Source organism: Orbicella franksi, chromosome 8, assembly GCF_964199315.1.
Source record: "Orbicella franksi chromosome 8, jaOrbFran1.1, whole genome shotgun sequence".
In the NCBI taxonomy this organism is placed as follows: domain Eukaryota; kingdom Metazoa; phylum Cnidaria; class Anthozoa; order Scleractinia; family Merulinidae; genus Orbicella; species Orbicella franksi.
Window position 1 is genome coordinate 24,819,653 of NC_138152.1, and position 72,089 is coordinate 24,891,741.

The window sequence follows — 72,089 nt, forward strand, 5'->3', positions numbered from 1 at the left end:
GGCGGATCTGCGGGGCAGTAAGTTTGGCCTCTTTGTGCAGGAGTTGAAGTAGGAGGTACAAGGGCAGCTGTCCACATCCGGAGGCTCGGCACATTGCGTGGGTAGTAGGTGTGACAAGAAAAAAACAACACAGTCTTAATTGCTAAAGTTGCATGCACTGGAAAACTAAAAGCAGTTTAAGGCGTTACGTTGAAGGTCACTATTTCAAGAGTGATAGAGAATCTAGTTGACATTAAGATCGTATTCCGAATTTTCAAATAAACAAGTCTTTGAAAGGTCGGCGCGTTGTTGCTATGTAAGTGCTACAAGTGAATGCTAAAATGAACGAGTGCCTGACGGAAGTAGTCAAGTGTGCAGAGCAATAAGGTATCTTTCTAAGAAATCACATGTACTCTTCCTGAATTCTTTTTCAACAACTTTATTTTTGAGTTTATCCTTCTCAATTACAATTCTATTAGATGCTCGGCGTGAGAAAGCCATTGCTTGTAACTGAGAATGAATGTCAACACACTAAGAGCTTTTAACCAAAGTCACAGCGAGAGGACCGATCGTTTTACCAGCGCCGGATTTTCTGACAGTTTTACTATCACATGTACAGACCGCACCTGAAATAAAAATAAAAATGAACTTCGTTAGTAATCGTTGCTAGTAGCTGAACTTTGATTTTTAGTAATAAACTTCACCTAAGAATATTTGTAAGAACAAGCAGGGCGAAAGCATCCCCTCACTACCCTGGTGAGAACAATATTGGCTCAAGCTTCATGCAGGGTTCCACTAAAAGACAATTTTGCTATTAAGGGAACTTTTGCTATTTGTTGGTAATACTATACAATAAAGTAGCAAACAAAAAATCAATACTTTAAAATGTTCAAAATAAGCGAGCACACTAGCTTAGAGAATGTTTTATGCATGATGACTATCAAGTGTTTTGTTAAGTAAGGTATGGCAGGTTTGTTGCCTCCAGTATTAAAATTTCTCTTCCAAACATTTTTCTACCCATCTTAAAACACTGATCAAAAGCTGTCTGTTCAAAAAGCTTTGGTTCTACACAACAGTTAGTCCAGTACTGTTGCATCTCCCCTTCCTCATATGATGTAGGGTCAGAACTGGTCAAGCAAAGGAAAGCCCAAATTCAGGCTCTAGCATGTGCAGGTGGAAAAAGTATATCCAAACGATCATTACACGACTTATTAGTTCAGTGGGCAATTAACTAAATTCAACCAATCAGACTGTTTTCTTGCCGGTCTAATATTTTCCTAGTATTGGGACGCGCAACTGTCCCGAGTAATCCCGTGCGATCCGGTTGAATGTTTTCTTGTTGTTGTACGGCTTACTTTATGGCACAAAGAGCACTATTTGAATAAGGGAAGCATTGGTTAATTTTGAGCAGACAAGATTGTCTGCTCGAGATTGTCTAGTTGGGTAGCCAATCACAATGCAGAATTTGTCTTATCTTGCCTACTCTAGAATGTAGCCATATAACTGATCAAAACACGCTGGTGGCTTCCTTTCTTTTATATCACCTACCTACTCCGCCGAAGCAATGGGAAGATCCGCCGCAGCAAAAGATATTGCCACCGACATTATGCAAGACCTGTCCTACAGTTCAAGAGGAAGTCAGAATATATTTTTGATTGGTGAAAGTTGTCCGCCGTATTGCCCCATTCCTTTTGATGCTTGGTGTCGTCACGACGGCCCTCAACAAGAAGATTTACCAGAACCATGCAATGGCTATGTTCCTTAAAATATCAGTTCGATCTTTAGCCCATTTCTTGTTGGCTGGAAAAAACTCAGGCACTCACCCTCGATAACCCAACCCTTAGCTAGAAACTGGATATTTCCCTTGTGCCTAGCTTGTCTGATCTTTGAATCTTCTGTTATTGTGCCTAGTCAGCTCGTTTAGTTTTTACTATTTTGAGTAGTTTTTTTGCTTATTTAAGTTAAATGTATTATTTTGCTGTATGATATTCTCTGTATTATACAAAGTAAAATGGTTGTTGTTGTTGTTGTTGTTGTGCCAATTCTTTGAACCGTCAAAGTGACCATTTAGCACTGCACCAGAATCGCAGCGGTTATGGGTTGAAATCCCATTCATGCTGTTTTAACTGCCTAAGTTGTATACATAAATGGTATGATCTCCCTTGCCTTTAAATTAATTGATCTCGTCATAGTCTTTACCTTGTGGGCAACATGCGAGGATGAAATAGTCGACTGTATGTTTGTGTGGATACTGCAGTTTGCGCCTTGGACCCTGGGCACTAAAACATGGTACAAAAAAGGTTACAACGCAGCTTTAAAAACACTCTCGTAAAAAGGGCCCTTCAATTTTATGAAAAAAACGCAAAAGGCATAACTCCGTATTGTTACTGATGCTAGCACTTAAAGTATTTTGAGAAAAGCTTCGGCTGCGGGAAAAATTAAGTTTGGGTTTGGTGGGATAACTTCCGCTTAGATTGCTCTTGCAAAGTATGGGATAGAAAAGTAAATTATTGTTGTCACAATAGCGTCCATGTCATCATCACTTAAAAGGTAGCAAAAAATTGGACAAACTTTTGCAAGTGATAGCTTTGATATTACTTGACCATAATCTGATTCGTTCATCAGTGTACACGTTTCAATTGAAATTGTGATAGCAATTTTCAGGCATATCTTTAGGTGGGGTGAGGCGTGGTGAAGTGGATCGGAGTGGATTAAAGCGGGGAGGGGAAGATCACAACGGGGTGGACTTGTGGACGGAGTCGAGTAAAGGCGAGTCCAGGACATAGGAGGGAAGTGAAGTGAAATGAAACGGAGTGGAAGATATGTCACTTATTAATCGTCGTTGTTTTGGAAAATATGGTGTTAAACATTATGAAACAAGCTTGAACGGTAGCAGTTTGTGCCAGACAATATCCCAAGGATTAACGAAGGTCACATTTTTTAATGAAAAAAATTTAATGAAATAATTCAGAAGAAAGGTATCGCTTAAAGAAGTCAGTCCCGACAAGTATAAGTTAGAACTGAATGAAATGTTGTACTTACAGTGAACTTGTAGAGATTCTCTGGAGCATCGGCAACATAAGCTTTGAAGATAGAGCAAAACAAAAAGGATTGTTATCTATCTCTGTGATTACTTATGTCCAGGATTGCACACTAATGAGATCGCTAGGATGGCTCTTTTTCTGTTGTTGTTGTTATTATTATTATTATTATTATTATTATTATTATTATTATTGCCATTTTAAGACTAAAGATATGACTTAAAAGAACCCGGTAAACCTCAAAGGAGCAAACAAAGATGCCAAGCTTTATGTTGGAAGGTCCACGACCGTGCACAATCTTTTGTTTTGCGCTCATACACTATGCATGAATTACATAACCAACACGTTTCTATTGGTTAGTTCCTCAGTACGGAGTAAACAACTATTGTGTTTTGTTCACGGTCAAGGCCAGAAAAACGAACAAAACATAAAACAAAGAACTTTGAAGTCTTTCATAACCATTCCTTTTATTATCTAGGTTTTGAGGAACTTTCTGGATCAAAATGCAAATAAAGGAATAACGCGAAAGCGTCAAAGCCAAAAACAATGATAAAAACAAAGACAGAGTGAAAACGTAACTCGGAGACGGAACAATGACAAGACCCTGCTGGGTGAGAGAAAGACAAGAAAAAAAAAAATAAATAAAAATAATAATAATAAGCTTGTGCTCGAAGGACAAATCAATTCAGCGCTGCGTTTCCTTAGCGAAACATCAACAGGGGGCGTGCTGGAACTAACGGATGACGTCATGGCCCAGTTGAAAGAGAAACATCCAAACCCACAACCAACAACGTTGGGCTCACTTCTCTTCGGGCCGATTAATGATGATATCCCTGAATCGGTGTACTCAGAGATAAATGGTGAGATGATAAGGGAGGCTGCGTTAAGAACAAAGGGATCAGGGGGACCATGCGGGGTTGACGCTAATGGTTTTAGAAGAATGATGGCTTGCAAATCCTTTAAACAGTCGTCTACAAAATTATGCGAGGCAATAGCCACAATGACAAGGACTCTATGTACAACTTATATCGACCCTGCAACCATAGAGCCACTGGTGGCAAGCCGATTGATTCCCCTGGATAAAGGTGAAGGTGCAGTGAGGCCTATAGGGGTCGGCGAGGTGATACGAAGGATTATTGGAAAGTGTGTAATGAACGTTTCTAAGGGAGACGTGGTTGAGGCGAGTGGTGCACTCCAGCTATGCGCAGGTCAAAAGTCCGGCAGCGAGGCTGCTATACATGCTATGCATGCCATATTTGAAGCTGATGACACGGACGCGGTACTGCTCATCGATGCTTCTAATGCATTCAATGCACTTAACAGAGCAACTTCACTACATAATATCCGGGTTCTCTGCCCTGTAATTGCAGCATATGTCATCAATACTTACAGGAAGTCGGCACGCTTGTTTATTACCGGCGGCAAAGAGATCATTTCAGCTGAAGGAACAACACAGGGTGACCCACTTGCTATGGCCCTCTACGCCTTAAGTGTGCAGCCGCTGATCACAAGCCTGCAGGCGGCGTCCAGTATTAAACAGTGCTGGTTTGCTGACGATGCCTGTGGAGTTGGCTCTGTACTGGAAATCAAGAAATGGCGGGATGTCCTCAACAGCCTTGGCCCAGTCTTTGGCTATTTTCCCAACCCCAAGAAATGTTGGAGTATCTCAAAGCCAGATAAAGAGGCAAGCGTGAAAGAAGTGTTCAAGGACACGGCTGTCAATGTGACGGTAGAGGGACAAAAACATCTGGGTGCGGTGATAGGTTCACGGGAATATCTAGAGGAATACGTTAGCGAGAAGGTGACCAACTGGGTCAGCGAGATTACCAAGCTGGCAGAGTTTGCTCTTTCTCAGCCTCAAGCGTGTTATGCTGCTTACACCTTTGGCCTCAAGCACCGATGGACCTATTTTTTGAGAACTTTGCCTGATATTCAAGAATTATTGGAGCCTTTGGAGAATGCCATATCTAAGGTGCTCATCCCTGCAATTACGGAGCATAGGTGCACTCGGCTGGACAGGGACATTCTAGCACTGCCAGTCCGTCTAGGGGGGCTTGGCTTCTAATGCATTCAATGCACTTAACAGAGCAACTTCACTACATAATATCCGTGAGCAATCCTCCTCCGTCAAAGTTACCATCCCGCTGGTCCAACAGATCGTGGCTCAATCCCGTCAGATGCCGGATGATTCTTTGGTCAAGCCACTACAACAGGCAATGAGGAGTGAGAGAGCAACGGTGCTCCAAGACAGGGCAGAGCATATCAGAGGGGTAGCCCCACAGAAAGTCCAACGGGCACTTGACCTTGCTGCGGAAAATGGATCATCTGTTTGGCTGACGGTACTCCCCCTTCGCGAAATGGGTTTCAATCTAAATAAGAGAGAGTTCCGCGATGCAATCAAACTGCGCTTCGATTGGCCGGTCGATGATATCCCCTCCACCTGTGTATGCGGTGATGCTTTTACAGTGGACCACGCAATGATATGCAAGAGAGGTGGGTTCGTTACCCAACGTCACAATGAGCTGAGGGACTTAGAAGCCGAACTCCTGAATATGGTTTGTACCGATGTTGAGATTGAGCCTGTCCTGCAAGACATCTCGGGTGAACAGCTGGGAAGAGGTTCTAATCGAGCTCCAGATGCGAGATTAGATATTCATGCGCGCGGGTTCTGGGAGAACCAACGATCAGCATTCTTTGACGTGAGGGTTTGTCACCCTAATGCTGATTCGTATAGGGACCTAGAGCTCCAACAGATATACCGCAATCATGAGAACGAGAAGAAGCGTCTTTACGCGAGGAGGGTTTTGGATATCGAACAAGGAACTTTTACACCCCTTATTTTCACGTCAACAGGCGGCATGGGAAACGAGTGCCTGCAATACCATTCCAGACTGGCGCAGCTGATCTCCATCAAGAAAGGAGAACATTATGCTAAAACAATCTCCTGGATAAGAGCAAGTACATCCTTCGCTTTACTAAGATCCGCACTAATCTGCCTAAGAGGTTCAAGAGCTAGAAGGAAAGCCTTTTGTGACTTTAAGAACGTTGATATTGACGTTGAAACCCAGGAGGGAGCCATTTTGTAAACACTGTTGAAATAGGTTTTAATAGTTTATTTCTTTTATTTACTTTTACCTTGTAATATACCGATATTGACGTTGAAACCCAGGAGGGAGCCATTATGTAAACACTGTTGAAATAGGTTTTAATAGTTTATTTCTTTTACTTACTTTTACCTTGTATATACCTTATTTATAAAAAAAAGTAGTAGTAGTAGTAATAGTAGTAGTAGTAGTAGTAGTATTAGCATTAGTTGTAGTAACCATGATATCATGACATATATGATATGACGATGATGATAATAAATTATTATTATTATTATTTTGATATTATTATTACTATTATAATTACCGAAAACGTAAGGAACAACAGAATTTCTGAATTTTTTACCAGATACATGTAAGATTCAAGTTTGTATGGAAAAGTGCTCAATAAAGTTTGCTATTATTATTTAAAAAAAAAAATAAATAAAATAATAATAATAATAATAATAATAATAATAATAATAATAAAAACAGAAAAAGAGCCATCCTAGCGATCTTATTAGTGTGCAATCCTGGACATAAGTAATCACAGTTATAGATATATACCACGCCTCACCCCACTTAAAGATATCCCTAAAAATTGCTATCACAATTTCAATTGAAACGTGTACACTGATGAACGAATCAGATTATGGTCAAGTAATATCAAAGCTATCACTTACAAAAGTTTGTCCAATTTTTTGCTACCTTTTAAGTGATGATGACATGGACGCTATTGTGACAACAATAATTTACTTTTCTATCCCATACTTTGCAAGAGCAATCTAAGCGGAAGTTATCCCACCAAACCCAAACTTAATTTTTCCCGCAGCCGAAGCTTTTCTCAAAATACTTTAAGTGCTAGCATCAGTAACAATACGGAGTTATGCCTTTTGCGTTTTTTTCATAAAATTGAAGGGCCCTTTTTACGAGAGTGTTTTTAAAGCTGCGTTGTAACCTTTTTTGTACCATGTTTTAGTGCCCAGGGTCCAAGGCGCAAACTGCAGTATCCACACAAACATACAGTCGACTATTTCATCCTCGCATGTTGCCCACAAGGTAAAGACTATGACGAGATCAATTAATTTAAAGGCAAGGGAGATCATACCATTTATGTATACAACTTAGGCAGTTAAAACAGCATGAATGGGATTTCAACCCATAACCGCTGCGATTCTGGTGCAGTGCTAAATGGTCACTTTGACGGTTCAAAGAATTGGCACAACAACAACAACAACAACAACCATTTTACTTTGTATAATACAGAGAATATCATACAGCAAAATAATACATTTAACTTAAATAAGCAAAAAAACTACTCAAAATAGTAAAAACTAAACGAGCTGACTAGGCACAATAACAGAAGATTCAAAGATCAGACAAGCTAGGCACAAGGGAAATATCCAGTTTCTAGCTAAGGGTTGGGTTATCGAGGGTGAGTGCCTGAGTTTTTTCCAGCCAACAAGAAATGGGCTAAAGATCGAACTGATATTTTAAGGAACATAGCCATTGCATGGTTCTGGTAAATCTTCTTGTTGAGGGCCGTCGTGACGACACCAAGCATCAAAAGGAATGGGGCAATACGGCGGACAACTTTCACCAATCAAAAATATATTCTGACTTCCTCTTGAACTGTAGGACAGGTCTTGCATAATGTCGGTGGCAATATCTTTTGCTGCGGCGGATCTTCCCATTGCTTCGGCGGAGTAGGTAGGTGATATAAAAGAAAGGAAGCCACCAGCGTGTTTTGATCAGTTATATGGCTACATTCTAGAGTAGGCAAGATAAGACAAATTCTGCATTGTGATTGGCTACCCAACTAGACAATCTCGAGCAGACAATCTTGTCTGCTCAAAATTAACCAATGCTTCCCTTATTCAAATAGTGCTCTTTGTGCCATAAAGTAAGCCGTACAACAACAAGAAAACATTCAACCGGATCGCACGGGATTACTCGGGACAGTTGCGTGTCCCAATACTAGGAAAATATTACATCGGCAAGACAACAATCTGATTGGTTGAATTTAGTTAATTGCCCACTGAACTAATAAGTCGTGTAATAATCGTTTGCATATACTTTTTCCACCTACACATGCTAGAGCCTGAATTTGGGCTTTCCTTTGCTTGACCAGTTCTGACCCTACATCATATGAGGAAGGGGAGATGCAACAGTACTGGACTAACTGTTGTGTAGAACCAAAGCTTTTTGAACAGTCAGCTTTTGATCAGTGTTTTAAGATGGGTAGAAAAATGTTTGGAAGAGAAATTTTAATACTAGAGGCAACAAACCTGCCATACCTTAGTTAACAAAACACTTGATAGTCATCATGCATAAAACATTCTCTAAGCTAGTGTGCTCGCTTATTTTGAACATTTGAAAGTATTGATTTTTTTGTTTGCTACTTTATTGTATAGTATTACCAACAAATAGCAAAAGTTCCCTTAATAGCAAAATTGTCTTTTAGTGGATCCCTGCATGAAGCTTGAGCCAATATTGTTCTCACCAGGGTAGTGAGGGGATGCTTTCGACCTGCTTGTTCTTACAAATATTCTTAGGTAAATTTTATAACTAAAAATCAAAGTTCAGCCACTAGCAACAATTGCTAACGAAGTTCATTTTTATTTTTATTTCAGGTGCGGTCTGTACATGCGATGGTAAAACTGTCAGAAAATCCGGCGCTGGTAAAACGATCGGTCCTCTCGCTGTGACTTTGGTTAAAAGCTCTTAGTGTGTTGACATTCATTCTCAATTACAAGCAATGGCTTTCTGACGCCGAGCATCAAACAGAATTGTGTGATTGAGAAGAATAGACTCAATAATAAAATTTTTGAAAATGAATTCACAAAGAGTACATGTGATTTCTTAGAAAGATACCTTATTGCTCTGCACACTTGACTACTTCCGTCAGGCACTCGTTCAAATTTGGCACAACTGTCTCATGTTTTAGTGGGTGTCTATCTTTTCTTACCTGTTATTACAGTTATCCGTAGTTTGAGATACAAACGAGGCGAAATAATAACTTCTGCTTTGTGTTGACCCTTTTGCCTTATTTGTATACGTTTTTAAACAGAAGAATATTTAACCGCAGTCTCAACTGCAACTGCTAGCTAACAGCACTCTTTGTGTTCTTGATTCCATTGTGAATGGAAATATACGACGTAAACCGATGATCTGCTTCGATGAAGAATTCTGTTGATTTTTTTCCGCTCTTATGTTAAACTTTAATGGCTGCAGTTGCTGTAATAATTCGATATAGCACCTGGGCGCTACATTACTTTTGGTGCTTCAAGGGGGAGTTTTTTTTTTTTTTTTCGAGGGGCGCTTATTAGCGGCAGGGCGTTAATTTCTTTTTGAAAGTGTATACATCGGAATATGATACAATACTTTTATATAAGAAAACAACACCAATATATGTAACCATAGGGGCTTTGATATGGCTAGCTCTGTGAGCGGGCGGGCAAGATCAACCAAATCTTACGCTGTGATTGGCTACCCGAGCGGGCAAGATGGCTTTGGAGAATAACAAGAAGTTGTATTACGAGCAAGGAATGTTTGTTTTATTTCTTTAAGGCAAAGGGATCAGTAAGGTCTTTAATATATCATATTTGTCCTAAAGTGTTGATTATCGGTGGATTGTTTCTGTAATAAAAGGATAGTTAAATAAGTCAAAATGAAGGCTAAAATTAAGTCAGATAAATGCAGTCTTTGCTAGTACTTGTGTCAAATGGCAATTCATAGGGCAAGAGAGAAACATGAACTATTTAAAAACTGATCCAGAGACAGCATGAAAAATTAGTGCCAGGGATTACAGAAAGGGCCAAAAATAAAATGAGGTGGTAAAGTCAAATTCGGGGACGGATCTAGACGGGAGGGTGCAGGGGGTGCGCAAAACCCACCCCTTCCCTCACTGAGACGAAGCCTTCTTCTTGGTATTCGCTTTGAAAATCTGTTTACCTTACCAGTCAGTTACGCCATTCCTTAGTGGTGTAAACCCCCTCTGAAGAAAAATCCTGGATCTTCCTGCACTCTCTCCATCACAACTACGTGTTTGGACCCAGCACTTAACCTAGCTCGGCCAAATTTCTTTACTGGTTCCAGGCCTCGCTGCCAGCACCCACTGGAAAGTAGATTTACAAAGCTGGAAAAGTCAGATCAGTTTTTGTCACCAGAGCACCCCTGTGAGCCGAAAAACCTGGACGATGCCTTGAATATTGTAGCAGTTGAGACAGACGCTCGGAAAACTTGCCGCTGTGGTCAACATCAACGCGTTGGAGGCCATTCGATTTGAGCTTTGAATGAAAGGAGTGTATAGTGACGGTGGAAATTTTTGTTCTCTGTGGTTGGTGATTTTTAAGTACATTTGAAATAGTGTCGGAGACACTTTCTAGCTGCCTTGACAAGAACTTCGGCGAGTGACGTAAAATATCTAAATTCTCAAAACCATCCACCATTTTTAAAAAATAGGTACCCAAAGGGTACATGTGTGGGATACACAACTCATTTGCATTAACGGACACGAGCCGATGACACAGTTAACACTTAATGACTGATCCCGAGGGGAACAGTGAATTTTGATTCCCGAGAATGTCAATGTTTCCCGAGACGAAGTCGTGACAAACATTGAGATTCGAGGGAACAAAATTCACTGTTGCTCAAGGGAGCAGTCGTTAAGTGATTTGTTACATAGGTAAACAAACAATCACTTTATTGACAAATGACTTGCAAGAGCGGTCAACATTTCGAGGGTAACAGTGAACTGTTTCCCGTTTGACGTCATAGTTTTCGCAATAGTGTCCGCTCATGGCATTTGGCGGAAACAGTTTCATGTTTAGATGTCATGTGACCATGAACTAGCCAATGAATGGGCATGCTGTAGCGGGATAAATGCCAGCTATATTACAATGTGGGATACGACATGTATCCCACACAAAAACAGAGGGAAAACGTGAGCAATTGTGACGGCATCCCCAAGTAATAAATAAATAAATAATAATTACACAATTACACAAGCAAGATATAAAATAAATAAAATTAGATAATTAAATAATTAAATAATTAAATAATTCGTGGAGTTCCAATTTTAGACCCTTTATATTTGGTGAAAAGTATCCTTATATGACTGGTATTAAAGCTATCAGTTTTGTTTTCGGATTAAATCATTTATAGCCGAGAAATTCACAATTATGTGAACGTGCCCATACATTCTCTGTAATTGCTATGCCATACGAGCTCTGTAATTTAACAAACATTTCTTTTCTAGCTTGAGTATTTGAGCTATAGATCTGAAATTATGCAGACATCATTTCCGTATCATATATTGACCCTAAACCTGTTCATTTTACTTTTCAGATTTAATATTTTATAGCTGCGTAATTCGCTAGGAACGTTCTCATACATTCTCCGTTATAGCATTCCCATACAAACTCTGTAATTTAACAAACACTTTTTTTTTCTAGCTTGAGTATTAAAGCTATAGATCCAAAATTTAAGAGCGAATGTTCCTAATGGTGAAGCATATCGCGGCAACAGCCAAAAAATAATTTCTGCTCATATTCTCAAGATAGGTAGGCCTCAGTATCAAACAAATCACGACATACTTCGTTTGGCTGAATATCAATTTATTTACGAGAAAATCGATAATAACCGAATTCCGTCAAAATGTCGCTTTTGGAGCTCAATATTTAAGACGAATCTCTAAGCTTCGCGTCACAAAATCAAACAACCTAGACCAATAAAAACTATCAAATCTTGAAAACCAACATCAAAATATATTTTGGAAGCAATTTGAGCTATTTTTGTCTATTTATTTACAAAACTGAATTAAATTTATCCGACCTACTTTTAACTAAACTGAAAATAGGTCAAACGAAACGTGTTATTTAACTATGTGCTACACGAAATAATTGACTGAAAATCTGGCTGTTGGAAGGCGATAAGTAGTTCTTTTCGATCTCCAAAGGATTTTTTGGGGAAATGATCCGGCGCGATTTAATCAAATTTGAAAGCTGGATAAAATGCGTCGATTCGACGGAGCCGTTAATTGGTCAGAAATGCACTCATACACACGCAAACTCGATTATTTCGCATTTAAAGTCTGCTGTACAATTTATTTAACATAACATCCTCTTACCTTCATGTCGCTGTATCAAAAAACAGGGCTGCAGTCCTGCTGAGTCCTGAAATTGTTGCATCGTTTACATAAAAGCAATATAACTTGGTGGAATAGTGCTGCGCCGCCTCCTGATCTTGAGTTGTTTATAAAGCGTATTTCGGGGTTTTCTGATTCGAGGTTTCTCTGTTCCCATCTCGTTGAAAATGGGGCTGTAGTCACTCCACGTAAGATACCTTTGTTTAAACACAAGTCTTGAACTTAACAGCGAATCAGATGCGGGTAAATCTCCAATTCGTTGCTTACACCTTTGGCATTTTTCTCCAGAAAATTTAATCGTCTTTTGACAACAACAAATTTCGAACCATACAGGAGGGGAACCTGTTCCGTTCCTGTATCGTCGGAAGGCTTGTCGAAAGACCGCATCATTTTCTCCGTAGAATCTCTAATAGCTTCTGTCAATGACTCCCGAAAATTCCTTAAAGATATCCTCGACATATGCTCTCATTTTGTTAACGGCGAATTCGGTTTCATCAGTTCTTTGATCAGACTTACCCAGCTGGTCAATGATGGATAAAATTGGCTGGTCCGACTTTTCATCCATACCGTCAATTTTTTCCGAAGCGAGAGACTCTTTTACGTTCGAAGGCGGGCTTTTGACTGCGGACTGAGGCGTGGGTACAGGGGTTCCGTTTACCGATGTAAACTGTCCTCTGTAGTACTCGAGAAGTCGTTCTTTCAGGCTTGCTTTCGATCCGTCTTGTGCTAGTCCAAACGTCCTTAAGTCCTCGATGCTCAACTTGTTTACTAATTCCTTCGCCACAGTGAAATTCTTAGGAATCAGAAATTCCTCTTGACCTTCTCCTGCCATGTTCGTATACGTGTTTCGGCCGACGTATTAAACTCCACAAAATAGATAACCTCCCTCTGCTACCAATTCGACATAGCTATTTATTCCGGTAGTATTATATCGAGACTTGTAATCCGACTCTTTGAGCAACAGAAAAACACACACGCAACAAGCACTCACACCCACACCCACTCGCATAAATGTTCTACAGTCTGTCAAGAAGTCTGATTGCACGCCCATAACGTGTCCTGTATTTGACATTTTTGTCGGCTTCTACACCGTTTGTGATTTCAGATAAGCAGGCTTGTACCATTAGTTTCTTAATTGCGGGCGTTGTTTGTGTAACGCGCCGAAATAAAGGACAGATCCTTCACGTAAATACACACGCGTCTTTTTTAATTCTCTTCTCAATTCTCCGACTCAGACCTCTCCCGGAGATCCTATTACAACAGCGTGGTGATTTCGCAACAACAAATAATGTCACGCATTCGTTCGTCACACCATCCCCCCTAAAAAAAACCACTAAATTAGAGTTCCTAAAATGTCACTAGCCGGATATAGAGTAAACAAAGTCTTAGTCCATCTGATAGTCAACTGTCCAGGTCGGTCTCCTTGGTGTCCCACGCGGTCTTTCCTGTGCTTTCTCGGCAATGGCGGGCGCCTTAGCTGCCGGCTTAGGCCTGAAATTCTGCTGCTTAGTTGACTGGCCACTCTTCGAAGCTTCACCCGCAGTGGATACTCTGTCTTTGCCAGTTTTCCCTTCGGTTAGCCAGTTAACAAAACTGTGTCCCTGGTACTTCTTAAGCCGGTCAACATGGACGACCGTTGGTCTCGACTTAGGTCCTTTCTGGATCCTATAGATCAGGTCATCCAGGCGAGATATTACCAGGTACGGTCCTTCCCAGGGCCTCTGTAACTTTGGGGTCCTGCCTTTCTTGCGTCTGGGGTTATGTAGCCAAACAGGGTCCCCACGCTCAAAGCCACGGTGTGATGCCTTATGATCGTAGTACCGCTTGTTCCTTTCGCTCACTAACTTCAAATGCTCACGGGCAAATGCATGAACGCGTTCCAATCGGGCCTGCAGGCGGTGGACATATTCGGTTTTGTCCTGGTCACCACTTTCTTGCTCGGGACGCCCGAACTGAAGGTCAATCTGCCGCCCAAACATTAGCTCACATGGAGTAAAGGAAGTGGTTTCGTGGACAGCGGAGCGATACGCCATCATCAGGACAGGCAAGTGGCTATCCCAATCCCGTTGATTCTATGCTACAAACTTGGACAACATGCCTTCTATTGTTCGGTTGAATCGTTCAATCATTCCATCTGACTGTGGGTGGAGGGGTGTGGTTCTGGTTTTATCCATTCCCAGTGCCTCACACATTTCGACTCGAAATTTCTTCCCTGGTCGGAATGAATCTGCCTTGGGATGCCAAAACGAGTCACGAATTCTTCAACTAACACTCTTGCTACAGTTGTGGCCTCTTGATTGGGAATCGCGAAGGCTTCCGTCCACTTCGAAAAGTAATCCCCTATGACAAGGATGTACTTGTTGCCACGGTCTGACTCAGGCAGCGGTCCCAATATGTCGAGAGCCACTCTCTCAAGAGGGGCACCAACGTTGTACGTCTTCAACGGCGCTCTTGGTGTGCGGGTCTGCCTCTCTCTGGAGGCGCAGAGGTCGCATGACCGACACCAGTCTTTCACATCTTTTGTGCACCTGGGCCAATAGAATCTTTCCTTAACTCTTCTCAGCGTCTTATTGACACCTAAGTGCCCTGCGGTTTCCTCAGTGTGGAGCTCCTGGAGAACATCGTTTCTGAGACTGAAAGGCATAACAAGCTGCCAACGCACCTCGTCTCCCGCTTCAGATTCCCACCGCCGGCAGAGGACACCGTTTCGTAGGGACAGACGGTCCCATTGACTCCAGTAAGTCTTGATGGTTTTGTTTTCGGTTGACACATCCTTCCATGCTGGGCGAGAGGGACAGGACTCCTTCCATGCGATTATCTTCCCGAGGTCATCATCGGCGACTTGGCTAGCACACAAGTCACTTCTGCTACCCGTAACAACGAAGGTCTTCTTGGATTCAGAACTTTCGCTTGGGAACTGCTGGCTTTCAGGTGGAGGTTTGGGGTCCGGCTGAGGAGAGGAGAGGCTACCCCCCTCCGCAGGCTTGTCCAGGGCCTGAGGTGCACAGCATGGGACGACATCTGCACTTCCAGAATCTGCGACTGATGTGGTATCCCGCTTTTGTTCGACACGATCACAGTATCGGCAGTCACCACATGGCCTTCTTGAGAGAGCGTCAGCATTCCCATGGTGTATACCAGAACGGTGTTCGATCTTGAAGTCATAAGTACCCAGCAGTTCCAGCCACCTGGCGAGTTGTCCCCCTGGATTTTTGAACTTCAACAGCCATTTCAAAGCACCGTGGTCTGTGCGGACGAGAAATTGCCTTCCACACAAGTAGTGGTGGTAGGTCTTTATCGCCACAATAACTGCCAAGAGTTCCTTGCGCGTCACGCAGTAGTTTCTCTCACTCTTGTTCAGTGATTTGCTGTGGAACGCAATCACCTTCTCCTCCTCCCCTTGGATTTGGGATAATACTGCGCCAAGGCCAGTGTTGCTTGCGTCTGTGTCCAAGATAAACAAGCCGTCAAGTGTGGGGAAGGCCAAAATGGGAGCTGTTGTTAGCAGGCATTTGAGCTGACAAAACGCGTCTTCGCACTCTCTGGTCCATCGGAATTCTCTTTGTGCTTCGGTAAGCCTGTAAAGAGGTCTGGCGATGTCAGCAAAGCCACGAACAAAGCGTCTGTAGTAGGAGCAAAGGCCCAGAAAGCTTTTAACATCCTTTGCTGTTTGTGGGTAAGGCCAAGTACGTACTGCTTCAATCTTCTTGGGGTCGGTAGATACGCCATGGTCGCTCACCACATGGCCAAGAAAAGGTACCGATCGCTGGAGGAGAATGCACTTCTTAGGGCTTAATTTGAGGCCGGCATCGCGAAGACGCTGTAATACAGTGCGGAGCCTCTGAATCGCTTCTCCAAACTCGCGGCCATGGACTATGATGTCATCTAAGTAAATAAGGCACACCTCCCAAGGTAGCCCAGACAACACCTTTTCCATGAGCCGCTCGAAAGTTGCAGGGGCATTGCAGAGACCAAAACTCATGACCGTGAACTGGTATAGGCCGTTCCCAGTTGTGAAGGCAGTTTTTGGCTTGTCAGCCTCGGCCATGGCTACCCGCCAGTAACCGCTACAGAGGTCTAGGGTGGAAAACCACTTGCAGCCTGCAAGTGCGTCTAAGCAATCATCAATCCTAGGAAGAGGGTAGCTGTCCTTAATTGTCACGTCTTTAAGTTTACGGTAATCAACGCAGAAACGGGTAGACCCATCTTTCTTCTTCACGAACACGATGGGTGACACCCAGGGACTTGAGGAAGGCTAAATCACTTTTTTCTGAAGCATTTCTTTGATAAGGGTATCGGCTTCGGCTCTTTTGTGTACGGGGGAGACGTCTCGCTGGCTGACGGATGGGCTGTGAAGATCCAGTGTTGATCGTATGCGTTCTTAAGCTAGTATGGCCAAGGTCGTCGGAGGAAACTGCAAATACATCAGCGAACTCGGTCAACAGTTCGGCAAGGTGTGAGCGCTCATCAGGGTTTAGAAGATTAGAGCTGCGTTCGAACAAGTCTAAGAGTTGTCCAGGGACAAGGCCTACCACTGTCTGGCTCTACAGCAGCTGTCATGCTACCACCCTCCTCGCGTACCTGGAAAAGAGCCACGCTGGATTGTCCAATGTGGGAAGGTTCAACAAGTTCGACAGGTTCACACATAGCCGCCACGGTGTCCTTGTATGATGTACGAGGATAATCTGTGGGTTGAGCACTCTTAATGGAATAATGTCAGATGCGCCATCTACCAGGCTTCTAGCTAGCATCAGGTGGTTCACTTCCATCAGTCTGGCCGTAGGTTCCAGCATTCCTAGGGTAGGGGCACACGGACCGACTATCTTGCCAGCTACAAAAGCTTCGCTCCAAGGAGGGACGACTGTTGTGCGGTCAACGGACACTCGAAAGCAGCTGGGGGAGAGTGGTTTACCTTGCTTGGCTTCACTGCCATCTCCGAACTGCAGCTCATAGCGGCCATCTTTGAGCACCAATTGGCAGTCATATTGACGAAGGAAATCTAAACCAAGGATTCCCTCTGGTTCGATCTCTGCTACCCACATCGTACAGTCAAATTCTCGGTCGCCTAGTCTGAGTGTCATGTTTCCACGTCCCAGGAAAGAAGAGGGGCGTCCATCGGCCAGTTTCATGGTGTCAAGAACGCGCTGGAGCTGTCTTGGTGTTGATTCTGGATGGCAAGAGATGGCCTCCCATGTTTGGGACTTCAGGATGGTGATGTTTGCTCCACCAAAAACTTGACTGGCATTCCATTCACGAACCCGCTAACATACAAGCCGTCGTTGTCGGCACCCACGGCATCTGTTTTGATTGAAGGTAAGGTGGGCCTTGAACTCGACAGTGTCTCGTTTCCCGGACATTCCTGCGGCTGTTGAGAAGTTAGCCTCCCCGACGGTGTACGTAACCCATCCCCAAGACGTTTAGGGCAGTAGCGTTGAATGTGCCCCAGGGCGCCACAAGCCCAACACTCTGGTGAATTCTAGGCCCTTTGCCGACTACGTTGCGACAAATCGGAGGTACCTCGTGGTTGCTGGACCAGGCCTTGAACCAGTGTTTTAAGCTCGTGCAGTTCTTGCTTGAGAGTTGAATCTGCTGGTGTCGGGCTCTGCATAGTTACCGCCTGTAATATTTTCGTTCCACTACCACGTTGTTTCTCAGCAAAGAAAAACGCCTCAACTTCAACAGCAGCATCCGACGCCTCCGTGAGAGTAGCTGCCTTGGCTTGATGGACCTTCCAACAAAGTTCTGGATCGGTCAATGCCTCAATGAACTGGTCTTTCGCGATCGACTCTCGAAGGGAAATCGGGGCATCGGGGTAGGCCTGTCTTGTCAATCTCCGGATTGCCTGAGCCAATTCAGGGAGGGTTTCTGCAGGCTTTCGGGTGCGGCTTCCTAGGGAAACGCGAAACATTTCCGTTCTCTTTGATGTTCCAAATCTGCTATCAAGTGCTGCGATCAGGTCAGTGTAGCTAGTACGCTGGGTTTTGTCAAGATCGCCAAGCACTGCCTGAGCTGGGCCGCTCAGACTGACCGCCAGGTAGGCTGCTTTGGTTCGCCTATCCCATCCATTTATCTCTGCTATAAGCTCGAACTGGGCTTCATAATCCTCCCACGGAGTTGAACCATTGTAAAGTGAGGGACGGACACGTGGCTTCTCTTTTTGTTGTGGAAGCTGGTGATAAGGGCTGGGTGAAAGAGGGGCTGGAAGTTCGCTAAAACGCACCTCCTCGTGATTGCTAAACAAATCCAGACCGCTATCGCGGGGACTGGTGCCCAATGTAACACGACTGTCACGCTGTTTTGTTTCGAGGGCATCGAGGCGTTTACTAAGTTCGACGAAACGATCCTCTAAGGCACTGTTTTGCTTTTCGATGCCAATGCTGATTGCCGTAATCGCCTTTAAAACTTGGTCTACGGTTTCGTCGTTGCTATGTCTTTCAGTATGTGGAGTACTACTCCCGACCGGGACAGGAGATTTCGCCATTGTCGTCGCATCCTTTTCAGTTGGAGCTAAATCCTCGGAATTCAGGTCAATCAGCGGACCAAAATTAACCTCACCATCGTTATAGTGCGCCATACTATCGGTTTGGCAAGAATCCCACCGCTGCCACCAATGTAACGCGCCGAAATAAAGGACAGATCCTTCACGTAAATACACACGCGTCTTTTTTAATTCTCTTCTCAATTCTCCGACTCAGACCTCTCCCGGAGATCCTATTACAACAGCGTGGTGATTTCGCAACAACAAATAATGTCACGCATTCGTTCGTCACATTTGGTTAACGTCTTACAGACTTTTGTGTGACTCGTCTGTCCATCTTCCTTCCTCAAAGTGACGAGTCGATAGGTCTTTTATGTTCAAACTATGAACGCTCATTCTTGATATTTGGAAACGATATTGGAATGAAACAAATCTGATCACAAGTCCGCTTGCTGGCAAAGGAGCTTCGGTTTTCATTCGCATCTCACGACATCTGAGTCACCTCTTTTCGCTAAATTAGAACCGCTTCGTTACCTCGTTACCTTGCGCAGTATCCTAATTGCTGACAAGTTATTTCTCCGAACAAGAAATCTGTGCTTTAACGAAAATGTAATGTACTGATAAAAAACGTATTCTGTGCAGCCATTTAGAAACGGAGTCGATCCATTCAACCAGTTAAATGAATTGTTAAACCTACCGACCATTCTATACACGTGCTGATAATCATCTTATACGAGACCGACTTCCACATAAACGTTTGTACTTGAAAGCGATATCTGAATATATTACTTCTGTTAGCTAAGGAATGATAGACACAGTGCTACTATTTTAAGAAAATACCTATCTAAGCCGTGTGAAATGTTTATTAAACAAGTCCATTTTTCTTCTCTTTGTTTGTATTTGTGCTTCTCTAATGTTATTCTAAAATAACACCCACTCTCTTTATCAACCCTCCCCTCCCCCCTCGCCCCACACATACCGGGCGGTATTCCAATATCTCAAACCACTCAAATGGGAATAACATGGGCTTAAAAGCTCTTTCTGAGTCAAATACCGGCATTCCTACTGATACAGCAAAAACTGATATTAGAGATAATTCCTCTGAGTTGTTGAACCAATATTCGTTAACGTTATTCCACTTCACCTCCCAACAGGAAATGTTCTGTTGAACTAGCTGCAATGGACGTACTCTGGGAAATTACTGTGTGCACACTGTGGCCTATCACATGTACGACAGCCAAATAAAAAAATAAATAAATAAATAAATAAAAATAAAAACAGAAAACCTTACGAAATTTAGCACTGTATATTCTAAACCCTATGTATACTGTAAGCAATTTTCTTGGCTTGTTGTTCTTGGATCCCAGACTCTTGGACACCACTGCTATAGCTCGCTGAAGGGGCCCCATGTTCCTCTTCTCCGACGCCGTCGCCTTTTCGACCACCACATGTTGATTTGCCCTCGGCACACGAAGTTAATTCCACACAGATATGCCCAACCAAAGCTAAGCTAGCTACTAAACTGATTTCACAGTGCAGTTACTTTCTTTCATACTCGGACACAGAATGTATTTTCTTTCGACGTGAAAGTGGCCTGCTTGAGATTGTCTCCTCTCGAGCATGTCGAGGACGCCATACATACTTGGTAACCACGTGACGCATGCAGTCACTTAATTCTAGGAGCTCGCCTTAACGTTACAGTATACCTTCGGGTCGGCAATTTTCTTCAAATTTGGGTTTTTGGGTCAAAATAGAGGTCGAAGAATAATCTCTAATTTCTGAAAACAATTTTTGAAAAAGGCTAAATATTGGCGGAGAAATGGCGGTTTTACGTTTTCACCGGAAGTAAAAGTTTACCTCTTGATTGACAGCCCTATGGCGCGTATGCAATCAACCGAGGCGATTTTCGCGGGAATTACCTATATGGATGTCACGAATTGACTACTCAGTTGATCAGCATTGTTGTTCTGACTACCCAGCATTTTTGATATTAGGCGTGTCTCTATTAAGTTATAAGTAAACATAGACCACGTTTAAACCATGGACCGGTTCGAAAAAGCGAAAACAGCGAAGAACGAATGAAAATACATCAATGAGTGAAGAAGCGAAAGTTCGCCACGCGGATGAAGCTATAGTTATCGTATAAGGCGGGCAAATATTCGTGGTGAGAGGAAAGAAAGGTTCTGTAAAAATTTCGGAACTTGACAGCAATAACAGGGATGCTGACAGAGACTCTTCTGATGAGTCCGATATCGACGAATCGTCGGACTCATTGAGACCATTTGAAATATTATCCATGCACAGTTGCCCACACACAGTTGCTCTCCGCGCTGTCTTTTGTTTGTTTCTTTCGCTCAGCCACTCTAGCGTTCGTATCCTTTTTAGTCTTCCCCATTTTGCCAGACCAGCTTCAAGAAAAACCGAGCTACATAAAAATTATCTCTCTGCCTTCGGTTCCTTGAGCGCATTGCGAAACACAAGAGTTTTTTAGAGATTCGCGGGTAAATTTCACCAAGAGGTCAACGGTAGTAAACTTTCCCTGCACTGATTAGCTTAGTTACCTGAGAACCCAGTTGAAGGCGTTTGTGGGCGGAGTTTGTTCGCGAAGCAGAAAATTTTTCTTAGCGCTGTTTTCTCGAATAATTTTTTCACTTGAAGCAGACACTTTAAAGAGCTATAACTCAAAGGGAATTTGTTCAATTGCTCTTAAATTTGGACAGTGGCTAGTTTAACATATAAACTACAAAAGTCTGTCTGGGAATTGTTAATTTCGAAATACATTTTCTTCGAGAACGATTTTTGTACGATCACTCCACATTTTTTAAATCCTATTTCGAAAATGTTCTGTAACTTTTTACTGCAATCGAATATGCCAAAACGCAGACACCTTTTTTAAGCGCTTTGGGCACTGAAACCGAGGAAAAAATTAAATTGGCGCAAAACGAAATTCGCTTTGACTTGTAGCTTTCGAAAGGTGATTCGGGCGCTCGCATTTAGTGGTCGTGAAAAATTCGACAATTCATTTTCTTTCAAAATTCTTGGTATAGTTTGATAGCCAGCTCCATAAGCTTTAATTTGATATAGGGGTTTAGGTATCTACAGCTTAAACTGCACGCTCAACATCGCTTGCGCGCGAGACACCCCTGAAGGTATACTGTAACCTTAAGCACATGATATAGGCACGTGTGATTCATTTGACAAAATTATTTTAAAACCTTCAAAATGGGTTTTCTACCGATGCAAGCTTTTAGTCGCGTGACACCAAACTGAGAAATTCGAGAAAGTTCGATTTTGTTTCAAGAAAAAGCATGAGAGAATGTGAAAGAACATTGTTTACTTTGAGTCACGCAGCCAAGCACTAAGCGTATATAATCGGTTGACCTGCATTTAATTGTACTGCGTTCAATATATGTTAGTAGGTATTTCCGGAAACGCTACCATCGATCAGAAGATCGCGTCGAAAGATATTCTGTTTTCTCTTTGAGAAGAAAAGGAAAGTGTTGAATTGAGATCTGAATATTATTTATAGAAATTCTCTTTGCATAATGTGGACAGGTTTTCTATAACACAAGGCGACATTTCGTTTGCACATTGATCAGTGACAGTGACCTCGGAATGAAAATATTCAAACGATTGTCAACCTCCACGACGAATGAGCCAACGATCGAGTCTTCTAGAACCACGCAGGGACACGTAACGCGCGTGACTGTCACTCCGTCGCGGTTTCTACTTGCCGGAAGTTTCCGCTGATCAGCTGCTACTGCGAGAATTTCAAAAAACAACGTTATAAATAACACTTGTGTTGTTCCGTCTGCCCATTTCGTCAGACAACGTAAGCAGTGGCAAAACAAGTCGTTATTCTTACATGGAGAAACTTTACAAGTCCCGTAGTGAGACATGCCTTGCGCGGGTAAACAACGCTTTATGGAAAAAGCCACCGCTAAAAAAGCAATGTGTATGGAAAAAAATTCTACCAGCTGCTCTGAAAAGCAAATCGCTTCTGCCTCAAGTTTCGCCTCTCTCTCTACGTCTAAAGAACAACAACCTCAGTGGTTTAGTATCAAATTGTGAAGGAGATCTGTGGCTAAGAGAGTGCGCCCCGTTTAGAAGACCAAGCTGGAACAAAAAGTGCTTTGTGTTGCTGGAGGATAAACTGTACTGTTACGAGAAGGGACAAGGCGTGCTAACTTTATCAGGGATTTTAATGGTGTCTGACATCACATCTCTAACTCTACATAGCACTGACTGCTTAAGGATTTGTCACGCCGGTGGAATCTCGCGTTTGCTTCGCTGCCCCTCAGAGGATGTGAGAAATTCATGGCTCACTGCCTTGCTCGCGGCGAAAGCTGCCAATTTACTTAAGTACCAGTAGAGACAATATTCACCTTGCGATTGAAAGATATACAGACATATATAAATTTGTATTTTGTAACATTTCTAGGTCGTATTTACGTTGATAATGTACATTTTATCAAGGTTTTTTTCTAAACAATAACATTATAATGTCACTCATTTGAATATTTTATAGAGAACATGAAATGAGGAATGAGAAAATATTTAACGCTTTCTCTCTAAAGAAAAATTGTAATTACTGCGGAATCCTGATTTTTCAAACCTCCAAGGGAAACGAGAATTGATTTGAAAAAACAGATAGCTCGAAAAATCAAGGATAAAACTATTATGTTTGACCTAGGGAAGGGAAACCTTTTTCTTTTGGGCCGTCCGAGAAATCGATCATGCTATTTATTCAAAAAAAAACATTGATTCAAAATTTAGGTTTTCGGTGTTTTACACCATAAAATAAGATGCACCCGGTTACCATCGAGATTTTGTGCGCTACAAAAACATGCACATACTTTTAATTGTTTCGTTTGCCTTGTTTAGAAGGATGAAAATCGGAGTATACAAGAGCACTGGCGGAGTACTGGTGATATTAGCATTGAAAAAAATTCAAAGCGGCTCTGCTCCTTTTCAAATCCGCTTTTGGACAATACATTGTCTTTGCATAAGCCATGCATGGAAAGTCCATAAGAAAACAAACACTCCCTACTGGATTAGCAAGGCGTTTTTCTCGGTATGCAAACGCTGTTAGCAAGGCAACAGACCAAGTGTTTAATGATAATATTTGTTACATTAGCATAAGCGATTGAGCTAGAAAAACATCAGTTCTTACATACAAGAACTATACCCTACAAGGGCATAGCTCGATTAACAAACTGTCCCAAGGAATTTGATCCCGATATGTTGAATAGCTTTTGTACTTCGCGGGTTTAAAAACACAAAATTTTTCAAAGAACGTATGAGGTCATAAGCACGTTTGCCACCCAGAAACTTTGCAGTTTTTGAAAGCCAATTTTTATTTGAGTGTTACACCCAAGCGACCGAACACTGCACCGATTACTTAGCAGTCACAAGCTGTCTGAATGTTCGAAGTCAAATTGTGCCTAGCATAAAAAGTCGTCGAAAAATGTAAACGTCATTAACGATCACTTCATATTGACCGACTCGAACAAGGGATATAACACTTTGCTGAAAAGACGAACAGTCGATAAAACCAATATACGAGTCACGAATACAGGATGTTACAACATGGAATAATGTAACTTTATAATGGCAGTACACGAAGATGCATAGTTGCATTAAATCTTCGAGATGGGTGGCGTGTTGAACAGGTCAAGGGAAACGAGGTCATATAACTAGTTCAAAACAACAGTTATTGATATAAATAACATCTGGGGCTATTTGTCACACTTGCTTGAAATGTGCCATAAGTCCTGATATCACGTTATCACAACAATCTGTATGATATAATTGCTGGAAACAGAACCACAAATTATTGCGAAGCGAACTGAAAAAGTGATGAAAATTTACCAAAATGAAATATTATTCGGTCCTGTAACACTCTTCGTCTCTCTCAGTTAGTACTGGGAAACAAATAAAAAGTACACGTTCTGAAAGCCATCAGTTAAAAAAAAAATCGCCAACGGCTAATTTAAACTTTTATTTGAGCCGACCTTTCGCGAGCACCACTCTCCCACGTACAAACATTAGTCGCTGTGACCACACGTGTTACGGAACAGAATTCTTCCCACGTTTATCTCACTTCCTTTTTGACGAAAGTGATCGGAAATGATCATAAGACCCTCAAATTAATATCCCAATTTGCTATATCCGTTTTATTTCATTTGACGAGGGCGACTCCGACGATAACGCGTGACAAAAAAAAAAAAATGAATTTATAGTTTACCTTCGAATTTTGCAATTGTCTACATCGCTTCAGTAAGGCTATTGGTCTCAGAACTTTCTGAAGCTAGATTTTTACGATAACTGCAGAAATTCTCGAGCGCTCATTGGTCAGTTTTCACTATCAATAAGTGCACACACGCGTGCATTTGTAATTTATGTGATGCACAGACAATTCGACAATTTGTCATTGTAAAAAAACAAATCGAAGTCAGTTTTTCATGCGTCTGTCCTGTTATTGACAATAAATTTCGTCATAACATCGTCAAAGTAGTCTGCGTAACCACAGCTACTCTGACAATGTTATGACGAAATTCATTATCAATAACAGGACAGACGCGTGAAAAACTGACGTCAATTTGTTAAATGTAATGCCTGCGTTCAAAGAAATGTAGGATTTATAACGCACGTGCACAGCCATTGTTCTGCTCATAAGATCTTTTGTTTGGTGACGTTCTCGTTGCCGTTGCGGTCGTGGTTTGCCTGTAAGCTTGCTATTTTTTTCTGCGAGACGTTGCTTAGTGAATTAATTTTTCTTCGTTATACTCTTATTTAAAAAGCGCGACTTTTTAACGTTTAACCAGACACCAAAAACTGTTTAAAATCTAAATTCTCTTGATGGAATCCATATATTTGTAAGCAGACTGGTGTTGAGATCAAGAAAACAGACCACCCGGCGTCTCTCTTGACGTTTCCTCGTGCTTATTCTCCACTGGGCCTTGTGTTCGGAGAAATGGGCGGAATTCTCTATTTTCCAATTGTCCATAATTCACTCCGTTTGCCCCCCAAATTTTGCATAAACCATCGTTGTGAAATGCTCTTGGGAGGTCTGCATATTCCCTGGAGCATTTTACAACAATAGTTTGTGGAAAATTTGGGGGCAAACAGAGTGAACTAGGGAAAATGGAGAATTGGAAGAACTTACTCCTACCATTTAAGGGCTTGTGAAACTTAGCAAGTGGTATTTTTCGAAAAGGTCTTTGGGTGTAACTGGGAAGATATCGACTATCAGTCACTATCAAGAACTGCAAAATTCCTGGGTACCAAAAGTGCTAATCAGCTCATGCATTTTTTTGGGTGAAATGTTTAGCTTTTCAACCCTGGTCGCACAAAAAATAATCCATACATCGGGCTCAAAAAACAGTTTATCGGCCCATGAAGGATGTTTAAATTGTTGTAACTCCTTCGCTTATGCTAATGAAGCAAGTGTTGTACAGAGAGATTCTTCTACCTCGATCGCCAAACGTAGCCTCGCAGACTTAAATTTCCTAACATGCGGTAGGTAGCGTCTACGACGCAGGCTAACAAAACGAAATCAACAGATCTTTCGACTTCAGGCCAACACCCTAGCCAAATGACTCTCACTGAAACACCTTATCATAAACGTCTGGCTCGAAAGACTGGGAAACCACTCCCTGTGTATTTGACGTTTAATTATCGAATCTTGTCCTTACTTACTTTGTTTCCCACGTCACCCCCACAAAAAAGGTTCCCTTTACTCCCTACCCCCCTGAAAAGAGGCTCACTTAATTCCCCACCCACCCGCCCCCCAATAAAACGGTCCAAAAAAACGTAATCGACTGTACGGTCCTCGGTACTTTTTATTGTTAGAATGCAGGTAGTTTTGGAAAAGTACTTTCCGCTTCTTCTTACACAACTTAGGTTTAAGTTACACGTTATTTATTTCAATTTGTTTTGTTGCTTTGACATATATTTCATAAATCACCTCTTAGGCAATGTGCTACTTGTAATCTTAAAATAACGATTGGATAGAGTACTGACCTAAATTCTAAGTATGACGTGCACAGCAAGATAAAACCTACTCTAAAAATTTTCTAGATCATTATATCACACTTACAGAATTCATTGTAACGTAAGATTTAAAAATACATTAGGCTAACTTATATGCTCTATAAAAATTTTATAGTCGAGCCGATATAATCAGTGATTTCCAATCCAAGTGTTTCTTAAAGGGACACAGTCAGCTGGTGCACATGCGCATTAGATACCATTTCATAGCTAATTTGCATATCACACTTCATCACAAGAAGCGCGCGCGGAAAAGAAATGGAGAAGCGCATCTAAGCAAACCCAGTCTTCAAGAATTCTACTTTCCTCATCTGATTTCTTTCAAAGAAACAACATGTTCGCTTGTTTTTCAAATAGGTGTCTTAAAGCCAAAAATACGGCGAACATTTTATAGTAAAAGAGATAAAACTACCCCACAGGGTAGATACATGAAGTATTTGCCACATTGTCAAAGACAATAAATAGTCTAAAAAAGTTGCGGTTGTAAGTGTTGTGTATATCACACAGAGTGTCCTCAGGCAAAGTACATGCCTTTCAACATTTCAGAGTGAACTTGAACAGCTTTGGCCAATATCTGCGGACTTCGTTCATCTCCATGCCCACCGCTACACGATGAACCGTTGTCGTGACTACAATAAAACAAAAGTATCATGTCAGGATTTTGTGCGCAATGCGCAGTAATCATATGCTACGTCCTGGTTCCCCTGTGGACCATATATGCAGTTGCCACAGACACTCCCTGACTTTTCCCTGATAAAAATAACATTTCCCTGACCAAATAGATACAAAATCTCAGATCTCGTAACGCCTTCTAGCCTCAGCTTACAGCTGTCCTTTACACTCGTTCATTAAGACTGATAAGTTTTCAACAAATTTTCCTTCTTCCTGAAGTGAAACTATCGTTGAGATCACAGTGACCCCGAATGTTTCTTCCAGCATTCAATGGTATTAAATCGGCGTAGTTAAATTATTGCAATTATCCCTGACCTTTCTTCAAATTGTACTTGACTCAAAGTAAAATTCCCAGACTTTTTCCTGACCATTTCCTGACCTGTGGCAACCTGGTCAATGAAAGGTTTTCCTAACGTACTCTGTCACTTACTGTAACTTGTTCCCTCTCAAATAAACACGCAAACAAACTCGGAAAAAAAGCTTGCCAACCCGAACATCTCCCAAAACAGAAACGAATTTTTGCAGCAGAAAAAACAAATCCTTATAGTCTACCCTATAAAGTAGCAATCATAAACTTACGTTTCAGACCCCTGCTTATAAGCTCCCCCCTTCCCTTTATAGGCCCATCTACCTTTAAGTATCGGTCCATATAAGAAGGATAGCACCACGCGGCAAGGAATGCAAACCAAGGTGCTAACTTTTGTGCAATTTTGCTATTGTTGTACCATACTTCTGATTGGCTCAATCAATAAACTCTACCAAAATTTCAGATAGCTGTGTATACATTAATGCGTAACTGATCAACTATCTTCCTTTCAACAAAACCTGTTCTGAGTCTAAATACCACAGTAATCCTACGTGGGGAACATTGGAAAATTGGAAGTTTTTATTGTCTTTGTTTACGACTGTTGTGATTGGTTGAATGTTTTAACACAAAGGAAACTACCTTTCAAAATAGAGTTAAAATACATTTTATTTCATAAACCTTCTTTCCGTCGGTTGATTCATTCTACGTATGAAAACACAACCGTTTTGATGTGGGGAAAGCGTATTGCCACAGAATAATAGAAAATGCTACAGTTCTTATCTGGATCATTACTTAAATAAAAAAAAAATACATCCGGTTCTAAGTATCCCCCCCCCCACCGCAAATATGAGCCCCCCCCCCCCCTCATGCCATTCTCGTCCCCAGTGGCTGCGCTCTTTTCGGTCAGCAGCACGAATCACGACCCCGATTTTCTGACCATGCGCAGAGTTTTCGTTTCGTATTATCACCCAATCAGATTTGACGAAAAGTCCGTGAATCGCGGAATTCCGTTGTTGGAGCAGCCAGACGGTCGCGATTCTTGGTGGAAGGAGCGCGGCCTCTGGGGACGAGAATGTCCTGAAGCAATATCCTCGTTTTGAATTCGTTGTATTATGTTTTAAAGTTTAATTACCAGGAATGAAAAACCTATTTCGATCAACATGTGCAGCTATAGCTCATTTCAGAATGGCCTTTTTATTCCGGTCATAAGCCCCCTCGGATATAAGCCCCTCCATTAATAAGCCCATCTAGAAGACCTTACGAAGTTGTATAAGTCCAAGGCGTATAAGCAGCGGTTTACGGTACGCTACGCATGCGCACACAAGCGCAATGTCGTTCCTAGAGGTCACGATTCTTTTGATCAGCACAAAGAATCGAGACCTCTCCGCGAAATCGCAGTCAGTATTAGTCACAGCGCTTACTCTCTCTACGGATGTGCAAAAGTCACCATTGAACTTACACGCACGCGTAGAATGAAACCGGAAGCAGGATTTTCTGGTTCCGGTTTTTGAAATTGCTCAGAACGTCAGGCGTTTGGTCACCGTAGACAGAAAAGGCGAGGGGACTGGGGACGAGATTGCCAACGCTGACGGACACCTGACTTAGACGCGGGCACCTCCCGTCGTAAGCGGACATTTGCTTATTGTGCCAGCCAAAAACAAACCCTACATTTTGAACTTCCTGTAAGCAGATAGCTTTCCTAAGCGCACCATCTCTGTTCCCAGGGGTGTGACACTCTTGCTAATTGTGCTTACAATAGGCCCGGCGGGACATCTGGTATTTTCGCGCGCGCAGAGGTCAATATGTTAATAAGACTAGTAGTTTAAATTCTGTGGCAACAGTCAAACTAACATCCTTCGAGTTATATTAGAGCTAGTCATTGTCGCTGTTCTTGTAATTTCCTTTTCGCGATCATCGTCTACCAGAGGTCAATCATTCATTTCGGGAAAAAGCTGTAAGTTTGTGTTTTTCGGGATTTGTCCGTTCAGCCGTCTAATGTTGTAAATAATTGTTTATTTTTGTTCTATTTTCAGTCAAACTCGTTGTCGTGAATAAACTTAAACGTTTGTTCTTTTTTAAAACGATGTTTGGAGACCTGTCGAGATTGGCTTCGCGATATGGCGGTAACAAGGGGTGCCACTTCCATGCCTGAAAACTACCTTGCAGAGTGCTACCTTACAGGCAGAATACCAGACTCGGGACGAACCCTTATAATCTACATGCAGGCATGTTTTTATTTCCTTCAAAGTTTCTCACCTTTCTTTCTCTCTCTCTATCAAGTGGAACCTCGCCCTGAACGCCACCAAATGCGCATAATACGCTGGGGCTGGTATAGACACGGCTCGTGTACACCTCACATAGGTGTGACATAACTGGTACGTCAGGGCCTGAATCTCGTCAGCTTTGAAGTTGTTGTCGTCCCACAGCACGTGGTAATGAGACGGTCGGCTTGTTCCCTACAAGTGAACAGGTCAAGCAATTAGTTTCTTAAGAAACTCTGGTGCTGCGTCAGGGGCTAGTGAAACACGACGCTGATCTAAGCAAGCTAGTCAATGAAGGCAAATTACCTACAAAACCTTTGTACGTGTTAGTCTGACAGTTTGTCTCGTTGTACACCAGGCGAACGGACGCGTAACAATGTACAGGGATTTACATGATTTTTTCAAGAAAAGATGAAAGGAAAGCGAGTTAATTCCCAATATGGGCCTTATTCCCAAGGTCATCTCTCTCAGATTATTTTTAGACCTTCTAACCAAAGGAATTTGAAAGCGCCGGCTTTACGTTTTAGAGTGGACGGAAAACACTTTGAAAACGGAGCTTTTCAAAAATGATGACGTCACGATAATCATGTGATTTGCCTGTCCGAGTTTTCCTCAAACACAAATCCAAAACGACCGCTGATTGTTGCGTTTTCAAATATCTCCAGTGTATTGTGGACCGGGCCTCTGTCTCTGGTTAACTTCTGAGAGTATATTGCTTATCTTTACCTGAATACCTGCGTGACTGCACAGGTAGAAGTCAAACTCAGTGGGATGTGTGATGCCGCTATCCACAGTAGTACCTGGAGGGACATTCCCACTGTTGCCACACTAAAACAAGCAAAATACCAAACTTGAGAGACAATAAAAAAGTCATATTCAGGCCAGCTAACCTGTGCTGAAGATAGAATAGAAAAACAAACAGCAAATCTTTACAACCGGTGACAATACAAAATATATTTTTGTTAGTGAGCAAATTCATACCCGGTCTTTTTCGTCCTGACAGAAGAATCGTGTGTGATGTCGCTTTTGGACCACAACGAACGTGATTCCAGGCTGGTACCCAACCTCCAGCTTGATGCAAGCCTCGCGGATTGCCTTCAGTTCGTGGCACAGGACCTGGTAACGAACAACACGTCAAGGCAACTTTATTTCCAATACAATGCAAAATAAACTACTTCTTAACTCATCAGTCCGCTAGAGTAAACGTAATTTTAAGTCTGGGTCGCCCATCGGGCCAGGCGTATCCCGGTTCGTAGCATGAAACGACTAGGAGTATTTCTGCTCCCCCCTGGATGGGATGCTAGTCCATCGCAGGTTTACCCCCCAGCATTAAATTCGACGGTACCCATTTATCCACCTGGGTGGAGAGAGGCACTGTGAGTGTAAAGTGTCGTGCCCAAGAAGAACGCAAGGACCTCGGCCAGGGCTTGAACCCGGAACACTAGATCCGGAGACGAGCGCGCTAACCATGAGGCCACCGCACGTCCCACACAGTAGGAAATTTAAGAACTCCACAACGACAACGGCAACATCGCTAAATAAAATGTTAAATGAGCAATACAATGGCTGTACACGAGCGTTAAATTCTTGGTACATTTCGTTGCCGTCCTCTGCAAAACAACAACGTGAAATAAACAAATTCTGAGTTTTCTGGAGAACGTTAACCACGACAGATAATTTTTGAAATTGATATTTCGCATTTTACGCTGTGTTCCATATTCAGTTTGCGATTCGAAGATAAAATAGAAATTCAGTTTTTAATCGACATTGTCCTCCGCGTAGTTACTTAGACTTCCTAGTCAGCTAATAAGGGCCTCCACAGACTAGCCATTTAATTGTCAACGACTATCTGTTATCGACAACTAAAAAACGTAGTCTGTAAGATGAGCTGTCGACAACTAAACGCTAAATTTGTAGTTGTCGAGAGCTTACTAAGCACTTTCCCTTTTCGAAAAGGGAAACTGCTTTAGTTATTGACAAACATTAGCTATCGACAACTATGTTTCGACCGTTTTTCCCCTGTGTGGGAATCATTGGTTTAGTTGTCGACAACTATTGAAACATAATACACATTTGAGCATGCGTTTTGTGTTGTGAGCATGCGCAGTGAACGTTAGTTCCCAAGCTCTCGCTAGACCGAGTTAGCTAGCAACAACTAACACTTCAATGTGTGGAATGTTCGCATCGGACACAATTAGTTGCCGATAAGATTTAGTTGTAGACAACTAAGTGTCTAGCCTGGGGAGGCCCTAAAGCATCAGTTATTCAGTATGAAATTGGAACTTTGGGGATCAAAGTTTGGACACCACTCGAGAAGGGAAAGAAGCAATAACGTTACGAGAAATCTGTTTTCTCTTTCACTGTAGAGTATTATCTTCTGAGCTGTCCTTCTCTCTTACCTGTCTAAACTGCCCTTCACTCACTCCATCTCGATAAAAAATAATCCGCACTGGTTTGTGTCTCGTCGAGCGATAAAACTGAATCAACAGCTCCCGTACCATGGCGGCTAACTCGGCAATGATTTCCTAAAAATATATATTAAGCGGAATAGATTTGAAACTGTTCTTATAACTAACCCATATGGTTGAATAGTTCTCTTTAATATAATGCGAAAGACATTTGAATTTTGAGGTTCATATAGTTACATGAATTAATGTTGAATAAAGGAACTCGATGTAAATTCAAAATGGAAGTTAGTAGGTGAAACGATGACAAACTTCAGCGACATCAGCTACAGGTGTGCATTACAAAAAAATAATCTCTGTCTCCTCTTTTGGCGCCAAACGTCAGTGGACACATTCGTGTTATAGATTTTCTGTTCCAATATTTCCATGGAAAGTTATTTGGTTATTTGCTTTGAATTGGAGTTAAAACTAAAAGTGCTACATTTTCGAAGAGGGAACTTCTCAAAACACCAGTTACGAATTAGATGTAAATCCTTTTGGATAGTGTCCTTTGCTTCGTCAGCGTCACCAACTTTGAAGGACAAAAGAAGTTTGGTGTCATCCACGTAGCATTCGGTTGAACAACTTTCGCTGATTGCTGGAAGGTCATTTACATAAATACTAAACAGCAGAGCCCCGAGTACGCTGCCTTGAGGGAAGCCACAAGTAACGGGTAGGGCGTCTGATAGCGTTGAGTTTATGCGAACTACCTGAGATCTTTGGGACACATAGCTACAAAACCGTGTTAACGCAGATGAGGAGAGACCAATGTTCTTTAGTTTCGTTATTAAAATTTCATGCTTGATACTATCGAAGGCCTTGCTGATGTCTAGGTACACTACTACTGTAGTTTTAGTTTGGTCAATCGCTCGTAAGATTGCGTCTGTAGAGGATATTAATGAAGTTTCGATTGAATGCCACTTCTTGTTTCCACTTGGATTAGATGCAAGTCTTTTTTTCCAGTCAAATATGATGTGAGCTGATCAAGTGCAATTTTTTCACGAAATCGGTCTATTACTACTCGTTACTTCGTGATCACCGTCTTTTGGAATTGGACATACCTCAGCCGTTTTCCAGGCACTAGGGAAAACACCACAGTTGAATGAACTGTTTATAATAGAGGTTATCGATGGAATGATAACAGGAGCAGATTCCTTTGTGACACGGGATGGTATTTTGTCAGTGCCAGGTGCTTTGTTGTTAGCTAGCGACTTCACAACTCTTTCAACTTCACAATACGTGACATCGCCAAATGTGAATTGTTCCGAGAGAGGGTATTGTATCGGAACAAACGATGCATGTGAAGGAGTGTATCCGCATTCATCAGCGAGTGATTTGATTTTCTCGAGTGTTATTTTCCCAACTGAGGTAAAGAATTGATTGAATTCGTTTGCTATAGTCTTGTCATCTTTACAAAAGCATTTTGTGCTTGCTGATTTCTTTGGTATGCATGATCGGATAGTCTTCCACATAGTGTTAGTGTCATTTGCATTTTGCCTGATCTGATCTTCTACAAAAGTTTTTTGGGCAAGTCGCAATTCCCATTTTACTTCGCGTCTAAAATTGCTATAGCCCGACCAAATGGCAGGATCATTTGTTCGCCTTGCTAGTTTATGCCAATGATCTCTGGTTTTCATTAACGCGCGAATGTTATCATTAATAAATGGACAGGGGCGAGTTCTCACTTTAACAGTTTTAACAGGCGCGTGTTGGTCGAGGACTTGGTTGAACAGAGCAGTAAATGCGTTCAACTTGTCTTCAGCATCATCAAAAATGTCGATGACTGACCAGGGGGTATTTGAAATATCCTCAAGAAACGCTTTCTTGTTATAGTTCTTGAAGCTCCTCGTGGTGATGTAAGTAGGCTTGGGACGAGGTTTCCTCAGGTATAGTGTCGCGATGATGAGATCGTGGTCACTTATTGAGTGAGGCACAACTTTCGTTTCCGTGATGAGGTCTTTGCTGTTAGTTAGTATCACATCCAATAAACTCGTGGAGAGCTCACTTATTCTTGTTGGTTGGTTGATTACCTGTGTGAGGTTAAAGCAATTGCAAAAGTCCAGCAGTGCCTTCGGTTCAGGCTCGTTGTGTCGGAGCAAATTGCAATTGAGGTCGCCCAATATAAAAATTGGAACATTGAATGACATGGCTGATGTAAGCGTGAAGCTGAAATCGGTCTCAAAGCAGGTGACGGGTACATCATCGGTACGATAAGCTGTACAGACAATAAATGACTTGAAGTTCTTGACCTGTACCGTCAACCATAGCTGGTGTAGTCCAGTGCTCGATATGTATGATAAGTAGGCAAGTCTTATGCATTTTAAGCTGTTGTTTACAAATACACAGACGCCTCCTCCGATCTTATAGGTTCGGTCTAATCTGAACAAGGAAAAACCAGGGAATTCAACTTCTAAATCGGAGACCGAGTCGTTTACCAGGACTCTAAAATGGCGAAGATATCTAATTTGTGTTTCTTCGCCAAATCCTTCGCTAGGATGAAGTGTTCTTTGTTCTTCAGCGAGCGAACATTCAGGCGTGCGATGTTAACGCTTCGTTGTTTTCGCCTTGTTTTTGTCCTTGTATCATTGCCGTTACCATTAGTCATGCCAGGATTTAGTTCCACGTCGCCAGAAAGCATAATTCTCCTCGTAGAGTAAGTCGCCGAAGAATTAGGATAATATGGAATCTTCGCTTTTGAGAACGCCCGAAGTATGATGGCGTTCCGGGCGCTGTGACAAGCTCGTGCGTTGTTACCACGCAGATAAACTGTAAAATACAATTCCTTCCCGCAGCTGCTACCCAAGGTTGAAAAACTACTCAGAAGAAATAATAGAACGACCTTGCAAAACGCTCTGAGAGAGAATAGCGATGATGAAGACGGAGCGCACGTGGGACCTCCGGCCGCCATATTGTACGGGCATCTGATTGGTTCCTATCCTATATCCTATATCTCTTTATGCCATAAGGTACATAAGGCTTTGACATTCTCTTTCCAACCACTACGGTTTGCTGCGAGGTTTCTGACATTCGCCCATGACTGCCACCCAGCTGTTTTCCTCTCATCTGCAACCATTCTCCTCCATGTTGTTTTGGGTCGACCAGGCCTTCGTTTCCCTTCTGGCCTCCATTCCAGAGCTGTGACGCAATGTTCCTCTTTGTCTTTCCTCATTATATGTCCAATCCAATTCCATCTTCTACGTCTGATTTCATCACTCGTTCTGTTCACTCCTGTGTTCTCCTGAATTTGTTGGTGGGAGATGGTCTGAGGTCACCTTACTTGTATTGGAAACCGTCCAGCTTCTTTGCTTCTGTTTTCGTAAGTTTCCAAGCTTCACAGCCATACATCAAAACTGACGTAACAATTGTTTTAAACAATTGTACCTTCGTCTTTCTGCCAATCTCACTGGTGCCCCACATTCTTCACCCAACCTATATTCTTTCCATCTCTCGTGCTACTTGGCCAGCTTTTCCAGTCTCAACCATTGTTCTAACATTCCAATTTCCAATCCTGGTTTCGAGCTTCGGATTCACGATCGAAGCTGTCGGCTTTTGGGTTTCCTTTCGGCTTTGACCCAAATGCGTCATTCTGCTACTGTGAGCCCTCGTCGTTTCACCGATGTTGGTAGCAATTTGAATGTCTTCCGTTTCTGTAATAAACTTGTTTTTACGGGAGTGGGTTATCAACCCCCAGCCCAACAGCCAACCTAGGGGACCAGGGAGGTCACACTTCGTCTGGCCTCTACCCTTCGACCTGTTCGGCATGGGTGACCCTACCAGGAGTACAAGACTCCAGCCGACATAGCTCTAGGGGTCACTGAGACACACAAACCATCCCACCGCGGTAAGGTGGTGACCTCGTGGAATGGGATATTAACGTCTGCTGTTATTGGCCAGATGGGCCGCTATCACATTCAATTTATTTTGTTCGTACCTGTCGATGAGTTTGCACTCGCACAGAAGCACAATATCGGCTAGGATGGGCATCCATACTGCCGACAACCTACAACACATAATGCAGAAACAATTATTTTCCATCTCTTTTAATAATTACCATAAACTTTTGCTACTAAATCTAATAAAGCGGTTTCGAGACTTACGCCCCGCCCACACTAGCTACGCCGCAGAAATTTGAAAACGGAGTTTTCACTCTGACAACGCATCACATGTCTTCCGTCCAAACTACACCGGAGAAATTTGAAAACGCAACAACCACCAATGGCAGGGTTACTCACATGATTATCAATACGTCGCCGTTTTCAAAGTGTTTTACGTCCACACTAAAACGCAACGCCGGTGTTTTCAAATTCCTCCGGTTTGAAGAGCGTTTCCGAAAAGGTCCGTTTTCGTGACGTACTAGGGTGGACGGTAGGCCTAACCGTGGAGAAATATAGCTTTGTTTTCAATTTTTCCGGTGAAGTGTGGCCGGTGCCTTGGCTAAGAGCTTATAGCTCGGGCAACGAGGTAATGAAGCGGTCTTAATTCAGCGAAAAGAGCTGACTCAGTTGTCCTGAGATGCGAATGAAAACCGAAGCTCCTTTGCTAGCAAGCGGACTTGCGATCAGATTTGTTTCACTCGAATATCGTTCCCAAATATCAAGAATGAGTATCCATGCTTTGAGCATAAAAGACCTATCGACTCGTCATTTTGAGGAAGGAAGATGAACTGACGAGCCACATAAACGTCTGCATATGTTAATCAAATAATGCCCGCAACTAAGAAGCTAACGTTACCAGCCTGTATATCTGAAATCACAAACAGCTTACAGCAGCAATTGATGGCCGTTTTTCGTCACCAGCAGCTGGGTGAGTGACGTCAGCTCCCAGAAATATCACAGGTTCACGAAACACAGGCAGTCTGCCGAGATGGATTAATAATCAACACTTATTAGGATGGTTGAAATTAATAAATTAATTATTTTAGTCTGTGGATGAAATCCTGGTGTGTGACCATTCAAATGAAAGCTATTGAGCAGTACTTTCATGTGGTACTGTTTATTATGCTGTACAAGGTGGTTCTAACTTTCAAGTCTGTGGATGAAAGCCTAGTGTGTGTGACCATTCAAATAAAAGCTTTTGAGTAGTACTTTCACGTGGTACTGTTTAGAAAAACGCTCAATTTTACCGCACATCAGGAGCGAGGATGCTGTTTATTCCACCAAGCTTAGCGTTGATTTTGAGGCAGAGATTGGATATGGTTTGTGGGTTTAATTTCATGACATTCTTTGCTTGAACACACTGTGTAGCAATACCCAACATTGTATCCCCAACACGTTTGACTTCAGCTGCAGGATAAACGCGAAACACAACACTATGAGAGAACTCACTGAGACAAACAAACAACTCACATCCAACAGGTGCGTAGACTGCGAACAGTCTCTCTTTTGCTCGAAAATTCGTGGGAAGAACGCAACTCCAGTGAGCGGTCTTGCTACTCGCGGCTCTGTCACTCGCCGCTCTTATGTCACGCTCGCAGTCACGCTCGCAGCCACAATGGCACGCTCATTTGTTTTGCGTTCTCTTGAGCAAAAGAGAGACTACTCGAAGTGTAACATGTGCGAACAAGGACGGGTTTCTCTCAAATGCTTTAAAAAGCTATTTTAGGCTATTGTTCGGAGTGCTTTTAGCACTCTGTGGGTAAATTTAGGCCGCACTATAAAAAATTCTCATCAGTTCGCTCATTCTAGGGGAACTTGAGTCTTAGGGAACTTTGAGTCAAATTTATTGGGGCTTTTTAGTCCATTTCCCGAAAACCATTAGCTCTTATTAACCGAGCAGGAGGTCTGTATGCGAGAATCTTGACCTAGGTAGTGAGCACAGACCGAACGCTGTGACGTCTGTACTCACGACCGAGGTCAAGAATCTCCCATACAGACCGATGTAGCTCAATTAATAAGATGTTTATTACATGGCAAAGAAAAAAAAATTAATTCGTTTAATGTAACTGGTTTGTACTAGCTGACATTTTGCTTGCGAAGTGAGATGAGCTGAACTTAAATCTGCCAAAATTTGCTCGTCCTCTTTACCTTTTTTTCTCATCAGACTTCTGAAAACTTCCATAAATGATTGACAAGAAAATAGAAGAAAAGGGTGAGCATTTTTTTTATTTTAGTTTGCTACTTTTTCACCGTAAAACATAACCGGTCTAGATGCTGGTCTAGATGGGAAAATCTAGACCGCTTTCAATATCGATTTCAACCAATCAATTCGTGAATTCGGTAGTTCCCAGTCCATGTGAGACACAGCCATGTAATAATAGGTCTTACTGCCTTAACGACAATAATAGCTGAGACCTTTATCGGTACCCAAAATGACATTTTTAACAACCCCGACAAAACATCTCTAATATGGAGAGAGCTTCGCTCGATTAACCTATCAGAATACTGAAAGGGGTGTGACGTAATGACAACTGAGCTCGGAAACCGTCAACTTTGCTATCCGTGTTCGGAAAGGTCTATATGTTCAGTGTTCGACCAGTTTGTTGGCTTATGCCTCCATTTGCGTAATCATTTCACCGTCCTACGAAATTTGCGTTAACACTGTTATACGGAACTTACCATAGACTGGCGTTTTGCCAGGTAACACGAGGATAATAAGCTGTAAATTGCTAAACGTCGCCATCAAGTGCTTGAACATCGGTTCAACCTGAAAAGTAAAAAGAAAGAACAAAGTTGAACTTTAAGGTCATTCCTCACATTTGCATTGCGCATCCTTACTGCGTATAATTTGTGGCGTCATAAGCGCGCGCTCGTGCACGCGCATATTGAAAACATGACGGATTTGCCTTGATATTGAGCTATTTCAGTTGAAAAATGGCTCTAGCTCACCAACGAGCACGGGCACCCAATTTTTTCCCCAGTTATTGTAATCAACTAATCATAAGCTTCGCGTGAGGAAAGATTGATCTAATTTCTATTGCTGAAAATTGAATAAATAAGAAAAATAGCAGATACACTGTGGTCTTTTCTATTTTGCAGTCGGTAACCACGTCAAGAAATTTGGTTCAAATTTTTAATCAAGGATTTAGCTTTCTGTCTGATCAAACTTAAAATGTTTATTTGTGTCTGACACAATGTATTGACTGTAGTTTAACGCGTTTTCTTATGAGTCTGGGCTCACAAAGATTTCACAATTACTGGGAATGCGTTTTTATAATAAGCATTAAATAATGCCAAAATGGGGCATTTTCAATGCCTCACTGCTCCTTAATGAGCATGGGCACCCCCTCTTTTTTTATTTCAAAATTGAAGTTACCATATGACAAATATTCAGTGGACAAAGTTTGAACAAAAATCTACTGTCACTTTTATTTCAGAGGAATTACCTTAACATACACTAACCCGATATATCGAGAATTGAATCCAGAATTTCAATACTTTCGCTTCGGGGCACCATTCACTTTAGCGTCCACCTTTTTTTAGTCGTAATCAGAGGCACAAACTGATATACGATCTAGTGCAAATCAACCCAACGGAGTCGGAAGCAGAATACCAAATCCGCTTATGACTCTGTCGCTTATGATCTCGTGAAAACTTCATTGTTAGAGACGGAAGAAGAAACAGAATAAACCAATCACAATGCTCAATCCTGGGCTTGTGATTGTTTGGTTCTTTCGCTTTTGCTTCCGACTCCGACAATCTGGTTTTCACTGGATCATAAGTGACGGGGTCGTAAACGGAATCGGAAGAAATGGAAACGTTCTGACTCTTCCGACCCCGATTCCGTCAAGCTTGACTCCGCTTACGACTCCGATTTGCGATTTTCACTAGGTCATAAGCGCTCTTACGACTCCGGCTACGACTACGACTCTGACTCCGCACTAGTGGAAACCAGCCTTTAAAAAGTTCATCCCGCTTTTCCATCCAATCAGAAGTAAAACCAAAACCAATCATGATTCGCTCGCATACGTTTTCCCGCGCTTCGCATCAACTACATATATTTCGTTCGAGTTTTGATTGGTTCACTGGATTGTCTCAGTCTTTTGTGATTGGCTAAGCTAGAAAGTGATTTACTTATCTGATTGCAAATACAAGGAAACACACAATGAGAAAGAAGGATCTCATTATCTCGGGAGAGGGTCTTCATTAACATCTAAATTCTCCCAAAGCGAACCACAGAAAATAATGAAAGTAAGAAGAATTCAAAAATTCATCTACTTACATCTGTAGGTTTCTTGGCATATTTACAGAAACAAGGCTCAGATCTGATGGGCATTCCAGTTTCGTCACTTATCTTCATCAACTGATGCGCGAAGCTCTTCAAAGCTCTGTCGTTGCAATCTTGAGGACTTACAAAGCAAGCAATTGCCCAGACCTTTATCTCGATCCCGTGAAACAGCTGTTTTCCTCGCATGTCCCAGGCACCTTCAATTTACAAAACAACATAAAGAAGAACAGTAAGGTTTAGAGCGGTTTTCAACTGAGTGACCAAAGCAATCAGGCATTTACTTTGGTTTTTGTTTTGCTTTCACTACGTGTTGAGATTGGCTGTCGTGCGTAGTGTAATTGATAGGTAATTGGTTTGGTTTAGGTTTTACAACACACAATTGAAAACCGCTTTATTGTCAATAAGTGGAAAAAGAGGAATAACGGAACCATTGAAGTAGCCCAATGCATGAACTGGTCACATGGTACAAAAGAATTTGACAGCTTCCAAAACAAAGCAGCTTTAATAAGTCAACTTTTAATGCCGGACACAATGTATGCTAGCTTGTTAGTATCCAGTACTGCAGGTTTTATACAAGGTGACCTGTTCATCAGAGGAACCTATTATATTCAGACATCATTCGACATAACCGTACAAAAGGGTGTAACAACCTTTCACCGTAAAATTCTGTCAACTTCCACAAGGCTTATATTTATTCCACAGACCTTTTTAGTGAGTTTGTTTTCAGAGAGGGGACAAGGGAGGGATTGTTGCATTCCCAATTTGTTTAATGTAAACTGGGCAATCTCCCGTAAGTGGTTACCTTTTCCTTGCAACTCAACTGGCTGCTTACGAGAACTATTCTCAGTAAGCGCCCAGCTCTAGTTACGGACAGTTTTTTCGCGTTCCAAGGGTGTTGACTTACGAGGGCTTCCACTGTACACGTAATTTTTGGTTCTGGCTCAATAAACTCTCTAGGGGTCTTCCACTGACTTCAAAATGGCTCCAGGAATGCAGAAGCATTAAAATAACACCAGACAAATGTAAGACAAATCACTCTTATTTAAATTCTTTTTGACACGTATATTTGCGGGGGTAGGGGAATGGAGGGGCTAATTATCATAATACTATGATCACAGTTAATGTACAGTCATGTGTAACAAGTTCCCATGCAATAATCAATTAATATTTGACCATACCTTGTCTTGGAGAAATCTTTATTTTGTCCTGATGATTAACAAGATATAACAAAGGCCAATGATTAAATACCACATGCCTGTACAATCCTTTTCTGTATCATTAAGAGTATAAGTGCGGCTATACCAGGCATTCAGTCAATTGAGGATCAGTGCAAAAAATAACAAAAGAAAAAATAACTGAAGAGCAGTCTCTGATTAAATAAATTTGCCTCCCCACCTCTCCCCCACACCTACCACTTTTTTTTAAGCTGCTCCCCAACTCCTTGGACCCTGGAGCAGGCTAGAATGACTCATTGAAATAATGATTACTGGCATGTCAGTTGATCAATTATTGATCACAGCATTACAATAACAGATTAAGGATGTTTTAATTAACTTTGCACATAAAAAAATGATGACACCACCACAGTTTGAGTATCAAAAAGATTAGTTTACTAACCTTTCCTCCATATTGCAGTTTAGGAGCCTGAAGAACACGACCTTCGAGTTCAACCATTCTGTCGTTTATTGAGATTCCAAAATCCTGAACATATTGGTCATTGTTAAAATCTGCTTTCCTGACCTGGAATCATTAAAAAATTAACGTTTATGTACAAAGACCATAGTCTCAATAGTCAGACTTAATTTCTTCATTGGGACATGGTAAACAAATTTTAAAATAATAACAGTACTGTAACCATGGAATGCTTTCCAAAAGTCTTGAGGATCAGAAACTGTTAGTAACACGCATGGTGTGTAACTGTGTGTAACAAACAAGTCCAAAGTGATAGAAAATTGTGACATGTAGTGATGTTTAAAAACACGCAAGATTGAGTGACAGATCAGGTGTCTGTATGTAATGGCTGCCAATAAATAATAATTATTATTAAAGAGTTTCTCTTTGATTATACAACTGTACAAAATGAATCTCAACTAGGTAGACTACTTGCTGCTGATATTTCCTCATACGTGTACACTGAGGCACACAACAAGTGTTTATTCTCATGAAAGAAACAACGCTAATGACAGTATGGGCAATCTCTTATCTCTTATCTTTAAACCCCTGCCTGGTATCCCATTTCAGATTTTCCATAGAATATTACTAGACTAAGGGTATTTTTTATTATTTATTTATTTTATTATTATTTGTTTGTTTATTTATTTATTTATTTGTTTGTTTGAGGGGGGGGCACTCCTGCTGCTCCTGGTGAGGTTCCATTTTGCTTAAGCCCCTGTTTTTTTCTTTCTTGCTGTTATTTTTTGCAAGTTTGTTTTTTTTCAGGAGTCTCAAAATAATGCTTCAAAATTACACCAGTTTTGTATCACTGCTCACCAGATTTACAATTTCCTGTTCTCTATCAGGAGCTTTCTTTGCAGTGGCTCTGATCATCTTGGATGTCTGCACATCAGACAGCTTCTTGATGCAGCGCTGTCCAGCAACAAGGTTACACACTTCCAAGGGTAGGTAGGTGTGTTTCTGTTCCTGTCCGACCTGAAGACAAGGCAGGTGGGGGAACCTACACACATACAAAAATAAAGCACACTGAGCTAAATGCAATCACATTTGGAAGACCTGGAAACAAATAACCTGTCTCATTGGCCTTTAATTAAGAGCCCAGAAGAACCATGCTAAATATAGTTTGGTGGAGAATCATGGTCGACGCCTTACACATCCCTGAGGAGTGAAGATGGCAAAGAGAGGGAGAGAGAATTCTAAATTCAATAAGTACAGACTCAAAACTACAGAACGGAGGAATGGGGGAGTAAAACTCTAATAAGCTTCCTTCGAGCAACATCAGTTATGTACCTAAAGATCAGTGTCCTCACAAAAAATCAAAGATTATTTGCAATGTACTGATAGTGACTAATTATTTCAATTGCTATTTTGCCACATTTGATTCCAGGTAAACACTAGCTTCATTAAGGACTGCAAAATATCCTGCAAATAAAATTCCATGATTTTGCTTGATTTTAGAGTAAGAAGGGAGGTTGTACCTCATTTTTATTTGAATGTTTATTTTTTGCTGTATACAAACCACTAAGTAGACAGAGTGCAGTGCAACACTAGTACTGTTAGGCCATTGACTTTTATACAGTGCAGCTCAGATATATCCGAACCAAAATATACGCGTAATGCGCGTCAGCCCAATACGCGTATACACGTATGCATATACGCACATACACGTATGCATATACGCACATACGCGTATACAGCATATACGCGTATGCCTGATCAGTATGTATGAGCTAACCTATTGTTTCTTCTTTTCTTATCAGGTCATTGTTGTTTTCAATGGCTTGACAGCTTGCCACAGAGCGAGAAAGAGTTTTCTTTATTTTGAATACGCGTATACAGTATACGCGCGTATGCCTACAGACTAAGCAAAATGTTAGCTGAAACTAACATTTTGCAATTGGGCACTTGACTGAAAATTAACTGACTGAATATTGATTAAAAGAGAGAGTATTTTGTCGTTAAATCAAAAATTTACTTTTTTTTTTCTGTCAAATTGAACCGGGGATACATGCTTCAACAATCCCATCTTCATGGAGCAAACATCACAACCGAAAGATAACATCTTCTCGAAACAAAGTCTGCACATGGTCCAAGCAAACGACTTGGAAATGGCAGGTATATTTTGCAGGGTGCAGGTTGCAGGTTGCAGGTTGAAATGTAATTATAACTGGAAAACCGCTGGCACTTGAAAGAACGTACAGTTGGTAGAATTACCGTGACTGTTACATGATGCTGTTTACAGTCGCTCAGAAAGGTGGCTTCCACCTAAGTGCCAAACCGGCCGAAGCGATGGGAGGAGAGTATATTTCAATGATTTTAAGCCTGCAATTAATTATTGTTTTTGAAGAAACATCTGAAATATCATCTGAAATATCTGCTGAATTTGGTTTCTTCCCTGTGAGTACCAAAATGAAAGCACACTGAGCTTGCGCTAGTATATTCCGTTGGTTAAAATCTTATATTATTTCATTTATTTATTTATTTGCTTCATTTGTGATGGCAATCCTCTGTTGTTGAGGGAAGACTCAAGCCAAATCTGGAATCGATGGAGACATCTGTGGAGCGGCCATCCAGATGGCTTTGAAGAGATTTCACCAGTCTCCGCGTGTCGATCGATAAGTACTTATAGCGGATCGATCGCATTTTCGATGGACATGAGAACATCGCCCAAACCAAGTGCGATCACAAACGTGTTGGGAAGCGTACGAAGTCTCTGGTTTCTGTACACGGCGTAACAAGTTAGAAGATTGCCAAAGAAGGCCTAAATATTAATAACAGCGTGTTTTCACTACGTGAAAGAGGCGAACTACCTTATGTAAGAACCCCTGATGAGTATATAGGTTATTAATTATTTTTAGTGCCAGCGGTTTTTCAGTTATAATTAAATTTCAACCTGCAACCTGCACCCTGCACCCTGCAAAATATACCTGCCGACTTGGAAACGTGTGCCGAAACACACAACTTTTCCTCGAAGAAAATTAAAAATAACAAAATGTGAGCGGCGCACCATAGAATCTTCAATAAACAATTCTTTTGTCAGGAAAAGAGTAATTTACTATTTGAATGAACGGTTTGTGTCAGATACCGGAGATATCACTTTCTCGACAAGGTTGGAACGCTTCAAACAATAAACATCTCGCAAGCGACTTGCCGATGCATGCCGAAACACAGAACTTTTACTTGAGGAAAAATAACTAAACATGAGCAGCGCGCCATAGAAACTTTGATAAACATTTCTTTGGCTAAAGAAAGCGCATTTTACCGTTTGAATGAACGATTTGTGTCAAATAGAACCGGAGATATAATTTTTTTCGACGAGAGCGTAGAAACTAATGAAGTCAATCAACCGTCGCATGCCGAATCAAAAACCACTCCATTCGTAAGAAGTCAAAAAAATATATTTTGCAAACGTTGCCGACGCGAGCCGAAACGCATATTAACTTGAAGAAAAAATATTAGAATGGGAGCGGCGCACCACAGAAACGTTGATGAACAATAAATCTTTGGTAAAAGGAAGAGCATTTTACCGTTTGAATGAACGATTTGAGTCAAATAAAACTGGAGATATCATTTTTTCAACGAGGATCTTCAGACAATAAACACTTTGCAAACAACTTGCCGACACGTGCCGAAACACACAACTTTTCCTTGAAGAAAAAATAACTAAACGTGAGCGGTGCACCATAGAAACTTTGATAAACAATTTTTTCGTCAAGAAAAGAGCATTTTACCATTTGAATGCATGATCTGTGTCAAATATAACCGGAGATATCATTTTTTTGACTAGGATCTTCAGAACGCTAATTCAGACAATAAACATTTCGCAAATGACTTGCCGATACGTGCCGAAACACAGATCTTTACTTGTAAGAACATAAAGTTCACGTCATGGGTTCGAATCCCGTTGAAGCCCTGATTTTTTTCAGGCTTCTTCTTTGCAGTTGCTTAAATTGGAAAATTAACTGCGATGATCATTCTTCACTTTCATCTATAACCGCAGTTCATATATGAAATATTTCATATAAACTTTACATCATTTCACTCCTCATGGGAAGACATGAACTCAATTAATTGACCTCGCTCCCAATGTGTGGCTTCATAGCTCAGTTGGTAGAGCATCGCACCGGTATCGTGGAGGTCACGGGTTTGAATCCCGTTGAAGCCGATTTTTTTCAGGCTTCTTCTTTCCAGTTGCTTAAATTGGAAAATTAACTGCGATGATCATTCTTCACTTTCATCTATAACCGCAGTTCATATATGAAATATTTCATATAAACTTTACATCATAAAGTTCACGTGTTAAAATAGGGAGTTCAAGCGACTGTATCAATTTTCTTCCCATTTTTAGTAGCTTAAGATCAAGTGTCGATAAACGGTAGTTTGTCGGTGAATTTGCGAAGTGATCGAAATATGATAGCTTTTATTGATCAGCATGACGTTTTAACAATATGCAAATTTCACTTTGAAGCCATTTTCATTCTCAAGAAATATAATGTCCTTTGTTTGACTAACAATGCTTCACATAAAGAAACTTGTGGGAATGCATAACAAAGAGAAATATGCGCGCGTATATAAGCGTATATATGCGCGTATATACGCGCGTATTGACATACGCGTATACGCAAAATACGCTTGTATGATACGCGTATGCGTAGTTCGCTTATATCTGAGCTGCACTGTAGTATTGGTGGCTCCTAAAGGAGTCATTTGTTGTAAGCTGTTTAGTGCTACCACAAGAGCACTTTCTGCAAGTACGTGTATACCCAAGCCAGTGATTTGGTCAGTCAGCTCATCTTGCATCCTTGGCTTGGCAATAAGAACACGTAATTACTTTCCAACTATCTTTCTGAGGAAGTGCATCAGCACATGCAAAAAAGGTCCAGTCAGTTTAAGGACGGAGAAAATTGAGGACGGGTCTTTCACTTAGGTTGAAATCCTTCTGTTGTCTTCTATTAACTAAAGGCATGTTAATTCTTCAGATTACTGCCTCATGAAGTTGATGCCTGTCTGGGTATATTGCTTGAGTAGAGGTCAGCAGTTGGCTTGAGAGTACCTCGTGACTTTATATTAAGAAACTGATATCCATTCCTGTATTTATATATTTAGTCAAATGTTGTTATAAATGGGAAATGAGGGACTACCACTGGAAGAGGGATCAATGTTACATTTAGTCACTAATAATGGCTCGCTCCCCAAATGGCCAAAATAAGCCCAATACTGTACTGTGATTGGCTACTTAAGCAGGCCTTCTGATATTACATGATAGTGCGATTTTGCACAATCCACCTCAAATTACATCTGATCGCACAATTTATCAAAAATTGCATAATAATTATGCAATTTCATTAATTATTAATGAAAAATCACACAATTTTAACAAAATAAACCCTTAGTTTATGTTTTATCTGGAAAAATCCTCCATCTGCACAGCATTTCAAGATGATTTGGCTTTGAAAATTAAGCTTCAAAGACCTACAGCCAGTGACTTCATAAATCACCAAAGTCTGAGGTGTTTTATGGCCGTCTGGGGACTGGTACTTAAGTTTTCATTCTCATAGAATTGCCTATTGGTGTAATATTGGTGTAACACAAACAATCCTTTGCTTTACTTGGACCAATCAGAATTTGTGGTATATTTCAACAACACATGACCCAAGTGTTGTTTATTTCAACTGCAAACTGTACAAAACAAATGTCCTTCATGGATAAGTTTGTAGCGAAAGCGCCCACTGTTTCTTTGACTGAAAGACAAAATCACACCATCTGTGAAATTTAACTGCCAAAGACAGAGCCAGAAAAATACCCGTTCCATGTGAATGAAGGTCTGATGTTTTGTTCGTCATGCGATGCTGCGATTGATCATCTTCAGAAGTCTGTGGTAGACAAGCACCTTAAGTCTTTCTTATCCCAATTTAAATGAACGTTTTACGCATAGATGTTTAATTGTTGTTCCTTTGAGTTCAAGTTGTCTGCCCAAAAGTGGGTTTCTTCTTCAGAAACCTAGTAAAACAAGCTTAAAAAAGCTTAAGAAAAAATCACATAATTTGCTTAATCTATCGCAAAATAGCCTGTTCTTATCCCATAATCAGCCCCGGAAAATTTCACGTAATTTCTGTTTTTTATTGCACTCTGTCAGAAGGCCTGCCCAAGGGGGCAAGATGTAGACTGGATTACACTTCTCTTGCCCACTCAGGATTGCCACTGCTTTTACATGTATACCATATTAACTGCTCCTTTATTGACTACAGTAGGTATGCTTTGACATTTGCATACATTACTGTCTTGCAGTAGAAAGCTGGATAATTGAACCTTGTTTTTGTCTTTGCTTGATTATGGACCTCCTAAGCCTCTCCATCCATAAACATTTAAAAAAAAATCTTTGGATATTTTCGTTTGGTAGCATTTTAAAAATAACCAATGTATACAAAAGTTCAAATGCGGCCTGAAACTATACCTTTCAATTTTAACAGTGACTTCAGGCCTCATTTGATTTTTTGTATCGTTTTTATTAATTTAAAAAAAAAAACAACTCAACAAAAATTTCAGCCACCTTGACAGCAGGCATTAACATGCCTGGTCAATAATTTAACCCACCCAACAAAATTATGTACAAGTAATTGTTTGATGTTTAGAGTTTAGAAAACTTACTGCAGTTGTTTCATGTGTTTTTCCTGAAAGTACTTTGCCACTGTGATCTCCTGGGACTGCCCTGCTTCTGACTGCTTGAGAGGAAACTTCAGAGTTTGTGCTGGTAGTTTTGTGACATTGATTACCCGATACTTTCTCTTCATAGTACCACAGTGTGTGATCTCGACCTTCAAACCTAGTAAAAGAAATAATAAAATTTTTAATAATTCTTACACATACACTGTACATGTACATACATGTAAGTATTTCACAAGCAATCACTTTAGAAGTGAAGGTACTGTAGTCTGTCAGGGCTTTACACTAAATTTTCAACTTACTAGCCTAGTGGCTAGTGACAACTTAGATGTTACTAGCCGAAGCTTTTTTTTTTTTCTTCACTAGCCAAGTGCTGATGTTGGCTAGGTCCAATAACAGCAGAATTATTAGCATTTAGCTTGAAAACAAAATGCAAGTGACTTGACTCTTTAATGCATAATGTTGGTAATAAGATTTTACTTAAACCAGTTCCAATAAAGTTCCACGGTTCCCAAAAAGACTTTCAGGACAATGTTTTTATTTGATACTTCCTAGGAAAAATATTGAGACCCCAAGACATCATTACAAAAACTGTCCAAACTTCTTCACAAACAGGCCCCATAGAAATGTTTCAAAAGCAACACATTTATCTGAACAATACTGCAAACTGTCATTAGCGAAATTCAACTGCCAAAAACGGCTGATTTAAATGTCTAAGGATTAATCTTTCTCATCTAATTACATGTAATTGATCTTGAGTGTCAGGTCTAGTCAGTATACATACAATGACAAATCACTCAGGCATGTATTGTTACGCTAAATCAAACGTTATCCCTTTCCACAAGATTTCGCCCATAATTTTATTAGGAAGCAGTCAAGTTTTATTCTACATTGTACAAATTTTGTAACAAAAAAAGAGCATCGATATGTGCTTTCAGGAAACGCTCAACTCTTGTCTGTCAAATATTTCTTTCAACATAATAACATGTTCAGTTAAATGTTTACGTACCACACAGTGAAAAGTAAATAAACCTAAATTTGCATACATGTAGCTGGTGAACAGCATGTGTCTGGTAACATGATACATGTATGTTAAAATGAAATTATGACCTTGTTTCTGAGAAAAGTGTTGTTTGTCTTCCTTGAGGAAGACAGAAACTAGTTTGGTCAATTTCATTTTGTTTACTGTCTAGCCAAAGCGTAAAGTGAAAATCGAAAACCCACTAGTCAAAACAAAATTACTACAAGTATGTGGCTAGTTGGCTAAAAAAAAAAAAAAAAAAAAATGTCAAGCCCAGCTGTGCGTCAACACTACGAACAATCCTGTTCATGGTCATGGGGTTTTCTCGAATGTGAGGAAAATCTCCTGATTTTATACATGTAAGTCACTGAATGGGAATATATTATGTAATAATTTTATGACTGACACTTCCTTACAACTCACTCCAGCTAGTGATTAACACATGATGCCAGTACCTTTGATCTCCCTGGTGAACTTCAGTCTTTCTGCATCAGACAGCATTCTATGCTGGTGAAGTTCCTGTTGCTGTTTACGAAGAACCTCGCACATGAACTCGACTACAGGCTGACACTTATAAAATGCCGTTGCAGACACTACAATCAAATGAAACAAGAAAAAAAAACCCGTTCAAAAAACAGTGAAACCTGTATTATGCAGGTACTCACAGGAACCTTGTAACCATTTGCTTAGTAGCCGTGGGAGAAAAATAGTCATAGCTGCTTCATGCTAATTAAAGTACTGAAAACAGGCTACTGTTGGGTTGTTCCACTAGCTTAGAATACAGACTTTCTCTTGATTTTTGTTAGCGCTACAAGAGAAGACTTAATTCATAATTTTTCTTTGAAGCCACCAACCCAAACACCTCCCACTCCATGCTTCACAAGTTCTTCACTAACCATCAATATTCAGCATCATCTTCCATTGTGATGGTCGCACACTCTGATGAAAGCCAAACCAAACCTCACGCCCGCTCTCTAGTGGGTGATAATAGCCATCTGGAGGAGAAAAGAAAGATCTTCCCACAGGGGTATACTTCATGGATGGCAAGTGGCGCAACACAACATCTAGAGCCTGGATGGTCTCGAACGGAATCTGATTGTGTTTTCCTTCTAATGCTTGTTCCAGTGCAAACAAGCTTACTTGTGCGACCCATTTGACTGTCACCTTAAAAAAAATAGTTCAAGATAAATTTAAAAAATAATAATTCAAGACAAAGTAATGTTATAAAATACAGATAAGGGGAGAGGCCACAACAAGTAGCCTCCTAAGCTAACACCCTTTGTGCTTTTCATGCAATCTTCCTCCCCCAGAGACAGCTGCTGAAACACACAGCTCATTTCTTCCCTTTGTTCATAAACGTTATCTTTACATTAGCATTTTAGTGTGGTAAGTTTTTAATATAGTTAAGTCTTTCTAGGATTTGATTGCAATTAGTTTTACATTTTGACTCTATTTTACAGTAGTTACTGAGGACCTCCCAGAAAACCACGCAATGTGACAGGGGCTTCCTCCATAAAGATTATTACTATTTATTATTATTATTATTATTATTATAATATACATATACAGTATATGAAATTTATCCTACCTTATTATTATTATTATTATTATCATTACTATTATACCATTACCATTATTAGTAATAGTAATTGGACCAAGTGGAGTACAATTCAGCGAGTAATCGTGTGAGTAATTTCAAAATCGGACAAGCATGAAGTGCGAGGCCGATTTGAAATTACAAGCATGATTACTCCCTGAATTGTACGATACGACGTCCAATTACTAATTAATCATATCTATAACAAATTGTGGAATTAAAAAAGTCTTTTGAGAACTTCTTTTTCAATTACGGGACAAATAGGCACGCAGAGAACCAATCATGATCGAGAATTTTGTTATTGATACAATTATTATTATTAGTATTGTTGTTGTTGCTGATATTATTATTATTATTATCAACTGGATATAACATGGATATTACTTGAAATGCATGATTCCTCTGGCTCCAAAGCTCGCTGCCTTGATCAGGAAGTGCGTTGCGATTAGACAGACGTTCATGGGGAAGATGGCATGACAAACCCAAAGAGCATCTGTATAGGAGGCTACACAACAAGTGAACTTGAAGAGGACTTAGCACGTATCAGGGTTGGGGGTTGGGCATATACAGTATATGAAATTTATCCTACCTGATGAACCTCAAAAAAATTTTTTATCGCTTCAGTTTTTAGCTACAGTCTACCTTCTGTTATGCATCTAACAATGATTCTAACTTACTTTGAATGTCTTGTCTTTGCTGTTTTCAGTTGGAAGTGTCACCGCAAAATCAATCTAAAACATAACACCCAAACATTCCAGTTATAAAAATGTCAAGCACAATTGTACAATGTACAGTGTCACCCAAGTTCTCTACAGTCTGTGGGTGTTGTAGGGGAACAAAAAGACTTTTTGATCCAATTCAAAATAACACTGAAAACTTCCAAGACTTGTAATTGTTCTATAAGCCATAAATTTTACAAATTCCTATTAATAAAGCTCATTCCAGATGGGAACAAGCTTTCAACTTACTGGTTTTCGACCGATCGGTAGTGCTTTACTGCTGTAAAGATTCTTCCTTCCATCAAACACAGGTCTTTGTCCTCCGAAAACTTTGTGATAAGTGCTAACCATAGCTTCCACGACATCGCGGTTCACCCGTCTCGGGCATTTGTCAGGCGATATGCTGAGATCATAATGGTGAATGTCTCCTTTGGGAAGTCGAACTTGAAAAAAGTTTGTTCTTAGAGCGATCGTCTTTCCCACAGATCCAAGATTGGGTCTTTTAGGAGGAGCGAAGTCTCCACCGACGCGATTTGCTGTTGAGATAGAATAACGATGATAAAATTGCCAAAAGCTTTTATTATCTCAGATCTGAGAAAAAAGATAAACTAGATAAAATTCAAAATGAAACAAAACGAACCTGGATTGTTGGACGCCATCGACGTTAAAACGAAAACGTTAACGACGAACACCGTGGCATTACCACAGTAGTGACATCACACAGAGGCGACGCCATTTTTGATTCCTCAGATGAATGAGTTGCCAATAATCGGATACCCCCTGTTTGCGCAAAGAACTCTGGGATTGTCAGGGGGCAAACATTGCAAGTCGCTAGGAGGAAATGGATGGGGAAATGTCGTTTCGACGCCAAAAAACATGGTTTGGGGGAGAGATCAACGCTTTTTCGCCGTTATTTTATCGCGAATGGATTTTGGCAATGTTGGTACATGAAAAATGTAAGTTTTTGTTTGAATAACCTTGGAATAAGTGATAAAATTCACCGATAAACTCCCCTTTTCTTGCGTGAGGTTTATTGTGAAATACATTGAAGAGAATATTGAAAATTTCAATACACGCCTGATCTCGAGAGGCTACCCGGAGCACATGGTAGAAAAGACCCTCCGAGAAGTTAAATATAAAGACACAAAAGAAGCTCTAAAACAAAAAACGAAAATTGCAGAAGGAACTACTACCTTTTGTGTCGGGCAATTTCACTGAACCGTCGATACGATACTTTCGAAAGCATAATCACGCACAAATGACTTTTAAATACAAATGGGGAATTTGCGTTTTTCAAAATTGATCTCCTGCAATGGCCTTCGTCGTAAAACGTGTCGCTGTGTTTTTGGACATCAAACTTGACAGAAAATTTCCAAAACAACCAATAGGAATATCGACAAACCCTCACACGGTTTTGATGATTGATGCCTCGCGAATGATATAATGCAATAGCTTTGTTGATGCGGTCGAGTTTGATACCCGATAAATTCGCTCAATGGAACGTCGGTCGTTTCGCGCTTTTAGGTCGCGTTCGCCTTATGATTAAAAAAAATTGAGGCAAAACAATTTTTATCGAATAGAGCATTCTATAACCTTTGCATTGATATATAATTTGTAGTGGTTGTCTTTAAGACAGCGCGGTAATATTTTTTTTCGCTAAGGACACCCGCGAAGGTTTACGGTAACCTTAATCAACCCCAGACAGTACAATGATCGCCACCGGGCTTATTTCCAGTATTATTTGTATGACTGAGCTTTCAAATAAGCCAAAAGTAGCCCGTACACAACTTAAAAGGCTTTACTGGATTATTTCCTCTCGATTTATACCTAATTAATTTTGTAATATTTTCAGACCATTACGCGATGTAAATTTCACAATAGACCTCACGCAAGCAACGGAGTTTATCGGTAGATTTTCTCATATATTTCACGATTATTCAAACAAAAACTTACATATTCCACATATCAACATTGCCTAAATCCATTCGCGATAAAAACGACGGCGAAAAAGCGTTGATCTGTCTCAAAAATCGTTTTCTTATACCTCAAAACAACTTTTCGCCATACATTTCCTTCTAGCGACTAGCAATGTTTGCCCCCTGACGATCCCAGAGTTCTTCGCACACAGGAATCCGATTACTGGCAACTCATTCATTGCATTGCGCATCCCTACTGCGCACGATTTTCGCGTCATTAGCGCGCGCCCACGAGCGCGTGCATATGCAAAATGGTGGCTTTTGCTAAATGGCTTGCCTTGCGAGACACAAGTCATCGTTTTTTCTCGGAAACGAGTACGGGGACCCAACGATTTTTTCATTCAGATCGAATGCAGCGATCACCTCCTTTCTGTACAGTAAGTATAGACCGATTTCTATTGCAGAGTAAAAACTTATCACGGAAAATGAGAGCATAGCTAGCTCGTAAAAGATAATATGTGGCCCCAGAAAACTGCGTGCTTGTGACATATTGTATCCCTATTGACTAAAGATGAGTGCCCTTATCATGAAACGCACATCAAATTGCTCCGTAACATTTATGCAACACATCCATTGTTGTATTTCTCGCTTAACTTTCTCTCTATTTTTCTGCTCTCTTAAGGTTACAGGGGTGTCTCGCGTGCAAGCAATGTAGCGAGTGCAGTTTAAGCGGTCACCTAAACCCCTATATCAAATTAAAACTTATAGAGCTGGCTATCAAACTATACCAAGAATTTTGAAATAAAATGAATTGTCGAATTTTTCACTACCACTAGATGCGAGCGCCCGAATCACCTTTCGAAAGCTACAAGTCAAAGCGAATTTTGTTTTTTGCCAATTTCATTTTTTCCTCGGTCTCAGGGCCCAATGCGCTAAAAAAGAGTGTCTGCGTTTTGCCATATTCAATCGCAGTAAAAAGTTACAGAACATTTTCGAAATAGGATTAAAAAAATGTGGAGTGATCGTACAAAAATCGCTCTCGAAGAAAAAATATTTTGAAATTAACAATTCGCAGACACCTTCTAGTAGTTTATATGTTAAACTAGCTACTGTCCAAATTTAAGGGCAACTGAACAAATTCCCTTTTTGTTAGAACTCTTTACTGAGTGTCTGCTGCAAGCGAAAAAATTTATTCGAGAAAACAATGCTAAGAAAAATCTTCTGCTTCGCAAACAAACTCCGCCGACAAACGCCTTCAACTTGGTTCTCACATAACTGAGACAATCAGTGCAGGGAAAGTTTACTACCGTTAACCTCCTGGTGAAATTTACGCGCGAAGCTCTAAAAACCCCTTGTGTTTCGCAATGCGCTCAAGGCGCCGAAGGCGGAGAGATAATTTTTCTGTAGCTCGGTTTTTCTCGAAGCTGGTCACTCTGGCAAAATGGGGAAGACGAAAAAGAAGACGCACGCTAGAGTGGCTGGGCGAAGAAAACAAATAAAAGAATGCGCGGTGGAGCAACTGTGCTTGGGTAATATTTCAATGGATCTCTATGAGTCCAACGATTCGTCGATATGGGACTCATCAGAAGAGTCTCTGTCAACATCCCTGTCATTGCTGTGAAGTTCCCAAATTTTTACAGAACCTTATTTACTCTTACCTTGAATTTTTTGTCCGCCTTATACGATAGCTATAGCTTCATTTGCGTGGCGAACTTCGGTTTTTCGCTCACTGATGTATTTTCACTTGTTCTTCGCTGTTTTCGCTTTTTTTTTTACCTGTCCCATGTATTTAACATGATCTATGTTTACTTATAACTTAATAGAATTACACCTAATACCAAAAATGGTGGGTAGTCAGAACAACAATGCTGATCAACTGAGTAGTCAATTCGTGACACCCGTACAGGTAATTCCCGCGAAAATCGTCTCGGTTGATTGCATGAGCACCATAGGGCTGTCAATCAAGAGGTAAACTTTTACTTCCGGCGAAAACGTAAAACCGCCATTTCTCCGCCAATATTTAGTCTTTTTCAAAATTTCTTTTCAGAAATTAGAGATTATTCTTCGACCACTACTTTGACCCAAAAATCCAAATTTGAAGAAAATTGCCGACCTCAAGGAATTATGGGGTTTATTGAAGGTCCTCTTGCTCCTAAACGAATACGGGGACCCCGTTATTTATTTCAAATTTTAAGTTCTCAAGTCTGATGTATGTTTCTATCCATTTTTTGGATCGTCAAGGAACGCTTCTGCCCAAACATCCGCTGCTGAGGAGATAAACTTACGTTTCAGGTGAGCTTACTTTGTGATTTGTAATTCGTGTTAGATCAATCGCTAAAACTCGTTTTACTTGGGGCTATTGTGCAACTGGTTGTGGGTCGGTTTGGATCTTTTTATGTATCGTTCTTTCGTCGGTTGGTAGGTTGTTGATCATTTTAAGTTATTTTTGACCATATTAGATGATATGAAGTCATTTAAGAAGCCCTGTTAGGGGGGGTACCCATGTCCCTTGTCTGAAATTCGCCACCAGCCATGTCGGCATTTCGCAAGATTCCTATGTCGCCTGTCGGAATTTCATCTCAGAGGAGTTCTGTCGGGAAATTTGACCTTGTTCCTAATACCTTTGTTTATTTTTAAAAAAACCGACACAGTGCTCTCAAGTCTCACGTATGGAGCATGAGGCTCACGCAAACGAATTCAATCTTGCGCTCTCACGCTGAAACTATTATTTCTCACGGCGCATTGAAGGTTCCTTGCTGTTTTTGTCAAGTACATATATAACTAGGTATCTCTTTGGATATAATTTACTCCTTGTACGTGTTGCACTTGCTTCAAACACTCAGCAGTAGGAATTCTTATGCAGAGCCAGCATTTCTCCAGTCAGTGGGTTTAATGATTACTTTATGGTTGCTTTTAAAGCATCACATTTCGACTCAATGAAGGAAAAGACTTCTTAGCTACTTCAATTTTTCAAAATTTTGTAAGGGCTGGGGGCGTACTGGGGGACATATTGGGGGCATGCTTTCTCTTTAGGATTTGGATTATTAGTTATTATTATGTAATTTTTTCTACCTGATGTTTTCACCGTGTATAAATAATGATTAAAGATTAAAGATTAAAGGGCTTGGGCATACTTTCCAGCGCTAAAGTTGCTAACCTCCTACGGGATGTGGAGGCATGCTCCCCCCGGGAAATTTTGAAGTTTAGACGCTTGGAATTGCAATTTTCAACCATTTCCCAGTCAGTATTTGGACCTAAAGTGCAATCGAACCTATTACTATTTTTGCCATGTTTATTTTTAACAACCGTTCTTTGACTCAAAATCTCAACGGCCTCAATCAGATAATCTCTCCAATCTATAATCTTCCTTTGAATTTGGCGTAACCCTTACCCTGTGCTGAAGACGAGAAGACCTTGGCAGCTTTCCTTTGTCTCTCTCTTCCTTCCATAATGGCATTTGTTGATGATACAGCTTCATATTCTTTTACTGGTGACCCACTAATAAAAGTATAAAGCAGACGGTCGAAGATCTCTTTCCTTTTCCCTTAAGCGTGTTTTTAGGCGTTTTAGCGCACTGCTCACTCAGCTGAGTGAGAAAAAATACTCAGCAATGACGGACTCGATTTACTCGACGTGGACGTTTTAGCATATAAAAGAAAGCCTGGGTTTCACGACATCGCGCGTGAGCGAGGAAAACACATTTAAAACTCTGGAAATGCGTCTTCACTTCGACTCAGACGTTTAAAACAATCACTGCATTCTCAGTTCCGAAATTCGTTGTCGGTCTATCTTGCCATTGGTGTCGCTTTCTCTCTTTCGCTGGAGTAGTCTGTCATTCGTCGCCAATTCATAGCTCTCATGTCGCCGTTTCAAGGCCATGTCGCTGGTCGAAATTTACCCCTAACAGGGTCTCATTTAAGATAAGCGGCTCCTATTCGTTTTCAAGAGTAGGACACGTTATAGAACGGCCGAAGTCACGCATCAAAACCAGGGCGAAAAAAAGGTCATGTAAGTGCCGTGATCAAAACTCATCTAACACGCGTTATTTCGTTGGTCAGCGAACGCCCAAAGTGGCATTAGAGTAAAGTACAAAAGTATCTAGGGTAGTCTAACTTGAAAATAAAAAATAAATTGAAAAGAAAGGAAAAACACAACCCCAGTCTTAACTTCTCGTCTGTAAGCGCCCTTTATTTGGTCAGTAATTTTTACATATCGTAATCTCTTCAGAGATATAAAATTCTACTCGAATAATCGAGTGGTTCCCTTACTGTGCAAACAAGTTGAACTCGTTTATCTTTATTTAAGTTAATTAAGTGAAGACAGAGCATTACTGCAACTACAATCTGAATAAATTATGCGCAAAGTACTCTATCTGTAAATTTAAACAACTACATGTTTCCACAAGTAGGAAAGCATGGCACCAGATCACGCAGAAACAAAGAAATAAGGAACAGAAGAGCAACTTTCGTTCCACAAAGATGATCAATTCTTCAATTCCTTATATATTTTCAAAGCACATTTAGTCAAACTGATCACGGGAATATCAGAAATCATCAATTGTCGAAAAGATATTGAGTTGAAACAACACGAATTATCCAAGGTATCGATACAAAGGACTACAAAGGAAAACTTTGTTCTTAATAGGGGTCATGACTTCTACTTACGTGCGAAATGACCATTTGGAAGACTTTTTGTGATATTTAGCAGATTTTTTGAGAATTTCCGGAAATACATTTAATCGATTTTCCATGTTATCTGTGGAAAGGCCTACTTATGACTTAAGTGCACCAAAGCTTTCACACAGTACGTAAATTTGGAATTCTACTCTGTACCCGCAACTATCTGTTTAACTCCCTAATCTGTGCCTCTTCGTTGACACTAGCTCGTTTTCTAAGTGATAGCCAACTCGGCTGGGTTCTGCTCACTGATCGCTCAGAGAAAACTGGACCGCATACTCCAGCTGTTAGTTTCAAAACTAGCCATATGTAGCCAATCAGCAAGGCGCTCGGATAATGCGATGTACCAATCACAATCGTGGTAAAAAAAAAAAACCTTGTAACCGGAGCAAAGCACGGGAAAACTTGCAACAAGCGCCAAGCGCAGGAAAATAGACGTAAGGCAAGACACAATTACTTTCGGTTCGGTACATGATTGGACCAAAATATAGACGTTTGCGCGTATAGGTTGAACGACTATTTTCAACCAATCACTGAGCCCATTGGATTTAACACCAAACTACACACATAAGTATAAAAAGCAAACGAAAACAGTACTGTTCTATTAATACCATACTACACCAAGTTACAACTCGAACAGTTCTGTTTGTTACTGAAATTCATTTACGAGAATTTATTCTTTCTTTCTCTTCAGTCAACCGGTAAAAAAAATCTCTTCCTTTCCGTAGCTTTTTACAAGAAATATTTAAGAAGATAAACAAATCATATATTCATTTTAAGTGTCGACCGCCGCCCCTGTTCCCCCAGGGAAATACGTTCATTTTTTGTCGGTATTTCGTTGCCTAGTATGAACGAACAGCAGGGGGGACACTGGCACAGTCCTTCTGATCCAATGTTTCATCGATAACACCCCGGTAATCAAGTGTAACCTGAAGAAGACAAAAATAAGACAGAATTAGCTTTACAATACCATGCAGCCCATTGAGGTGGATTGGGTTCACAGCACTGCAAGCAGGGGCGGATCTAGGGGGCTCATGCAGGGGTGCGTACCCCCCTCCCCCCCCCCCCACCCCTTTGAGATGACGTACGGCTTTCTGGTATAACTAGTATCCTGCAAGGAAAAAACTATGTGGTTTATTGGTGTTGAAGTAGAACATGGTGCACCCCACCTAAGTAGACTGCGAGTAGTCCCTCTTTCACTTAAGGTCGGCGCGCACAAGGGGACTAGCCCCTGTGACTAGTCCAGCAACAAGTCGCGGGGACAAATCTCATCGTGTGACCTGGCCATTTTTGCTTCAAAATCTAGTCGCACAGACCAAGTTGGTCCCTGCGACTGGTCCCACGAATTCAAACCAGTTTGAATTCTTGGGAAAAGTCCCTGCGACTTGTTGCTCAAAACGCTTAGTGTGAACTGTATGTGGGCCAAGTCCCTGCGACCAGTCCCTTCGTGTAAACTCTTCAGGGGACTAGTTGCAGGGACTTGTCCCCTCGTGTGTGCCGACCTTTAGTCCGTCATGCGTGACGCGAAAGACAACCGCGAGAAAAAAATGGCTGCGCGAAATCCTGGGGGCGAGGAGCGCGACACGCACGACGGACTAAGCGAAAGAGGGACTACTTGAAGTCTACCACCTAAGAAAAATCCTGGATCCGCCCCTGGCAAGTGAACAAACTTGTGTCTCACTCTGTCCGGCTTGGGATCAACAGTCTTAAGAAGTGAATCACGCTATATGTAATACAGTTGCATCGCATTTCCAATTATGAAAGAAGAGAGTTGAATACATGGGACGCACATTGTGCAGTTGAGCAGAGAAGTTTTCACGAATCTAGACAGTCATTCATTTAGAAGAGGGTTAAGTAGCAGGAGGGTTTGTTTTCTTTCGCTTGATAACAGGAAGAGCGATCGACACTATGTAAATACGGCAGGGAAAAGCACGACAATAAAATTCAGACATTCAAGATGAACTTTACCGGTGTGTGTGTGTGTGTGTGTTTTTTTTTTTTTTTTTCTTTTATCTAATGACGCCATGATCAGGCATATCTCTGAGGGCGTTCTGATAACCAGAGTACCAGAAAATTCATTGATGAATTCGAAAAGAAAGAGGACCTTTTTGCGCATCCCTAGTCTCACATGACAGAGCGTGAAGGATATTCCGTGACTCTGCACTTGAAGTAGATACGTCTCGTGGCTGCTTATCTCAATGGATTTACGGAATCCAATATGGCGTACAAGTGATGAGGCTGATGTTTTAGCGAAACATTTCTTGTAGTGCCAATCTTACAGTTTTTAAACTGTTTTAAGAGCTTTTCACAGTATGTGGAAAGAATATCGAGAGCAAGATGTCTTTTAATTCGTTCGTAGGGTTTGTTTCAGATTCTGAAAACAATGCCGAGGGTATGCTATCAGAAAATTTAAGTTACAAACCTCTCCAGTGTTATGATCAGTCCATGCCAAGGTGTGCTTTCTCCAGTGATTATCAAAGGGACGTGCCGTTTGACCGTCGAGTGGCTTCGAGTAATCGTACTCATCGATACGCTCCTGAAAAAGTTAAGTCTGTTAAGGCTTGCATTGCACAGTGCTGGCGGCTTTGGACATATCGTGTAAGATAAAAAGCTCATCACCAAACTAAGACTTTTAAGTCTCTTTTACTAGTAACAATCAAATTAGTCCTGTATATTCGTAACGTAGACTGTTTAGTATTAAATCAATATGCTACGTTATGTTTTCGTTACATTACGAAACGTTATGTGATGTTATGCTACACCACGTTAGTTACGTTACGGTGCGTTACGTTGCGTTACGTATGTTATGAAAAGTTGCGTTATGTCACCCACATGCGCAATGCTGATCACATACCTTGAAATCCTCCCGGGCATGCGCTCCACGACTCTCCTTGCGAGCCTCGGCTCCATAAAGAGTCTGTTTGCAGTTGATAAGAAGGTTCTGTAGTTCTAGTGTTTCCACGAGATCTGTGTTCCACACCATACCGCGATCAAACAACTGGAAAACAAAATCATACAAAACAACATCAGCGCTGCTTGAAATAGCATTTAGTAAACAGGACACGTATTCCTTCGCGCGCTTGAATCTTTGCGCGCTTGATTCTTCACGCGCTTGATTCTTCGCGCGCTTTTTTTCTCGCGCGTTGTTTGGTCGTTGCTGTGACTTGAATTTTTCGCGCGCTAATTAAAAACCAATCAGAGACACGATACGCTTTTCTGTAGAGGTACGTCATTAGAATGGAATGTTTAGTGCCAAAACTCGATCTCTTGCAAAGAAACAGTTCACTTGTCTTGAAATTACAATAACGTCTACGTTTCCACTACAAGAACGAAAAACGTGGTCTTCTTTCGCAGTTGGAAACACGCGAAATAAGTTCAAAAAGTCTGTTTAATATCCATGTTTCTTGTTTCTTGTTTTATTTTTGCCATTTACAAATATAATCAAACACATCAATGTAAGTTATAGGCAAGGAAACCCAGAGAAGCCAATAGGACTTATGAAAAGGACTACCTTAAATACCCAAGTCTTAGCAAGAGAATACAAATGCTGTCATCCGATCGCACACAAAATGATCTTAATTTTGGATAAAAAATACCGTTCGAAACGACTAATTCGAACTCTGTTATTTCGCATTCGCCGTTATTTCGAACTCGTCATAAATTTCTTCGGATTTACCCTTCAGTCATTTACTATCGGCTATTTCGAACTCCCGCTGTTTCGAACTATTTTTGGTTCCAAATAGCGAGGTTCAACTGTAGCTAAGCAAAACTAAAGGCGCATTCTGGCTGAAGTTTCTAAATAACTGTGACACATGTACACCTAAAAATAATGTAAACACACAACGTTCACATTGGATAAAGCAAACTGGAGTCCCTTTGTTCAAGTATAATTTCTGTGAAGGTGTGTGAAACTTCACGTTGTATTTAAGATTTCCATTTCGTCTCAGAAAAATTAAGGCAAGAAATATTAGCATGTTCGTGTAATGTTTAAATGAGCTGTTACCTTAAGGTCTTCGGTCTGTTTATAGATCTCGTCAATCTTCTTACAGCCTTCCTCCAATACGGTACCAGTCCTAAACACAGCCGCGTGGGTCTGCATGATCTGGAAACGACAGGAAAGAAGGACACCTTATACGGGAGTTGTGTGTTAACGAGGTTTTGGGAAGGTTCATTAAACTTTACTCCGTCAGCTTTTTTAGATATTTTGACAACGTATAAAATCACCCTTAAGTTGAAGGAAACCTGAAAATAATAGTTTACTACGATAGAAAAACACCAAAGAGATAATAGTAAACCATAAAGGTACAAGGATGGTTAAGAATGGAGAAGATTAACACGGATGACAAACGATGAACTGGGCTAAACTTATCAGGATGCGCAAACCGTGACAAAGCTCCTTTATATCGTTAAAACATATAAGTGGTCTAACACAAATTTCAAAATCCTCCTGGAGGGTTACAGACCACTGTCGCAAGCCCGAGAAAGGGCAGAACAGAAAGAACTATAGAATAAGAACTCAAAGACGTTTTTTTTTCCTTATTTTCCCTCGGCTTGTGATGTAGTTCCTCTAGACAACTGTTGCTTTTGTTGCCATTGCTAGATTCCTTTTCGGCACCCATTACCTACCTTTTGCATGTTGAGTCTCAAATCCGCGGTTGGTGTACGTCCATTGGCATAGCGTATCTTGTCCAGGTTGGCCACGGACTCTTCGCCTGCATTCTGAAGGTACAAGAGACATATGGTCACCATCTTAACAAAGTCTAAAATTTCGCAAGTATTAACCTGGTCGCACGAAAACAACATCCTAGAAGGTTACCCTGTAGGGACAGTGTTTCTGTCCCTACATTTTAAAAGCAAACGTATTATTTTCAGCTTGATGGCTAACATGTGATTGTCCCGTGCTTGACTCCAGTTTCTCCTCCAGTATCTCTTGAATGAAGCCACTAACAGTATTGCTAGCCCCTCCCAGGATGGGACAGTAATCTACCACATATTCCCCCTCCCCTCTCAGCATTTTGTCACGTTGCAAAAACAGTCAACTGGCATCGATTTAATCACCATGGCAACTAGAATGTCTTCCGTTACGACCTATAAAATCTCTCAATACGGAAAAAAAATTCGTTTTTATCTTACCACAGGAAGCTCCGGTATTGCATCAGCGGGCTTGTTAAACTTGGCAATGAAATTAGCGCATGCTCGTCCGAAGACCACCAGGTCAAGTAAGGAGTTGGCGCCCAGTCTGTTAGCGCCATGGACTGAAGCGCACGCGGACTCGCCGGCTGCCCAGAGGCCTGGTACGATTTCATCTTTACCGTCTTTCTTTGTCAATGCCTGCAATGAAGTTAAGGACACTAGCATGAGCGCCTGATATAGGTTTGGCTGGATGCGGGATGTGAGTAGAAATGAAGGCGGGATACGGATTGACAGGACTTTTAATAGCGGGATGCGGGATAAAATATTTCGACGGGAACGGGATTTACTCATTTTGAAAGACGGGATGTGGGATAGTGTTAAAATTTGTCTATTAAGCTCTTCACGTTTGCTGTTAATAACCCGTCTCAGTGTTACAACTCCACTCAAAATACAGTGTAAAGATACTGCATGTAATATATCAAACACTAAAGACCGTGTTTGAACACATTTGCAAAAACCAAGAAGAGAGTGGAAAATATGACGCCTAGCGGAGTTCTTTTTGACGAACTTCGAGGTGTTTGGAAATATGGTCAAACAGAGTCTTTCATGCTTGATATATCTTCTCAATTGAAACTAAAACTTAGTGGAAAATACAGAAATGAAATCGTATAAGTCCAAACACCATCATGGTTGAGGTTTTCTTAGTTTAAAATTGGAAAATAAGTTTGAGAAGAAATATATTAAAATTCCGTAAATCCTCGAATTAGCACCCCCCCCCCCTCGAATAAGCGCCCCTTCAATTAAGCGCCCCTCCTATCAGCCAAAATTTAAAATAAGTGCCCCCCCCTTCGAAGCACCCCCCTCCCCCCATTTCGTGGAAGAGTAATGAGACAACAAGGATGTATAGTTTTCGTCGTGTAGTATTAGATTTGTGCATTGTTTCAGTTTGTGAACACGTTACGTTTAAAAAAAAAATTACAAGTACTAAAGGTGCTGTGATTTAAACTTTAGGATCAGCTTTTTATGTCAATAAACAGCTAGTGTTGCTGTTTATGCGCATAAGATGTACTAAAAAAATGATCATGTCAGGCCACAATTTGGGAAAAATTTAATAAGCGCCCCCCTCGAATAAGTGCCCCCGCCCCCGTCTTCTCCTAAATTTGAAATAAGCACCCCGGGCGCTAATTCGAGGATTTACGGTATCTCATGTGTAATCTTCTCGTGATGCTCAAGACTTGTTTGTTACAGGGTAACCTACAATTATACAGGGCTTGTTGGAATTTTATGGAACATGTATATTTACATGGATGCTATCAATGTCATCATCTACCAACTTCTCCCAAACCTGTGAACACATTACCTGTCCCATGTAGTTGCTCGGAATGCCACCCATGTTGTAATGCACCGTGGGTATAACAGGGATGGGGTCTCTGGTGACGTCCACACCAGCAAAGATCATGGCGGTCTCAGAGATGCCGGGCAGTCGTGTCTTTAGTGTCTCGGCTGGGAGGTGAGACAGCTGAAGGTAGACATGGTCCTTATCAGGACCTACACCTCTGAAACACAGCGAACCAAATCAAATTAACAATTGAGTCATGCTTTACATGTAGAATGCTTCACTGAGTTAAGAACATCCAGGAAGTTGGAAGAGCCTGAAAGAACCACAAGAGGTGCTCAAGACGCAGCTGAAAGCAATTCTTATGTTTCAGTTGTTTGACTTTGTTTCACTCTTATAAATCATGAGACAGACAGTTAAAAAAGAATAACTGACTGACAGACAGACCAAGACAGACAGACACTGTGACAGGTAGACAGACAGACAGACAGACAGACAGACAGACAGAGAGACTGACTGATTGATTATTTTAAAACAATATGAAAATAGTCCAGGTACTGACCTTCCCTCTCTAATTTCTATTGTCATTGAACGTGATACAACATCTCTTGATGCCAGATCTTTAGCTGTAGGTGCATAGCGCTCCATAAAACGTTCTCCCTGAAAAATGGTAAATTTATCAAAACAAAGCAGAACTTCCTATTCTCTCCTCTACAGAGGTTCTATCGACGCAGCATGACCGGTGGAGACAGCGTGGCCGAGTGGTTAGAGCACTGGATTTGAAATCCGTAGGTTCCAAGTTCAAATCTCCTTCTGACCGTCAGCTGATGGTGTTCTCAGTAACCCCGAGTTCAACTTCTAGGCTGCGCATGTAAATAGCCAACTGGTCTGCCTCCCGCCAGTTGGGATTCTTAACCTAGTTTTGTATGTTGATTTGAATATTTTTTTATCATTGTTTGTTTACATTGGTCCTGAAAAGCCCCACCGGGGAGTGGCCAATTAAGTGTACATTTTTACACATTTCTCAAAGAAAACGTATTCAAAAACACACCCACTGCATAACGATAAGGCTCTGTAAACTAGTGAGACAATCTCAGATAGTGCAGGTAAAACTCTCCGAAAAGGAACTCCAGAGAGAGGCTTAAATAACAAATCCAAACCTAAACCGCTATCGGCGGACATCAGTGTAAAAAACCTAGCAGCTATACTAGGAATCGATGCTGAAAATGTGCCTACACTACTGTCAACATTAAAGGAAGTTGTAAACAATAAAGATGTTGAAAAGTACACATGTCTGTTCACTGAATGTTCTAACACTGCTAACACAGACAGAAAAAATAAAAGGAAGGGAAAATCAAAAATCACAAAAACACAAATAAAAACCAAAAAGCGTAATGAACGCAGAAAACTATCAACCTCTTCTCATACAAAAAATAACGATAGATTTATTAAAAATCTATCGAAAGCGAATTTGACTGACAACCAAATTAAATTGCTATCAAAGGGATTAAAATTTATACCAACCGCCACAGTAACGAAAACTAAAATACGGCGCCAACTCTTGCGAGATTACAAGGATTTCGCGAGACGAATGCGCTTAAAATACATTTTTCACGGGCAAAACAAATCAATACATCCCTTCTATGTCAAATCAAACTGGGAACCGCCAGTCCAACCATCAGTCACATTAGAAACCTACCTGGAAGAGGTTAAACGACAAATCGCGGAAATAAAAATAACCAGACAAAAACCAAACTTGTCACGCAAAGAACGTAAAGCGCTAAATGTTTTACAGCAAAGCAAAGATCTTAATTTCAAAAAAGCGGACAAGGGAAGCACACTTGTAGTCATGGATAAAAATGATAAAATACAAGAGGGCCAAGTCCAAATCAATGACCTAGATAATTACAAGCCTCTTGACAAGCCTATAGTTAAGGATACACATACGAAGGTGTCACGCTTGATCTCAGAACTACACCGTGGCAACTACATTGATGACATGACTAGAAAGTGGTTATCTCAAACACCAAATCCACCACGGATTCCGGAATTCTATACCCTTACAAAGATCCACAAACCTACTCTAGTAGGAAGACCAATTATCTCAGGCTGCAGTGGGCCTACAGAACGAATATCAGCATTTGTTGACACGTTACTTCAGCCTATTTCCATATCACAAGCGTCTTATCTAAAAGACACTACAGATTTTATTAATTTCATTGAAAAGACGAAAGTGAATAAACAAACATTCCTTGTATCAATGGACGTAACAAGTCTATATACTAATATACCACAAGAAGAGGGTATAACTACAGTATGCAGAGCATACGAAAACTTTCACAGAAATAACCCTCCTATCCCCACACAATATCTCAAAGAAATGCTAAGCCTGATACTGAAAGAAAATTCTTTCCAATTCAACGGTAAGAATTATCTACAAATCCACGGTACCGCCATGGGTACTAAAATGGCCGTTGCTTTTGCAAATATTTTTATGGCCAATATCGAAACAGAGATTCTTAGCAACAGCGTCGCAAAACCCACAATCTGGAAACGATATATTGACGATATTTTTTCTTTGTGGGATGTCAGCCAACCTTATATAGACAAGTTCATCGAACAAGCAAACTCACATCACCCTACAATCAAATTTACAGCTGAAATTTCAAATACTGAAACTACATTTCTGGATACAGTTGTATACAAAGGCAAACGATTTAGAGATCAATCCATCCTGGATATAAAAACACACTTTAAGCCAACTGAAACCTTTCAATACACTCATTTTTCCTCTAGCCACCCACCGGGTGTCAAAAAGGGATTCGTGAAGGGCGAAGCTCTAAGACTCTTACGAACTAACTCTTCAAGAGCAACATTTGAAGAGAAAATTTACAAATTCAAATCACGTCTCCTTGCTAGAGGTTATCCAAAAAATCTGATCGAAACACTCCTTTCAGATATTAAATTCACAGAAAGGGAATCGGCGCTAAGACAAAAACATGAAAGCCGGAAAGAACTCTTGCCTTTTGTAACACAATATCAACCATCAGTGCCCAACCTCAAAAATGTTCTAATGGAAAAATGGCACTTGATACAAAATCAGCCTTCTCTACGGCAAATTTTCAAAGAGCCACCACTAATATCGTATAAAAGAGGTAAATCCCTAAAAGACATACTCGTAAGAGCAAAACTATAAAGGGGTCATATATTACATGGTACAAAAGTTTCCATTGTTAGAAGTTGTGCAGGCCTGTCACTCCTTGCTAATTCCTACTTTATCATTGTTTGTTTACATTGGTCCTGAAAAGCCCCACCGGGGAGTGGCCAATTAAGTGTACATTTTTACACATTTCTCAAAGAAAACTTATTCAAAAACACACCCACTGCATAACGATAAGGCTCTGTAAACTAGTGAGACAATCTCAGATAGTGCAGAGTGTAATGCATAGCTCTGACGCAGTACTCATGACACAGTTCCTATATAACCCCTGCCATTCACTCCTGGTTTGTACTGACCTTGCTAGTCAGCTAAGAATTTTGATGAGACATAATCTTTGCAGTCTGCATGTTTGATGTGTGTATTTTCATTCCCAGTCCAAGAATAACTTACAATTAATTACCGTTTGTCACGACAGCTCTCGAATTTTACTGTAGTGTTTTACGTTGATTTTTACCCATTTTAAATTAAATAATACATTGAAGTTGCGAACGTGACAATTTTACTCTTCACGAAAACGTTTGTAACTTGATACTTTTGTTTTCCTTGCAAAGGTATGTAACCTAAAACTCTCGTTTTCTCGAAAACATACGGAAGATGTGCTGTAGTATTCTTTTCACAGCTGGAGATGAGTGGAAGAAAGTTGAATGTCGGATGAAGAGGAACAATTTGCTTTATTTAAAACGCAAATTTTCTTTTGACCGATAAACAGGAACTAATCTAATTATCAAATTGTCACGGAACAGCACGTTCTGTTTCCACCTTTGGAGTTAAAAAATAAAACCACGTAAATTTAAAATACACACTGATATCGATCAATACAACTGAGGAGCATTTCAACGAGAGGTATTGAAAGTAAACTAGGCTACTTGCCCGAGATTATATCCTTCATCGGTGAACGATTCCTCTCAAAGACTGATAAAATTTATGCTTTCAGCAGGTGCCACGGAGTCTGCAGCAATATTTGAGCAGTTTCCTAGGTTTTTTGTTCAATTTGACAAATTTTAATGCCACTTACTCGGGAGAGTTTCAGCTGCGGGTATGAACATTTTGGTCTCTTTGATGAAGACAATTAAAGGATGAAATAAATGCACTAGTGTAGTTTGGAAACAATAGATGATATTTCTTGAACCAAGTTAGGCGTAATTCCAAAAGACACGCAGTCACAGTAACATCCTTGTATCGTGCTAACGATGCTACAACGCATGCGTATGACTTACTGGGGTTCTACCACAAGGAAAAGCGCTCAACGTTAGTGTGTGATATTGTATGAAATGTATCTTCCACCTGATATATGTAGTTGACACTAATGCTTATTAATCTGAGCATGCGTTTAGAGCAAAATAATATTGGTTTTGTTCTAAAGAGAAAAGTACCACAAGGAGAGCAAGGGGCTTTCGGAAACAAATTTATAGCTTTTTGAAGTGATTAAAGAAGTAAGGTAGGTACATGCATCACCCATTTTACAAGGTGCACACAAGTACCTACCTCATCCTAACCCTCTCTTGCTGCAAGCCTAATTAATTAAACAAACATTAAAGTGTACACCTTATTTCCATAGTGCCATATTGCCATATTACCATAGTGCTTTAGCGATGTCAACCCCCAAACCATCCCAATACTGCACTCTGCACTAAAAAGAGAGATTCCCAAACAGTGCACATCACAAACATGTAGATGTACTTCCAGCTGTATGCATAGCATCTAAAAGAATACAATCTATTGCCTATGATAAGCAACTGCACACAATACCTCACTGTTGATTAGATAGCCTCCCTCTCCTCTGCTTCCTTCAGTAATTAGACAACCAGCCCCATAAATTCCTGCAATAAAAATATGTATGTTTTACAATTGATAAGATAGAATGCAGACATGATTTTTCAGAAACAAGTACAAGTGAACAACACAGTGTTTGTTTAGTTTTGCATTTTCAGGCTTTGTAAAAATCTTTGCAGCCTCGACAAAATGATGTACAAATCTCTTGTGTTGTTAGACATGGTAACCTTTGATCAGTATGGCACATTTTAGAGAACCTCAGAATGGCAGGTTTAATTAATTTTGATTGCAACATAACAGTACCTGTTGGATGAAACTGGACAAATTCCATGTCCTGGTTGGGGAGTCCTGCTCTTGCTACCATAGCTGTTCCATCTCCAGTGCAAGTGTGTGCTGATGTGCAGGAGAAATATGCCCGACCATATCCACTATAACAATATACAACAATAAATTATTGATTTAAGAAATCAAAAAAGAAATCAAAAACATTTACTGTAATTCCACAATTTCTGAGGTTTTTCAATCTGATTCATTATCTACATTGTACAGTATTTTGTTTTTTCTATACAATTATGCAATGAACATGAAATTTAGCAACGTGCAATGTATTATTTATTTATCCACTTCATGTACAGTGTTACCATGTGATCAGTCAACCTCATCATCTGATAAAAATAAATACTGTACTTGTACATGTATATGAATGTTGAAAGCAGTGGAAATGCCACAATCCACATCTCAAATGAATACACTACAAAACAATTTAAGATAATAAAATACTTATAATCATTATTACTTACCCTGTTGCTATGACAGTGTTCTTTGCCCTGAATCTGTGTAGTGAGCCATCCTCAAGGCACAATGCTATCACACCAATGCACTTTCCTTTGTCCATGAGAAGATCCAAAGCAAAATACTCCACAAAATACTCTGTGTTGTATCGTAAGGACTGAAACGCAATAATGATATTGGTTTTAACTGAAAAGTTGACATGGCTAACAGAGAAACAATTCTGTACCTAAAGTTATCACCTGAATCCAACATTAGCAATAATTTATACAAAATGAGAACTCTATAACTACAAGAAAAAGTTAACTCTATTCATTAGTTGACTATTATTGGCAGAAAATGAGGCAGACTGTTGGGTTGATGAACTCTTTGTGTCTTATAAAATTTATAAGAAACTTTAAAGAGCTCATCAAAGCCCAGAACGTGTAGTTTACACAAACTACATTTAATGCAGATTGTGTAAACTACACGTTTTGGGCTTAGCCTCTTGTTCAACATAACAACTGAGGGCTAACACTAAAACATCTAGTTTACATGAACTATTGATTTGACACTTTAAAGAGCTTTTCCAGCCTTGAATTACTTTTTCATCATATTGTCACGCACCTTATGAGCTTTTTGCCCACTTCTACTGATAGATCTAGAGGTGCTAGTTCATGATACAGTTTGGTTCTGAACCCATACTAAAACAATCACACTATTCACGTTGTTTTCTATGAACAACAGTCAAATGAGCTGCATCCTCTTGACTATTCACAAATAGAAAACTTGAGCTCATGCCAGTTATATTCAGTTGTGAACAGCAGCTGGGGTTACATTAATGTTTCCATTAGGAAGGCAATTGGTTTTTCACAGGCAGGCAAAACTTTTTAAACTGAAGTTCCTTATAAGAAAAACTTCATTAGTTTGTCAAACCAGGTAGAAAAAAAAATCATCCTCACAGC

At 40.7% G+C, this 72,089-nt stretch overlaps 3 protein-coding genes and 1 pseudogene across 3 annotated transcripts in view; 2 read left to right on the top strand and 2 right to left on the bottom strand.

Moving 5' to 3' along the window:
* The first annotated feature begins 3,759 nt into the window (after window positions 1-3,759).
* LOC145495833 (uncharacterized) lies at window positions 3,760-6,270 on the top strand (annotated as a pseudogene).
* Window positions 6,271-26,553: 20,283 nt separating this feature from the next.
* On the bottom strand, window positions 26,554-52,961 carry LOC145495829 (protein argonaute-2-like). Its single transcript, XM_081475414.1, has 19 exons — window positions 52,943-52,961; window positions 52,552-52,838; window positions 52,261-52,314; window positions 50,883-51,150; window positions 50,442-50,579; window positions 48,951-49,125; window positions 43,119-43,302; window positions 42,246-42,368; window positions 41,807-41,834; window positions 40,623-40,825; window positions 39,020-39,107; window positions 37,588-37,747; window positions 37,230-37,320; window positions 36,397-36,465; window positions 32,421-32,546; window positions 31,003-31,137; window positions 30,748-30,849; window positions 30,017-30,216; window positions 26,554-27,410 (listed from the first exon to the last, which is right to left on the bottom strand). Exons 1-19 carry the CDS (start codon window positions 52,959-52,961, stop codon window positions 27,296-27,298), a joined length of 2,565 nt encoding a protein of 854 aa, XP_081331540.1. The 3' UTR covers window positions 26,554-27,295.
* Window positions 52,962-58,498: 5,537 nt separating this feature from the next.
* LOC145495835 (succinate dehydrogenase [ubiquinone] flavoprotein subunit, mitochondrial-like) overlaps window positions 58,499-72,089 on the bottom strand; it is a 20,058-nt gene continuing 6,467 nt past the window's right edge. Inside the window, exons 7-17 of the mRNA XM_081475421.1 lie at window positions 71,157-71,305; window positions 70,660-70,784; window positions 70,333-70,403; window positions 65,926-66,023; window positions 65,388-65,583; window positions 64,028-64,225; window positions 63,521-63,613; window positions 62,898-62,996; window positions 61,749-61,892; window positions 61,317-61,430; window positions 58,499-59,823 (exon numbers count right to left, since the gene is read on the bottom strand). Of these exons, the coding sequence (XP_081331547.1) occupies window positions 59,737-59,823; window positions 61,317-61,430; window positions 61,749-61,892; window positions 62,898-62,996; window positions 63,521-63,613; window positions 64,028-64,225; window positions 65,388-65,583; window positions 65,926-66,023; window positions 70,333-70,403; window positions 70,660-70,784; window positions 71,157-71,305 (1,374 nt within the window). The 3' untranslated portion in view covers window positions 58,499-59,736. The remainder of the gene's footprint in view (window positions 59,824-61,316; window positions 61,431-61,748; window positions 61,893-62,897; window positions 62,997-63,520; window positions 63,614-64,027; window positions 64,226-65,387; window positions 65,584-65,925; window positions 66,024-70,332; window positions 70,404-70,659; window positions 70,785-71,156; window positions 71,306-72,089) is intronic.
* On the top strand, window positions 66,955-68,634 carry LOC145495731 (uncharacterized). The gene has a single exon (XM_081475329.1). It carries the CDS (start codon window positions 66,955-66,957, stop codon window positions 68,557-68,559), a length of 1,605 nt encoding a protein of 534 aa, XP_081331455.1. The 3' UTR covers window positions 68,560-68,634.

What these genes read in the sequence shown, in the direction of transcription:
- LOC145495829 (XM_081475414.1), bottom strand. An exon ending in GCAAAGACAAGACATTCAAA is followed by an intron (nt 51,151 to 52,260) that starts GTAAGTTAGAAT and finishes ATTTTTTTTAAG; the next exon opens with GTGACAGTCAAATGGGTCGC. An exon ending in GTGAAGGGCAGTTTAGACAG is followed by an intron (nt 31,138 to 32,420) that starts GTAAGAGAGAAG and finishes GTTCGTTACCAG; the next exon opens with GTCCTGTGCCACGAACTGAA.
- LOC145495731 (XM_081475329.1), top strand. Translation starts at nt 66,955, where the DNA reads ATGCGCTTAAAATACATTTTTCACGGGCAAAACAAATCAATACATCCC.